The sequence below is a fragment of the Ranitomeya imitator genome, chromosome 2 (assembly GCF_032444005.1).
Source record: "Ranitomeya imitator isolate aRanImi1 chromosome 2, aRanImi1.pri, whole genome shotgun sequence".
NCBI lineage: Eukaryota > Metazoa > Chordata > Amphibia > Anura > Dendrobatidae > Ranitomeya > Ranitomeya imitator.
Window position 1 is genome coordinate 258,722,802 of NC_091283.1, and position 72,089 is coordinate 258,794,890.

Consider the following 72,089-nt stretch of genomic DNA (forward strand, 5'->3'; position numbering starts at 1 on the left):
ACTCATTCAGACCAGCAGGCATAGAAAATCCCACCATGACATCCTTAAGGGCTTCAGAGAGACCCTTTCTGAAAATTGCTGCCAGCGCACATTCATTCCATTGAGTGAACACAGACCACTTCCTAAATTTCTGACAATATATCTCTACCTCATCCTGACCCTGACACAGAGCCAGCAAATTTTTCTCTGCCTGATCCACTGAATTAGGTTCATCATACAGCAATCCGAGCGCCAGAAAAAACGCATCAATATCGCATAATGCAGGATCTCCTGGCGCAAGGGAAAATGCCCAGTCTTGAGGGTCGCCACGTAATAAAGAAATAATGATCTTAACTTGTTGAACTGGGTCACCAGAGGAGCGGGGTTTCAAAGCCAGAAACAGTTTACAATTATTTTTGAAATTCAGAAACTTAGCTCTATCTCCAGAAAACAAATCAGGAATAGGAATTCTAGGTTCTAACATAGAATTCTGAACCACAAAGTCTTGAATATTTTGTACTCTTGCAGTGAGATGATCCACACAAGAAAACAGACCTTTAATGTCCATCACTACACCTGTGTCCTGAACCACCCAAATGTCTAGGGGAAAAGAAAGACAAAACACAGTGCAGAGAAAAAAAAATGGTCTCAGAACTTCTCTTTTCCCTCTATTGAGAAGCATTAGTACTTTGGGCCTCCAGTACTGTTATGAACTGGTGGTTCAGAAACACAATGGACCTGGTGGTTAAGAGCACACAAAGTGACCTGATAGTTACTAATAACATAGGACGAGCTCTGAGACGTGGGAACTCTGCTGACCGCAATCCCTAATCCTATCACACCACACTAGAGGTAGCCGTGGAGCGCTCCTGACCAGACCTAGGCGCCTCGGGCACAGCCTGAGAAACTAGCTAGCCCTGAAGATAGAAAAATAAGCCTACCTTGCCTCAGAGAAATTCCCCAAAGGAAAAGGCAGCCCCCCACATATAATGACTGTGAGTAAAGATGAAAATACAAACACAGAGATTAAATAGATTTCAGCAAAGTGAGGCCCGACTTACTGAATAGACCGAGGATAGGAAAGATAGCTTTGCACTCAGCACAAAAATCCTACAAACAACCACGCAGACGGAGCAAAAAGACCCTCCGCACCGACTAACGGTACGGAGGTGCTTCCTCTGCGTCCCAGAGCTTCCAGCAAGCAAAACAAACCAAAATATCAAGCTGGACAGAAAAAATAGCAAACCAAGAAACACAAGCAGAACTTAGCTTATGCAGGCCACAAGGACGATCCAGGAGAGAGCAAGACCAATACTGGAACATTGACTGGAGGCCAGGAACAAAGAACTAGGTGGAGTTAAATAGAGCAGCACCTAATGACTTAACCTCGTCACCTGAGGAAGGAAACTCAGAAGCCGCAGCCCCACTCACATCCACCAGAGGAAGCTCATAGACAGAACCAGCCGAAGTACCACTCATGACCACAGGAGGGAGCTCGACCACAGAATTCACAACAGAGAAGGTTGGCTTGGACTGCCAGTGTTTTGATCGCTTCTCAAGATGGACGAGGCTGGTTCGTGCCATTGCAAGGTTATTACACATTGTACAATGCTATCTCAATAAGGACAGTAACACTGATTGTCACGGTTGGCATGTCTGCCATAAGCCTCTCTCTGCAGAAGACATTGCTCTGAGTGAACTCATTGTGATACGCAATGTGCAGCAGAATGTTTTTCACAAGGAACTGGAATCTATGCTGATGGACTCAAATCTTTCAAGACTCACTCACGAGACCTTGACCACTTTCTTAGCAGAAGTCTCTGCTATAGTAAACTCAAGACCACTTGTACCCATATCTACGGATCCAGAATCTCCTACAATTCTCACTCCAGCAACTCGCCTCACCCAGAAACTTGGAACTGTTCCTAACCCGCCTGAAGACTCTGTGTCCGGTAACAAATATCAGAGACGGTGGAAATATGTGCAACATCTGGCTAATTGTTTCTGGAATAGATGGAAAAGGGAATACCTGACACTTCTCCAAAAACGAAGAAAATGGCAACACGTAAAGCCAAATTTACAAGTAGGAGATATTATCCTCATGAAAGACCAGAAGGAGGAAAGAAGCACATGGCCTATGGAACTTATATCTAAAACCTTTCCAAGTGACGATGGCAAGGTACGCAAGGTAGAAGTGACAGTTACTAAGCAAGGTGACCCCAAAACTTTCATTAGGCCTATATCAGAGATTATTTTACTCATACCGGTTGAGGATTGATTATCCATCCAATCAGTAGGAACTCTTTCAAGGAACTTCAACCTTTGGATTACAAATGGGTTGGAGACAGTTTGGCCTAGCGCGGCTTCTCCAATCCGAAGATGGGTTATCCGTTGGATAACTTCAAGAAATCGTTCTAGACATTTGTCTATCTTGTTATTCAATATGTTATTGTTGCATTGCATGCGTTGTTTTTATCTTACAGGTTGAGGTATCCCTCCATGTACTTCAGGTAAACACTTCCAATTTGAGACTGTTTCGTATAGTGAAATCCAAGGATTTCAGACGGGGAGTGTGCTGCTCAGTTTATTCTGATAGACTTTCAGTCATACATGGACATTTATGTAGTGCTAATATGCTCAGTTCTATCATTTAGTGTATTTGTTATACTTTGCTGCCATCTACTGGCTGTTTGCTATATCACTGTAATATTTGTTATGGCATTTTTCCCACAACACCTTTCTGTCTTTAGCTCCTCCTATCTTTTTCCTTCTCTTCCTGTTTTGTACTCCGTGCCATCTTGGAATACACATGTGCTGCAGAGCTGGAGAAGGATTCTCTTGTTACCTCTAACCTGAAGCTTCTATTATCTCTATCTGGTGATTCTGTAAAGGCTCTAACCTACAGTCCTCATCTCACCAAGGTACTGTAAATAAAACCTGTGGAATGTATCACTGCATCATCCTTCCGGATCACCACGCGCGGCTGATAGAGATCGGTGGCACAGGTTGGCGAGTAACGCTACCTGCCATTGTTTATATAGCGATTTGTGATCACATCCCTCAGACACAACTCATCCACGTATATGGGAGGCAGAATACTGGCTAAACACCATGTGTGGAACCAACGCAGGTTGCTACACTGGAGCCTTGCCCTTCAACAGTTTGACTTCATCATTGAACACAAAACGGGCAGGGAGCATGGCAATGCAGATGGATTGTCCCGCCGGGGTGAACCTGTTGAGGTGCGCATGGAGGAGCACCGAGCGGTCCTACCTCCGTAGCGCACACCAGAAAGGGGAGGTGTGAGGATAATGTATGTCACGATAATGTGAAAACCATAGCTGAGGGATTTTTGCACTTCTGACCATGGTCCTGAAAGCATGGTAGCTGTAAAAAAAAACCCTCTCTCCCCCCCCTGAATACAGCAAACCAGCCCTATGGCAGACACTGGGTAAGTTGAAGCTAGTGTGTGAGCAGGGTGCGGCTTTAAACTGCAGGTGACCAATCCTGCAAAGCCACCTGTTGTCCCTCCCTTCTCTCAGGAATTTCTTTTGTCTCCAGGGTCTGAGAACGTAAATATCTCTGACCTCAAAAATATAATTAACCAGCCCTTTAGTGATGTCACGAGGCTGGAGGTTATAAGTCTTTACACTTAACCCAGCCTGGAGTCTGAGTTTCTTTGCCTGAGGAGCTGTACTATGCACTGGGATATTTGGGGGCCCTGCCTACCAGCATGGTTTCGCCTGACATGAACTGAGAACATGTGAGTTTTACCTTTCTTATTTAATCCCTGTTATGTTTATAATTACCTTTGTACATATTTCAATTGTCTCATATTGTAACATCTTTATATACCTTTGTAAACACTGCCTTAAAATTTCGGAATAAAATATTTAAATTACTAGTTTTCGTTCTTCCTGTTCTAAAACGTACCCTAAGTCTTCTGAAGGCAATTACGCTACTGTTTTGGGTTAGCTTCAGACCCGTTTAATCGAAGCTGGTGGCAGCATACCGTGTGCTGTGCCTTTGGGAGTCGTAGCGACGGCAGCATTGATAATTATTGTTCCTGCCTGAGTGGGAGTAGTTATATCACATCGCTGCAGCGTGCCTCATAGCCAGTACATAGCAGGCAGCCTTTCTGGCGACTTATTACCCTAGGTGCAGTACCTAGTCTGACCTGAGGGTGGGGGGCGCCAGAGAGCTGCAAGTTTTCAAGCGGAACTGTAAAGCGGGATATACATAAATCCCTGCAGTTCATGGTATATTGAAGAGCAGTGGGATACCTAAAAAAGCCCCTGCTGTAAACTAAGAGGTCAATAGCCTTGTGTGTGTTTTTCATCACATTGTAGCAGTGGAGGGATAACTAAGATAAGCCCCCTGCACATGTGATAGCCGTCTGTTGGCCTAATGTTATCCCGATCCGTGACGTAGGGGTGACGGTCACGGTGTGAATCGTGACAATTGGCTAAACAGGTCAGGTGTAAGGGGTAAAGGATAGGGAAGGTGAGCTGTGATTTTATTAACCCTCCGTCAGGGGCAACTGATCTGACAGCTTAGTTAGTTTCATTTCTCTATTTTCAGTTGTTTGTCTGGGAAATGTCATCCTCCCAGTACCTTCATAACTTTAAAGGCTGTGTGAAACCTGAGAAGCCTCTTGTGCTGCAGGAGATCAGATATCAGTGTTTTGGCTTCTCAGGCTCATTGCCCCTTAATGCGTCACACCTTTGACGATTAGAATTTGCTGTTTTTATTCATCCCAATTGTTTTTTTAGCTTGTTTTATGAATAGCTAGTGCTAAATTTGTGGATTTATCATAGAAGGTTTTGTTAGAAATAAGAGTGTGCTTCCCAGGCACATTGCGCCCTAAGGCCGGGGTCACACTAGACCGTAATACGGACGAGTGCATTGCGATAAAAAATTGCATAGCGCTCGTCCAAATGTTAATCTATGGGGCAGCTCCCATCATCCGATATTTTCTCGGCCGTATTCAGGATCCGAGTGAAATCGCAGAATGCTGCGATTGTCAGCGTATCTCGGCCGAGAATCGCCAATGCAAGTCTATGGGTGCGAGAAATATATCGGATTACACACGGACCATGCGTGTGTATTGTGAGAAATACGGAAGACTTCTCCAGGTGACAGGAAATTGAATCATCCATTATCAGGAAGCTTTGGCATGCTAATTTCTGGGCCATGCTTGATTGAAAAGCAGGAAGCACGCCTCCACGGAGTGTACTGTGTAGCAGCATGGCCAGACATATAAATGTGGAGATGCTGATAGCTCTGGTCCATGATTGACCAGAATTATGGGACCAACGTGACGCACATTATGTGGACCATGCACGTAAAGACGCAGCATGGAGGGCAATCTGTCACCACATGTTCCCCGATTTTGATGAGCGACCTCATGAGGTTTAGCAAGAAATTTGTAAGTACCATCCTTTACCAAAATTGTGTTTAAAATTGTGTTCCTGATAAAACTAACCATGAACACATCATATGTGGTGTGTTTATTAGTGATGTAAATGTTAAAAGCTCTTGGTTGCGGATGCAAAATCATCCACATGACACACAAATATGGTTGAAATGTACTAGCAATAGTTCTTTAATATAGCACAAAGGGACTTTTATGTCCCCCTAGGCTCCAGGGCCCGTGTGTGATTGCAAACCCTGTACCTGTTGGAGTATGTGCTTGATAGTTAAAACAATTCTTGTGTTTCTTTGCAGTGAATGAAGTCAATAGACGCTGGCGGAGTTGCCGGGACCAATACCGGCGTGAACGTCAACTTTCTGGGCGGAGTGGTGATGCTGCACCCAAAAAGAGAAAATATATTTATTATGATCGTCTTAATTTTCTTGCACAGGTGATGGAGCTCAGACCGTAAGTGCATGCACGTCACAAAATTTTTAACACATGTTATATGGTGAATATGTTTTTTTTTTTATATTTTTTGAAATCCAGAACAGAGTCAAATCTGACAGAAAGGGAGACTGCATCTGACTCTGAGGTGGTGATTGACCCCGTTGGTGAAGGTGCCGAAATGGCTGGACCATCTGGCCAACCAACAAGCCGCAACCAACCACCACCACCACAATCAGCAGCAGCATCTTCTGCCTCACAGGAGGCCAATCCAGAGGTGGAGGAAGGCGCCCAGAGCAGCAGTCCAACCTTAGCTCTGGATACATCACCACAGCCTACTACAAGACCAAACAGTGGTCGGCGCAGAAGGGTGGCTTCTACCACTGCCACCAGGAGGCAAGTGGATACAGGGGTCTTGGACTATTTGGCCAGGGCTGCCCATGACGATGGGGAGGAAGCGTACTTCCGCAGTCTTGCCCGCTACTTACGTCCCATTCCGCGCTCGCTCAGGCTGCGGACCAGAGGTTGTCTACAAATAGTGATAGATGCGGCAACACCCCCTAACAACCCTACTCCTGTGTTTAACTACCTAGAAAGTTGGCAAATGTCATCTACAAACCTGGCGGTGCAAGACCTTACACCGGAACAAACACAACCAGTCGCAGCACCACCCCCGCCACGTATAGCTCAACAACAACAGCCTGCCCAAAGCAACCAACAAACACAACTTAGGCTAATTTATGATTATCCAGCAACTGCCCAATCTGACAACTTTAACAGACACACGATTGGAGGCTGGTCCCAACATGTGTCTGCTCGACATGGCCATATTGGGGGGTATGACCAAATGGGACAATCCAGTACACAGGACTTAATGCACTTCTACCCTCAACTCAGACACAGGATAGAACCTTGCAACACCACCCTCAATATATATCTGGCATAACACAGGTTGACAGTCAGGTTGGTCATCCACCTAGGCCAAGTTCCGCACATGCTGGACACCCGCCATCACCATCACCACCCCCAACCTACCAGAACCTGTAATTTCTCCAAACCAGTTTTTGGCCTGTCATTTACGCTATTTTTGGTGTTAAGTTATTTGCGCCCTTGGCATGTTATGCTTTCTTGTTTGCTCAGGTTAATATGCCTACAATTACATATGATGTGAATATGTTTTTGGCTACTAGATATATGCTTTGAGCAGTAAAAATTGTTTAACAAATATGAGTGTTATGTATTGTTATCACTACTGTGGTGCAGTGACCCACGTTACAGCCAAGGGGCGCTGTGTGTGCGCTGCAAGATGCGTTTGGAGGCATAAATGTGATGAAACAGTGACTGGCAGAGTTGTGAATGGCCGATGTGTCACAGAAAGAGTCTGCGTGGTAAATCTGATGCAATGTCGTTGTTCTGGGACCTGTAGTCCCTCAAGAGATTCTATAGTTATGAAGGGAGACTTACTAGGCTAGTTATGTGAGATGGGCGGGACAAACTAGCCACACATCCACACTCCCACCCAGGGGAGTGGTTAAAAGGTATATAATGTGACCAGGGTGTGGGTCACATGTCCCTGTGTTTGGATCTGAATGGTCCAAGTGCAAGGCCCTGGAAGCCTGTGTTGGAAATCCTGGGAATTCCTGAATAGCACATGGTTGGGCTTTGTCACTGAGTGGCCTGTGTGCTGTAGGTCCTGGATGGTCAGTGTTGGATTGTCCTGGGATGGACTGGAGTCCTGGAAGCACCTGAAGACCGTGCACCTGGACGGTCTGTGTTGAGGACCTGGGACTGACATGAAGTCAGTGTGAGGAGTGGAACTCCTGAAAGGTAATACTGGACAAGGGGATTATAATATACGGCAGAGAGGCCTATCTGCTACATGAACTGACTGATGTCCTATAATGTTTTGTGGCTGTAATGAAATGGACTGTCTGGTTTATGTGGAGTTTAAATAAACCATGTGGGCAGATTTATGTGAAGTACCGTGCCTGAGTGCTTGAATCCTATGCCAAGCGAGTGTCCCCCAAGACACGTAGTGGGTGAAACGCTACACTACATACATGATGTGACAACTTAACAAAATAAGTATTTTGTAAGGACAAACACTACACTATTCTAACAGGAACATTATTTCATTTATTAAGTTAAAATATAACTAAAGATTAAAGCAAAACAGCATTGTCTTGCCAGACAGTCGATCCCTCTGGTGACACAAAATAATTTGTTAACACATCACAAACTTTTAGGCCTGAGGGCTGATGACGTGAAGGAAGAACACGTGTAGTAGACAAGACAGTATTTGCAGAATCAACTTCATCATCAGCAGATGATGGGCAATCATGGTATCTTGTAAAGTTGTGAAGAACAACACATGCTTTTATCACGCCATTGACATTGCCTTCACTCAGTTGAATTGCGGACTGAAGTACCCGCCATTTTGCAGTGAGAATGCCGAATGAACACTCTACCAGACGGCGGGCACGGGAAAGACGCAAATTAAAAATTCACCGCTGGTAGTCCAGGCCTCTTCATGGATAGGGCCTCATGACGTTCCTTGATAATTGAAACGCCTCATCGGCTACCATCATGTGAGGCACCGCATCTGAATTAGCCCCTGGTATGTGACTTGGGGGTGGCAGATCCAATTCATTGTTGCGCAGCTGCCAACCCATAATGGAAGAACTGAAGACTCTAGTCTCCAGTTCTCCCATAGGCCCCAATATCTACAATTATAAACCTGTAGTTGCTGTCAACCAGGGCCAACAGCACTACAGAGAAAAACTGCTTATTATAGAATTGGGTCCCTGAACCTGGCGGCTTACGCACACGGATGTGCTTTCCGTCCAGAGCCCCAATACAGTGCGGAAACTGGCTCGTGTCCTGAAATCCTTGTGTAATACGTAAGCAGTCTGCCATTTTAGGCTCAGGCATCACCTCTTGATGGAGTCTTCTCCAGATTTCTGTGCATGTATTCCGCACAATTCCAGAAATTGTGGATTTGCCCAGTAAAAACTCTAAATGCAGTGCCGCATATGAAAGGCCAGTGGCAAGGAATCTAAAAGAAAACAGAGTATGTTTAAAATTAAAAAAAGAAACACATTACAGTGTTATATGGGCAAAAACTAAGATTAGATAAGTAAGAAGCCATGTTTAATCAAACATTAAGGACATGCGATGGCTTTGATGTTCTATAAACTAAAATATTATAAAAGCACAAATGATGTTGAAGTTACATAACAATTTAATGATCTAATTATAAAGGGTAAGACCATGAAAGTAAAAAAAATTATTTGTAAAAAGAAGATTTCTACATACCGTAACATAAGGATAAGGCGCTCCTCTGCAGAAATAGATTTGCGCATCCTGGTGTCCTTCTTGGTGATCTCTGGTCGCAAAATCTCCAACAAAATATCAAACGTTTGTATCCTCATCCGACAATAGTTGAAGAACTTGTCTGATTTGTCCTCAGAGCAGCATACAGACGGCTGAAATGGCCTTTATTGATCCGTTGCTTCAAAAGTGGATGTACCCACATCCGTGTCCCCCTTCTCGGATCTACAATAACTGGGTATGGCTGCCCAAAACGTTGGGAAAGTACCCAGTTGTAAAGCACATGCTCTGTGGTGTTAAAGGGACACTGTCACCTGAATTTGGAGGGAACAATCTTCAGCCATGGAGGCGGGGTTTTGGGGTTTTTGATTCACCCTTTCCTTACCCGCTGGCTGCATGCTGGCTGCAATATTGGATTGAAGTTCATTCTCTGTCCTCCGTAGTACATGCCTGCACAAGGCAATCTTGCACAGCGCAGGCGTGTACTATGGAGGACAGAGAATGAACTTCAATCCAATATTGCAGCCAGCATGCAGCCAGCGGGTAAGGAAAGGGTGAATCAAAAACACAAAAACCCCGCCTCCATGGCTGAAGATTGTTCCCTCCAAATTCAGGTGACAGTGTCCCTTTTAAAGTCAGTAGATCAGACATGTTGCTCAGCAAGAAGAAATCCACCAACACAAGCAAGGACTGTACTGCATAGATTGGTGGCTGCCACCTGTTTTACGGCCATTAAATAGTGTTCTTGATGATGATTCAAATTTTTTTCAGGTGAAAAAACTGTTATATGTCCATTTTGCAAGCCTGCGAGAAAATCTCGCCATACGGATGTCACACGGATGTCAAACGGATCATTTGATGCGAGAAAATCGCATCCTCGCACTGCACACGGATCACTGTTTTGTTAACATTTCTGCGATTCTCATCCGTGAAAAACGGACCGTTTTTTTTATACGTTGTGTGTGTCCCCGGCCTTACACATATTCTCTCTCTTGCTTCTGCTTTTCTTATGAAATGGCGAGGAGAATATTTGACTTGTCCAATGCCCTTCATGTTGAGCAAGTGCAAAATATTCTGCTTGATGATGAGACAGACCCCTTACAGCTAGAAGATTTAGGGGAAGAAAGTGACATTGATTCAGAAGATGATGTGGAAGAATGTCCAGATGTGTCTGATACAGATCAAGATGGAGAGAGTGAGGAGGATGCTCAAGACATAGAAACAGATTACTTTTATGGTTATTACACCTGATTATGTGTATTCTCATTTATTACATTCCTATTAAGGGAACTGATCACTTTTAGAGCATTGAAATTTTAAAAAAATGAAAATATAGCCAATTTTCTAGCCTGTGCCGGACAGGCGCAATGCCCCTAAACTCGTTATGAAACATATTGCCCCTGACGGAGGGTTAATCTCTCTGAAGTCCAAGCATGGAAGCCGCCCTCCATCTTATTACCAAACCCCCACAGTGACTGGAGAGGGGCATGGCCGTATATGACCCTTAGCCGGACACTGGAAGGGGGTAAATAAGCGAGATTTCAGCATTTTAGCTCCTGTGTGGAGGCGATAGCACAATCATATGCCGCCATATACTAGACGTCCGGTAATAATTCCCTCATGTGTGGGGTCTATTTGTCTCCAGAGAAATCACACGTTACATTCCACACAGAACATTGTGTAGAAAAGGCGGCGCGAGGTAATTGTGCCAGTAGTGAGGGCGAATAATGGCGGAAATGTCACTGACTGAGGAGAAGTCTCCATGTAGCGTCTTCACTGCGGATCACGTGACCCCTGACTCCTCCCCCTGTGACCTCATCACAGGTCCTGTGCGCACAGAGCAGCCATATATGTGGAGTGCGGCTCTGCAGGTGGAGGTATGTGGAGATTCCCCATTACTGAGCGCGGGGACATTAACCCCTTCTGCACGGAGACTCTTCTGGGGTTGTTGTTGCCACTTTATAAGAATCATAATGTTGTTATTCGGTTTCCTGTAATAGATACATACGAGCCAACTATGGAGGACAGGAAGTGAGGGAGCGGATTGTTCTCCTAGTACAGGGCCCCTTTCTTGGCCCCACACAGTGTAATGCCCCCATTATGCCCTGTAAGCAGGTTCTGCCCCACACCCAGCTGCCTCGGACACTTTACCATGAGCTGGTACCTCAGATTTTTCCCCGCACCCCTTTCCTTTGTTGGCGCCAAATCTGTTCTGCCTTTGGGGCTCCGGCCTTTATAATATCAGTAACTGCGTCATCAAGGTCTCCTGACCAGGTGCACCCTCTAGACTCTTCCCTCCGGAAACCCTCCCTCTTCCCATTGATGTCACATGGTCCCGTCTGGACGGCAGATAGCAGTCTGTACAAATGCAGCACAGCCCTGAGGAGTCTTTTTTTATGACTCTCCTTTTTACACCCCTTATGTAATATATATGATGGCGCTCACACAGTATAATGTTTCCACAGTACTGGCATCTCTCGTAAAAAAGGGATTTTCACACTACCGCCATACACAGTATAATGTTCTCATAGTACCGTCATACTCCCACACACAGTATAATGTTCTCATAGTACCGCCATACCCACACAGTATAATGTTCTCATAGTACCGCCACACCCCCACACACAGTATAATGTTCTCATAGTACCGCCATATTCCCACACACAGTATAATGTTCCTACAGTACCTCCATCCCACCACACATAGTATAATCTTCTCATAGTACCGCCATACCCCCACACACAGTATAATCTTCTCATAGTACCGCTTTAACCTCACACACAGTATAAAGTTACCACAGTGTAATCATCCCACCACACACAGTATATTGTTCCCACAATAATGGCTTCCCACAGACACAGGATAATGTTTCGACAGGACTGGCATCCCCCTCACATACACAGTATAATGTCCCCACAGAACTGCCATCCCCCCACTTTTTAATGTTCCCACAGTACTGCCCCCTACATGCACAATATGGTACTATCAACGTCACTGACTACCTCCGACCACCGACAGTTGATAACTACTCACTTAGCCTCATTCTTGGTGCAAATACTGATGAACCCAGGATCTATGAGATATTTTCCATACAATAGTTGGATAGGCAGGAGTGCATCATCCATACAGGTAGCCCACTTGTTTGCTATGATTCCTATGAATTGACAGGGCTCGGTGGGGTGTGGTATTGGTCACCTTCTCCTTCCCATCATCACAATTTCAGCGATATCCACACTCCCATGACGGTGATGAAGCACCCCCAGACACAGGGCCACAGGTTCTCTCTGTACCGGTCCTCTCTGTCTCAGTCCTAGGATTATCACGGTGGCTGGACCCGGTCCGTGACCCTTCTAAGGGGCGCCCAATGAAAGGGTGGTAAAAGTTGTTAGGTGTTTGTGACGCCACCTGCGGTATTCGGTCAGAGTGACCGGCGCTGCTTGGGGTCCGCTGGGGGTGATGTGATGGCAGCTAGATGGTATACCTTCCCACAGGTGAAGTAGATCTCCAGGGCTTCCCAGTGGTGTAGGTGGCGATGGTGTGAGGCGCAGTAAATAATGAGGACACAGGGTTGCAGTCTCTTTACCTCATTACTGATGACTTCAGGATCCTCAATCCAGAGCACTGTTAACAGGGCTGGCGGAGACCGGCCGGTCCGAAGGCACATCCAGAGTTCCCTTTGCAGGTGGAAATCAGTGCCTACCAACTAGCGCCTGTGTGTTGTAGTCCTTCCCTGCTGAGCATTCGGGATAGTCCTCACAACTGTCGTTTCTATTCTGATGTTCTGCTTCATCCCCCTGTTTGTTATGGCTAGGACGCACCCGTTTGACGGGAAGGCTCGGAGCGATTCTGGGACCCTAGAGACGCCCCTCTCCACGCTTGCCCCCTATGTCTTCTTAGGTGATGTATGTTAGACAGCCAACCTGTAATCAACTGTCCTGCCTCTGTTTGAAGTAATGCTTGGAGTCAGTTACTTCCTCGGCGTTCTGGCCACCGGCTACGCACCTCAGTAGCATGTTGCCGATCTCGGGGCACGACTCCTACTGGTTCTCCTTTGTGCTTTGATCTCGTTTCTCACTTCTCCACAATCTGCTTCGCTTTGTGTCCTTCCTTTAGATGCCGCCGCAAGGTAGTGCAGGCGCAGCTCTGTAACGATCTGTCCTTGTCGCTAAGTCACTGCCAGGTTCCCACGTTGTTGTCAATTCTACTCTTGGGTTCCCTCCAGTGGTTGTAGGTGGGAATGCAGCAGTCCTGGCCAGGTGTATCTGCTGAGTGCAATTCTGACTGGGATATTTAGGTGTGCAGGATTCATTAGTCCTTGCCAGTTGTCAATGTTCCTTGTGAAGTGTTGGATCACTTTCTGGCTTCTCCTGCTTAGCTGCCAAATTCAGCAAAGATACGTGTTTGGTTTTTTGTGTCTGTGGCACACTGCTGTGTGCTTGTTTTTGTTTGTATTCCTGCTCTGATTGTAGGATTCGCTGGAGTTGCAGATATACGCTCCTACGTCTTTAGTTAGATGTAGGAAGTTTTTGTACATTCTGCTGTGGATGTTTTTGAAGGGTTTTAATACTGACCGCACAGAACTCTGTTCTATCCTGTCCTATTTAGCTAGAGGGCCTCCTGTGCTAATCCTGTTTTTCTGCCTGTGTATGTTTTTCCTCTCCAACTCACCGCCAATATTTGTGGGGGGCTGTCTATCCTTTGGGGATCTGCTCTGAGGCAAGATAGTATTCCTATTTCCATCTTTAGGGGTAGTTGACAATGCTTTGTTTGTGAAAGGGTGTAAGTGTCTCTTTGGGGTGCAGTAGGTTTCTTTTTTGGGCTTTATTTTTTCTCCCTCATCTATAGAGATGGATCCGGTTAAGGTTCAGGCCATTCATGATTGGATTCAACCCACATCCGTGAAGAGCCTTCAGAAATTTTTGGGTTTTGCACATTTTTATCGCCGTTTCATTGCTAATTTTTCCAGCGTGGTTAAACCCTTCCCCGATTTGACGAAGAAAGGCGCTGATGTGGCGACTTGGTCCTCTGCGGCTGTCTCTGCCTTTCAGGAGCTTAAACGTCGATTTACTTCTGCTCCGGTGTTGCGCCAACCGGATGTTTCTCTTCCGTTTCAGGTTGAGGTTGACGCTTCTGAGATTGGGGCAGGGGCCGTTTTGTCTCAGAGGGATCCTGTTGGTTCCTTAATCAAACCGTTGCCTTCTTTTCCCGTAAATTTTCACCTGCTGAACGCAATTATGATGTCGGCAATCGAGAGTTTTTGGCTACGAAGTGGGCGTTTGAGGAGTGGCGACATTGGCTTGAGGGAGCTAAGCACCGTATTGTGGTCTTGACCGATCATAAGAATTTGATTTACCTCGAGTCTGCTAAACGGCTGAATCCTAGACAGGCTCGATGGTCCTTGTTTTTTTCCCGTTTTGATTTCGCGGTCTCGTACCTTCCAGGTTCTAAGAATATTAAGGCTGATGCCCTCTCTAGGGTTTTTTGCCTGATTCTCCTGAGATCTTAGAGCCGGTCGGTATTCTGAAAGAGGGGGTGGTCCTTTCTGCCATTTCCCCTGATTTACGACGGGTTCTTCAGGAATTTCAGGCTGACAAACCTGACCGCTGTCCTGTGGGGAAACTGTTTGTTCCTGACAGATGGACTAGTAGAGTGATTTCTGAGGTGCACTGTTCTGTGTTGGCTGGTCATCCTGGCATTTTTGGTACCAGAGATTTGGTTGGTAGGTCCTTTTGGTGGCCTTCATTGTCGCGTGATGTGCGTTCTTTTGTGCAGTCCTGTGGGACTTGTGCGCGGGCCAAGCCTTGTTGTTCCCGTGCTAGTGGGTTGCTTTTGCCATTGCCAGTCCCTGAGAGGCCCTGGACGCATATTTCGATGGATTTTATTTCTGATCTTCCGGTCTCCCAAAAGATGTCTGTTATCTGGGTTGTTTGTGACCGGTTCTCTAAGATGGTTCATTTGGTGCCTTTGCCTAAATTGCCTTCCTCTTCAGATTTGGTTCCGTTGTTTTTTCAGCATGTGGTTCGTTTGCATGGTATTCCGGAGAATATTGTGTCCGACAGAGGTTCCCAGTTTGTTTCTAGGTTTTGGCGGGCCTTTTGTGCTAGGCTGGGCATTGATTTGTCTTTTTCTTCATTTCATCCTCAGACAAATGGCCAGACCGAGCAAACTAATCAGACTTTGGAGACTTATTTGAGATGCTTTGTGTCTGCTGATCAGGATGATTGGGTGGCTTTATTGCCATTGGCTGAGTTTGCCCTTAATAATCGGGCTAGTTCGGCTACCTTGGTTTCGCCTTTCTTTTGTAATTTTGGTTTTCATCCTCGTTTTTCTTCTGGGCAGGTTGAGCCTTCTGACTGTCCTGGTGTGAATTCTGTGGTGGACAGGTTGCAGCAGATTTGGGCTCATGTGGTGGACAATTTGGTGTTGTCTCAAGAGGAGGCTCAACGTTTTGCTAATCGTTGTCAGTGTGTTGGTTCCCGGCTTCGGGTTGGGGATCTGGTCTGGTTGTCTTCCCGTCATGTTCCTATGAAGGTTTCTTCTCCTAAGTTTAAGCCTTGGTTTATTGGTCCTTATAGGATTTCTGAGATTATTAATCCAGTGTCTTTTCGACTGGCGCTTCCGGCCTCTTTTGCTATCCATAATGTCTTCCTTAGATCTTTGTTGCGGAAATATGTGGAGCCCGTTGTTCCCTCTGTTGATCCTCCGGCCCCTGTGTTGGTTGATGGGGAGTTGGAATATGTTGTTGAGAAGATTTTGGATTCCCATTTTTCGAGGCGGAAGCTTCAGTACCTGGTCAAATGGAAGGGTTATGGCCAGGAGGATAATTCTTGGGTTTTTGCCTCTGATGTCCATGCTGCTGATTTGGTCCGTGCCTTTCATCTGGCTCATCCTGATCGTCCTGGGGGCCCTGGTGAGGGTTCGGTGACCTCTCCTCAAGGGGGGGGTACTTGTTGTTAATTCCGCTCTTGGGCTCCCTCCGGTGGTTGTAAGTGGCACTTTTGTGAGTTCTGCTCTTGGCTCCCTCCGGTGGTTTTAAGTGGAATGGCTGCTCCTTGGATTTAGCAGTCTGCAGCTGCTTCCACTGATTGTCTTTCTGCTCGGCTATTTATGCCTGGCTCTTTCCTTCAGCCAGTGCCAGTTGTCTATGGTTCCTGGTTGGATTCACATCTCTGCTTGGATTTCCCTGATATCCTGACCAGTTCAGCAAAGATAAGTCCTTGCTTTGCTCTTTTCTGTCCACATGTTGTGGACTTAATTGTTCTGTGCATTCTATGTTTTGTCCAGCTTGTCAGTATGGATTAATTCAGTTAGCTGGAAGCTCTGGGAAGCAGATTTACCCTCCACACCTTTAGTCAGGTGTGGAGATTTTTGTAAACTCTGTGTGGATTTTTTGTAGTTTTTAATACTGACCGCACAGTATCCTGTCCTGTCCTATCTATCTAGCTAGACTGGCCTCCTTTGCTACATCCTGGTTTCATTCTATGTATGTCTTTTCCCTCTCCACTCACAGTCATTACTTGTGGGGGCTATCTATCCTTTGGGGATTTTCTTTGAGGCAAGATAGCTTTCCTGTTTCTATCTTTAGGGGTAGTTAGTTCTCAGGCTGTGACAAGGTGTCTAGGGAGTGACAGGAACATCCCACAGCTACTTCTAGTGTTGTGTTGAGCTTAGGAACTGCGGTCAGTACAGGTACCACCTCCTTCAGAGCTCGTCCCATGTTGCTCCTAAACCACCAGTTCATAACAGTACAAGTGGCCAAAAATGAATTAAATGCATCTCAAAAGAAGGGAAAAAAAATTCTGAGCCATTTTTTTTTCTGTGCTCTGTTTTGTCTTTTTTTTCCTCTTGATCTCTGGGTGGTTCAGGATTTATGCTCTGGCATGGATGTTCAGGGTTTGTTTTCTCGTGTGGATCAACTTGCTGCAAGAGTACAGAGTATCCAAGATTATGTTGTCCAGACTCTGGCTTTAGAGCCTAGAATTCCTACTCCTGATTTGTTTTTTGGGGACAGATCCAAGTTTTTGAACTTTAAAAATAACTGCAAATTGTTTTTTGCTTTGAAACCCCGTTCTTCTGGTGATCCCATTCAGCAAGTTAAAATCATCATATCCTTGCTGCGTGGTGACCCTCAGGACTGGGCATTCTCCCTTGAATCAGGGGATCCGGCATTGCTGAATGTAGACGCATTTTTTCAAGCGCTCGGATTATTGTCTGACGAACCTAATTCTGTGGATCATGCAGAAAAAACCCTGTTGGCCCTGTGTCAAGGTCAGGAAGCGGCAGAATTATACTGCCAGAAATTTAGAAAATGGTCTGTGCTCACTAAATGGAATGAGGATGCTCTGGCTGCAATTTTCAGAAAAGATCTTTCTGAAGCCCTTAAAGATGTTATGGTGGGCTTCCCTACGCCTGCTGGTTTGAGCGAATCTATGTCTCTAGCCATTCAGATTGATCGGCGTCTGCACGAGCGCAAAGCTGTGCACCATATGGCAGTGTCTTCTGAGCAGAGTCCTGAGCCTATGCAATGTGATAGGATTTTGACTAGAACAGAACGGCAGGAATTCAGACGTCAGAATAGGCTGTGTTTTTACTGTGGTGATTCTGCTCATGTTATCTCTGATTGCCCTAAGCGATTGCCCTAAGCATACTAAGAGGGTTGCTAGGTCTGTTACCATCAGTACTGTACAGCCTAAATTTCTCTTATCTGTGACCCTGATTTGCTCATTGTCGTCCTTTTCTGTCATGGCATTTGTGGATTCAGGTGCTGCCCTGAACTTAATGGACTTAGAATTCGCCAGGCGCTGTGGCTTTTCCTTGCAGCCTTTGCAGAGCCCTATTCCTTTGAGGGGCATTGATGCTACACCATTGGCCAAGGATAAACCTCAGTACTGGACGCAGATGACCATGTACATGGCTCCAGCACATCAGGAAGATTGCCGTTTTCTGGTGTTGCATAACTTGCATGATGTTGTTGTACTGGGTTTTCCATGGTTACAGGAACATAATCCGTTGCTGGATTGGAAAACTATGTCTGTGACTAGTTGGGGTTGTCAAGGGGTACATAGTGACGTTCCTTTGATGTCAATTTCCTCTTCCCTCTATTCTGAGGTCCCTGAGTTTTTGTCGGATTTCCAGGATGTATTTGATGAGCCCAAGTCCAGTTCCCTTCCACCGCACAGGGACTGTGATTGTGCTATTGACTTGATTCCTGGCTACAAGTTCCCTAAGGGCCGACTTTTCAATCTGTCAGTGCCAGAGCATGCCACCATGCGGAGTTATGCTAAGGAGTCTTTGGAGAAGGGGCATATTCGGCCGTCTTCGTCACCATTGGGAGCGGGTTTCTTTTTTGTTGCTAAGAAGGATGGCTCCTTGAGACCTGTATAGATTATCGTTTTCTTAATAAGATCACGGTCAAATTCCAATACCCCTTGCCTTTGCTTTCTGATTTGTTTGCTCGGATTAAGGGGGCTAGTTGGTTTACTAAGATTGACCTTCGAGGGGCATATAATCTTGTTCGTATTAAACAGGGTGACGAATGGAAAACTGCATTTAATACGCCCGAAGGCCATTTTAAATACCTTGTGATGCCATTCGGGCTCTCTAATGCTCCATCTGTGTTCCAATCTTTCATGCATGATATTTTCCGCAATTATCTTGATAAATTCATGGTTGTATATTTGGATGATATTTTGATTTTTTCCGATGATTGGGAGTCTCATGTGAAGCAGGTCAGGATGGTATTCCAGATCCTTTGTGATAATGCTTTATTTGTGAAGGGGTCTAAGTGCCTATTCGGAGTTCAGAAGGTCTCTTTTTGGGGTTTTATTTTTTCTCCCTCGTCTATGGAAATGGATCCTGTTAAGGTCCAAGCCATTCATGACTGGATTCAACCCACATCTGTGAAGAGCCTTCAGAAATTTTTGGGCTTTGCTAATTTCTATCGCTGTTTCATTGCCAACTTTTCCAGTGTGGTTAAGCCCCTTACTGATTTGACGAAGAAAGGCGCTGATGTGACGAATTGGTCCTCTGCGGCTGTTGAGGCCTTTCGGGAGCTTAAACGCCGATTTACTTCTGCCCCCGTGTTGCGTCAGCCGGATGTTTCTCTTCCTTTTCAGGTTGAGGTTGACGCTTCTGAGATTGGGGCAGGGGCCGTTTTGTCTCAGAGGAATTCTGATGGTTCTTTGATGAAACCGTGTGCTTTTTTTTCCAGAAAGTTTTCGCCGGCGGAGCGCAATTATGACGTCGGCAATCGTGAGTTGTTGGCTATGAAGTGGGCATTTGAAGAGTGGCGACATTGGCTTGAGGGAGCCAAGCACCGCGTTGTGGTCTTGACTGATCATAAGAATCTGATTTACCTCGAGTCGGCCAAGCGGCTGAACCCTAGACAGGCTTGATGGTCCCTGTTTTTCTCCCGTTTTGATTTTGTGGTCTCGTATCTTCTGGGATCTAAGAATGTTAAGGCTGATTCCCTCTCTAGGAGTTTTTTGCCTGATTCTCCCTGAGTCCTTGAGCTGGTTGGCATTCTTAAGAAAGGGGTGATTCTTTCTGCCATCTCCCCTGATTTGCGACGGGTGCTTCAGGAATTTCAGGCTGATAAACCTGACCGCTGTCCAGTGGGGAAGCTGTTTGTTCCTGATAGATGTAAAGGCACAGATGATTGGCCTCGGGGAGACCAAAACATCCAACACCGCGGAGACACCATCACGTGTTTCTCAACTCAGTGATTCCAGAACACTGCCCCCATCCCTTACGGGAAATATGCAGATGCATGTACAGAAGCTGCGGAGACACCATCACGTGTTTCTCGACGCAAGCAGTGAATAGCCAGGCCTTTCCCCGGAAGGAACAACCACGGGAAGGGCAGCATCCTATGAAGGAAAGCTGTTGTGAGTTCTGTTTTTGGGCTCCCTCTGGTGGTTACTGATGGTACTGGGTGACTTGTCTTTCCTGGGTTTCTGGGTTCCACCTGTTCCATCAGCATATGGGAGTTTCCTATTTAACCTGGCTTTGCTGGCATTTCCTCGCCGGTTATCAATGTATCCAGTGTGTCTTGTTACCTCTGCTCCCTGCTCCTAGAACCTTCTGGACAAGCTAAGTTTGGATTTTCCTGTTTTGTGTTTTGCTTAATTTGGTTTTTAGTCCAGCCTGCAGATATGTGATTCTCTGCTGCTGGTTGCTCTAGTGGGCTGAAATTGCTTTTCATGTACCATGAGTTGGCACATGAGTTCAAGTAATTTCAGGATGGTTTTTTGAAGGGTTTTTCGCTGACCGCGCAGTTCACTTTTGTATCCTCTGCTATCTAGCTTTAGCGGGCCTCATTTTGCTGAAACTGTTTTCATACTACGTATGTGCTTTCCTCTCATTTCACCGTCATTATATGTGGGGGGCTGCTATTTGCTGTGGGGTATTTCTCTGGAGGCAAGAGAGGTCTGTGTTTCTTCTGATAGGGGAAGTTAGATCTTCGGCTGGAGCGAGACGTCTAGGATCATCGTAGGCACGTTCCCCGGCTACTTTTATTTGTGTGTTCGGTTCAGGGTCGCGGTCAGCTCAGGTTCCATCGCCCTAGAGCTTGTTTGTATCTGTGCTTGTCCTTTTTGTGATCCCCAGCCATTGGGATCATGACAGTATAACCGGCACACAAAGTGTTAATTGTATTGGCTGAAGTAGGAGGATAAGTAGTCTGAGGAAGTTTTTTTTTTTTTTTTTTTCCCCTCAGAGTTTGCTGCCTAGCCTTATTGCAGCCTGGCTACTTCCTCCTCCTCTTAATCTTTGAATGGCTCTGATCTCAGCTGTTTATTATGGACGTCCAGAGTTTGGCTTCCAGCCTGAATAATCTTGCCACTAAGGTTCAAAATATACAGGATTTTGTTGTACATGCTCCTATGTCTGAACCTAGAATTCCTGTCCCAGAGTTTTTTTCTGGAGATAGATCTCGTTTTCTGAATTTTAGGAACAATTGCAAGTTGTTTCTTTCTTTGAAATCTCGCTCCTCTGGAGACCCTGCTCAGCAAGTCAAGATAATTATATCTTTCCTGCGGGGTGACCCTCAGGATTGGGCATTTGCATTGGCACCAGGGGACCCTGCGTTGCTTAATGCAGATGCGTTTTTTCTGGCATTGGGTTTGCTCTATGAGGAACCTAACCAAGAGATTCAGGCTGAAAAAGCTTTGTTGGCCCTCTCTCAGGGGCAAGATGAAGCAGAAATTTATTGTCAAAAATTTCGGAAGTGGTCGGTACTTACTCAGTGGAATGAGTGCGCTCTGGCTGCAAAGTTTAGAGATGGCCTTTCTGAGGCCATTAAAGATGTTATGGTGGGGTTCCCTGCGCCTGATGGTCTGAATGAGTCTATGACTATGGCTGTTCAGATTGATCGGCGTTTACGGGAGCGCAAACCTGTGCATCATTTGGCGGTGTCGTCTGAACCGTCACCTGAGATAATGCAATGTGATAGAATTCAGTCCAGAAGTGAACGGCAAAAGTATAGGCGGAAAAAAGGGTTGTGCTTTTATTGTGGTGATTCAGCTCATGTTATATCAGCATGCTCTAAACGCACAAAAAAGGTTGATAAGTCTGTTGCCATTAGTACTTTACAGTCTAAGTTCATTCTGTCTGTGACTCTGATTTGTTCATTATCATCCATTTCCGTCGATGCCTATGTGGATTCAGGCGCTGCCCTGAGTCTTATGGATTGGTCATTTGCCAATCGCTGTGGGTTTAGTCTGGAGCCTCTGGAAGTCCCTATTCCTTTGAAGGGAATTGACTCTACACCTTTGGCTATGAATAAACCTCAGTACTGGACACAAGTGACCATGCGTATCACTCCCGTTCATCAGGAGGTGATTCGCTTCCTGGTACTGTATAATTTGCATGATGTTCTAGTACTTGGTCTGCCATGGTTACAAACTCATAATCCAGTCCTTGACTGGAAATCAGTGTCTGTGTTAAGCTGGGGTTGTCAGGGGGTTCATGATGATGCACCTCCGATTTCTATCGCTTCATCTACTCCTTCTGAGATTCCTGTGTTTTTGTCTGACTATCGGGATGTTTTTGAGGAGCCTAAGCTCAGTTCGCTTCCTCCTCACAGGGATTGCGATTGTGCTATAAATTTAATTCCGGGCAGTAAATTTCCTAAAGGTCGTTTGTTCAATCTGTCAGTGCCAGAGCATACTGCTATGCGGGATTATGTTAAGGAGTCCTTGGAAAAGGGACATATCCGTCCATCTTTGTCCCCTTTGGGAGCAGGTTTTTTTTTCGTGGCCAAGAAAGATGGTTCCTTGAGGCCTTGTATAGATTATCGTCTTTTGAATAAGATTACCGTAAAATATCAGTATCCTTTGCCATTGTTGACTGATTTGTTTGCTCGCATTAAGGGGGCTAAATGGTTCACTAAGATTGATCTTCGGGGTGCGTATAATCTTATACGAATAAAGCAAGGTGATGAGTGGAAAACCGCATTTAATACGCCTGAGGGCCATTTTGAGTATTTGGTAATGCCTTTTGGACTTTCTAATGCTCCTTCAGTCTTCCAGTCCTTTATGCACGATATTTTCCGTGAATATCTGGATAAATTTATGATTGTGTATTTGGATGATATTTTGGTTTTTTCTGATGACTGGGAGTCTCATGTTCAGCAGGTCAGGAAGGTGTTTCAGGTCCTGCAGGCCAATTCCTTGTTTGTAAAAGGCTCAAAGTGTCTCTTTGGAGTCCAGAAGATTTCTTTCTTGGGGTATATTTTTTCCCCTTCTACTATTGAGATGGATCCCGTCAAGGTTCAGGCTATTTGTGACTGGACGCAGCCTACATCTCTTAAGAGTCTACAGAAGTTCTTGGGCTTTGCTAATTTCTATCGTCGTTTTATAACTAATTTTTCTAGTGTTGTTAAGCCTTTGACGGATTTGACTAAGAAGGGTGCTGATGTTGCTAATTGGTCTCCTGCGGCTGTGGAGGCCTTTCAGGAACTTAAGCGCCGGTTTTCTTCTGCTCCTGTGTTGCGTCAGCCAGATGTTTCGCTCCCTTTTCAGGTGAAGGTTGATGCTTCCGAGATTGGAGCGGGGGCGGTTTTGTCACAGAGAAGCTCCGATGGCTCAGTGATGAAGCCATGCGCGTTTTTTTCTAGAAAGTTTTCGCTGGCTGAGCGGAATTATGATGTTGGTAATCGGGAACTTTTGGCCATGAAGTGGGCATTTGAGGAGTGGCGTCATTGGCTAGAGGGTGCTAGACATCGTGTGGTGGTCTTGACTGATCACAAAAATTTGATTTACCTTGAGTCTGCCAGGCGTCTGAATCCTAGACAGGCTCGTTGGTCACTGTTTTTCTCTCGTTTCAATTTTGTGGTTTCATACCTGCCAGGTTCAAAGAATGTGAAGGCGGATGCTCTTTCTAGGAGTTTTGTGCCTGACTCCCTTGGAAATTCTGAGCCCTCTGGTATCCTTAGGGATGGGGTGATTTTGTCTGCTGTCTCCCCAGACTTGCGACGTGCTTTGCAGGAGTTTCAGGTGGCTAAACCTGATCGTTGTCCGCCTGAGAGACTGTTTGTTCCGGATAATTGGACCAGTAGAGTCATCTCCGAGGTCCATTCTTCTGCGTTGGCAGGTCATCCTGGAATATTTGGTACTAGAGACTTGGTGGCCAGGTCTTTTTGGTGGCCTTCCTTGTCGAGGGATGTGCGTTCTTTTGTGCAGTCTTGTGAGGTTTGTGCTCGGGCTAAGCCTTGCTGTTCTCGGGCCAGTGGATTGTTGTCACCTTTGCCTATCCCGAAGAGGCCTTGGACGCACATTTCCATGGACTTTATTTCGGATCTCCCTGTCTCTCAAAAAATGTCCGTCATCTGGGTTGTGTGTGATCGCTTTTCTAAAATGGTTCATCTGGTACCCTTGCCTAAGTTGCCTTCCTCCTCTGAGTTGGTCCCTCTGTTTTTTCAGAATGTGGTTCGTTTGCATGGGATTCCTGAGAACATCGTTTCTGACAGGGGATCCCAGTTTGTGTCTAGATTTTGGCGGACTTTCTGTGCTAAGATGGGCATTGATTTGTCCTTTTCGTCTGCATTCCATCCTCAGACGAATGGCCAGACTGAACGAACTAATCAGACCTTGGAAACTTATTTAAGGTGTTTTGTTTCTGCTGATCAGGATGACTGGGTTACCTTTTTGCCGCTGGCCGAGTTTGCGCTTAATAATCGGGCTGGTTCTGCTACCTTGGTTTCTCCTTTCTTTTGTAATTCGGGGTTTCATCCTCGTTTTTCCTCTGGTCAGGTGGAACCTTCTGATTGTCCTGGAGTGGACATGGTGGTGGATAGGTTGCATCGGATTTGGAGTCATGTGGTGGACAATTTGAAGTTGTCCCAGGAGAAGGCTCAGCAGTTTGCTAATCGCCGTCGCCGCGTGGGTCCTCGACTTCTTGTTGTTGACTTGGTGTGGTTGTCTTCTCGTTTTGTTCCTATGAAGGTCTCTTCTCCTAAGTTCAAGCCTCGGTTCATCGGTCCCTATAGGATCTTGGAAATTCTTAACCCTGTGTCGTTTCGTTTGGATCTCCCGGCATCGTTTGCTATTCATAATGTGTTTCATCGGTCGTTGTTGCGGAAGTATGAGGTACCTGTTGTTCCTTCTCTTGAGCCTCCTGCTCCAGTGCTGGTGGAGGGAGAATTGGAGTATGTTGTGGAGAAGATCTTGGATTCTCGTGTTTCCAGACGGAAACTCCAGTATTTGGTCAAGTGGAAGGGTTATGGTCAGGAGGATAATTCTTGGGTGGTTGCCTCGGATGTTCATGCTGATGATTTGGTTCGCGCTTTTCATAGGGCTCATCCTGGTCGCCCTGGTGGTTCTCGTGAGGGTTCGGTGACCCCTCCTCAAGGGGGGGGTACTGTTGTGAGTTCTGTTTTTGGGCTCCCTCTGGTGGTTACTGATGGTACTGGGTGACTTGTCTTTCCTGGGTTTCTGGGTTCCACCTGTTCCATCAGCATATGGGAGTTTCCTATTTAACCTGGCTTTGCTGGCATTTCCTCGCCGGTTATCAATGTATCCAGTGTGTCTTGTTACCTCTGCTCCCTGCTCCTAGAACCTTCTGGACAAGCTAAGTTTGGATTTTCCTGTTTTGTGTTTTGCTTAATTTGGTTTTTAGTCCAGCCTGCAGATATGTGATTCTCTGCTGCTGGTTGCTCTAGTGGGCTGAAATTGCTTTTCATGTACCATGAGTTGGCACATGAGTTCAAGTAATTTCAGGATGGTTTTTTGAAGGGTTTTTCGCTGACCGCGCAGTTCACTTTTGTATCCTCTGCTATCTAGCTTTAGCGGGCCTCATTTTGCTGAAACTGTTTTCATACTACGTATGTGCTTTCCTCTCATTTCACCGTCATTATATGTGGGGGGCTGCTATTTGCTGTGGGGTATTTCTCTGGAGGCAAGAGAGGTCTGTGTTTCTTCTGATAGGGGAAGTTAGATCTTCGGCTGGAGCGAGACGTCTAGGATCATCGTAGGCACGTTCCCCGGCTACTTTTATTTGTGTGTTAGGTTCAGGGTCGCGGTCAGCTCAGGTTCCATCGCCCTAGAGCTTGTTTGTATCTGTGCTTGTCCTTTTTGTGATCCCCTGCCATTGGGATCATGACAGAAAGCCACCTATGCCAAGCATGGTATCCATCCACAGACAGCTGTTTCGGGGTTTTTGCCCCTCATCAGTGTGGAGTAGGAATCTGGCTATTAGGAGCAGTGCCTAGTAAAAAGGCTATAATGGCACAGATGATTGGCCTCGGGGAGACCAAAACATCCAACACCGCGGAGACACCATCATGTGTTTCTCAACGCAGTGATTCCAGAACACTGCCCCCATCCCTTATGGGAAATATGCAGATGCATGTAAAGAAGCTGCGGAGACACCATCACGTGTTTCTCGACGCAAGCAGTGAATAGCCAGGCCTTTCCCCGGGAAGGAACAACCACGGGAAGGGCAGCATCCTATGAAGGAAAGCCACCTATGCCAAGCATGGTATCCATCCACAGACAGCTGTTTCGGGGTTTTTGCCCCTCATCAGTGTGGAGTAGGAATCTGGCTATTAGGAGCAGTGCCTAGTAAAAAGGCTATAAAGGCACAGATGATTGGCCTCGGGGAGACCAAAACATCCAACACCGCGGAGACACCATCACGTGTTTCTCAACGCAGTGATTCCAGAACACTGCCCCCATCCCTTATGGGAAATATGCAGATGCATGTAAAGAAGCTGCGGAGACACCATCACGTGTTTCTCGACGTAAGCAGTGAATAGCCAGGCCTTTCCCCGGGTTGTTCCTTCCTTGCTTGCATCAAGAAACACGTGATGGTGTCTCCGCAGCTTCTTTACATGTTCCTGATAGATGGACAAGTAGGGTAATTTCTGAGGTTCATTGTTCAGTGTTGGCTGGTCATCCTGGGATTTTTGGTACCAGAGATTTGGTTGCTAGGTCCTTTTGGTGGCCTTCCTTGTCGCGTGATGTGCGTGCTTTTGTGCAGTCCTGTGGGACTTGCGCCCGGGCCAAGCCTTGCTGTTCCCGCGCTAGTGAGTTGCTTTTGCCTTTGCCGGTCCCTGAGAGGCCCTGGACGCATATTTCCATGGATGTTATTTCGGATCTTCCTGTTTCCCAGAAGATGTCTGTTATCTGGGTGTTTTGTGACCGGTTCTCTAAAATGGTCCATCTGGTATCTTTGCCTAAGTTGCCTTCCTCCTCAGATTTGGTTCCATTGTTTTTTCAGCATGTGGTTCGTTTGCATGGTATTCCGGAGAATATTGTGTCTGACAGAGGTTCTCAGTTTGTCTCTAGGTTTTGGCGGGCCTTTTGTGCTAGGATGGGCATTGATTTGTCTTTTTCTTCGGCGTTTCATCCTCAGACAAATGGCCAAACTTAGCGAACTAATCAGACCTTGTAAACCTGTTTGAGATGCTTTGAGTCCGCTGATCAGGATGATTGGGTGGCTTTTTTTGCGTTGGCCGAGTTTGCCCTTAATAATAGGGCTAGTTCGGCTACTTTGGTTTCACCTTTCTTTTGTAATTTTGGTTTTCATCCTCGTTTTCCTTCGGGGCAGGTTGAGCCTTCTGATTGTCCTGGTGTGGATTCTGTGGTGGACAGGCTGCAGCAGATTTGGACTCATGTGGTAGACAATTTGACGTTGTCTCAGGAAAAGGCTCAACATTTTCCTATGAAGGTTTCTTCCCCTAAGTTTAAACCTCGGTTTATTGGTCCTTATAAGATTTCTGAAATTATCAATCCGGTGTCTTTTCGTTTGGCTCTTCCAGCCTCTTTTGCCATTTATAATGTTTTCCATAGATCTTTGTTGCGGAGATATGTGGTGCCCGTTGTTCCCTCGGTTGATCCTCCTGCCCCGGTGTTGGTTGAGGGAGAGTTGGAATATGAGGTTGAGAAAATTTTGGATTCTCGTTTTTCGAGGCGGAGACTTCAGTATCTTGTCAAGTGGAAGGGTTATGGCTAGGAGGATAATTCTTGGGTTGTTGCCTCCGATGTCCATGCCGCCGATTTGGTTCGTGCTTTTCATTTGGCTCGTCCTGATCGGTCTGGGGGCTCTGGTGAGGGTTCGGTGACCCCTCCTCAAGGGGGGGTACTGTTGTGAATTCCGCTCTTGGGCTCCCTCCGGTGGTTGTAAGTGGCACTTTTGTGAGTTCTGCTCTTGGGCTCCCTCCGGTGGTTTTAAGTGGAATGGCTGCTCCTTGGATTTGGCAGTCTGCAGCTGCTTCCACTGATTGTCTTTCTGCTCGGCTATTTATGCCTGGCTCTTTCCTTCAGCCAGTGCCACTTGTCAATGGTTCCTGGTTGGATTCACATCTCTGCTTGGATTTCCCTGATATCCTGACCAGTTCAGCAAAGATAAGTCCTTGCTTTGCTCTTTTCTGTCCACATGTTGTGGACTTAATTGTTCTGTGCATTCTATGTTTTGTCCAGCTTGTCAGTATGGATTAATTCAGTTAGCTGGAAGCTCTGGGAAGCAGATTTACCCTCCACACCTTTAGTCAGGTGTGGAGATTTTTGTAAACTCTGTGTGGATTTTTTGTAGTTTTTAATACTGACCGCACAGTATCCTGTCCTGTCCTATCTATCTAGCTAGACTGGCCTCCTTTGCTACATCCTGGTTTCATTCTATGTATGTCTTTTCCCTCTTCACTCACAGTCATTACTTGTGGGGGGCTATCTATCCTTTGGGGATTTTCTCTGAGGCAAGATAGCTTTCCTGTTTCTATCTTTAGGGGTAGTTAGTTCTCAGGCTGTGACGAGGTGTCTAGGGAGTGACAGGAACATCCCACAGCTACTTCTAGTGTTGTGTTGAGCTTAGGAACTGCGGTCAGTACAGGTACCACCTCCTTCAGAGCTCGTCCCATGTTGCTCCTAAACCACCAGTTCATAACAGGTACTGTTGTGAATTCTGCTCTTGGGTTCCCTCCAGTGGTTGTAGGTGGGAATGCAGTTGTCTCTGAGTCGCAGTCCTGGCCAGGTGTATCTGCTGAGTGCAATTCTGACTGGGATATTTAGGTGTGCAGGATTCATTAGTCCTTGCCAGTTGTCAATGTTCCTTGTGAAGTGTTGGATCACTTTCTGGCTTCTCCTGCTTAGCTGCCAAATTCAGCAAAGATAAGTGTTTGGTTTTTTGTGTCTGTGGCACACTGATGTGTGCTTGTTTTTATTTTATTTGTATTCCTGCTCTGATTGTAGGATTCGCTGGAGTTGCAGATATACGCTCCTACATCTTTAGTTAGATGTAGGAAGTTTTTGTATATTCTGCTGTGGATATTTTTTAAGGGTTTTAATACTGACCGCACAGAACTCTGTCCTATTTAGCTAGAGGGCCTCCTGTGCTAATCCTGTTTTTCTGCCAGTGTATGTTTTTCCTCTCCAACTCACCGCCAATATTTGTGGGGGGCTGTCTATCCTTTGGGGATCTGCTCTGAGGCAAGATAGTATTCCTATTTCCATCTTTAGGGGTAGTTAGTCCTCCGGCTGTGACGAGGTGTCTAGGTTTGTTAGGTACACTCCACAGCTACTTCTAGTTGCGGTGTTAAGTTCAGGATTGCGGTCAGTATAGTGACCACCTTCTCCAGTGAAAGTTCTCATGCTGCTCCAAGGTCACCGGATCATAACACCATGCCTGACAGGGACCTCTTTGAATCTTCCCCGCAACACCCCCTGCCACGGGATGTTGCCTGGACAAAACCCAGCGAGCTTCTGACTAACTTCCTACCCAACCCCCAGTTTTACCAAAGTGTGAGGAGTGGCCTAATAAATAGAACCTTTTGCTCCCCCTGGTGGCCGGAGTGTGAAATGTAGTGTGTGACTGTGATACCTGGTCAGGTGAACTCCTTTAGTGCCATCAGACGTACCATCACTCCCCTTAGTGGCAGAACGACATTACTGCAATGACCAGGTCTCTGGGGTGCTGCACCCTCCCCCCCCCCCCCCCGGTTAAATCCAGTACTCCCGGACTGAGAGGAAGAACAACAATACATGTTAGCAAAAGACATGCACATTTTTGAAATGCAAGGAACAAATAAATATAATAATGCTTCCCTTTATGGTAGGTGAGAACACTTGAATGTTACAAACGAAAACAAGGTTAAATATTTTAAATAACACCCTGACTATAAATAACTTCTGGTACCCTACCGGGTATTCTACTAAGTGCAAATTCTGAATAATTTAACTTCTCCTTTAAGGGCGTATAGCCTAAACCCACTAAAGACTTACTATAAAATACTATAATGCAAACTTAACTTTTTCTTTATTTTTCTAACTTCACAAATGCAGGACCGCCTAGCTCCTTGTCTGGGCCTACTGCCATTGTTCTTCTATCATCGCAATCAACCATATCTCTATGGTTCTCAGGAGGACTCTCTAACCCCTACGGGTTCACTGTGTTGAAATTCGGCTTCCAACTTTTCCTGTTCTCAATCTCTAGTAACATTATTAACATTTCCTAAGGCTCAACACTATTACAATTTAACTTTCTTAAGGCAACATTATACTTAAGTGCAACACGTGAACATTCCCTTTAAGAGGGAGCTAAGTCTCTTTGAGGTAGTGTAGATTCTCTCTATCTGAAAGTCCTTTGGAAAGCAAGAACTTCTATGCTGTATTCAGAAACAGTCTCTTCGCAAAGTCTTCTTTCTTTTGTAAAACCAGTAGAGGGCACCTTTAAGAAGGTGCAAACTATATACAACACAGTTTGTGAATCATTCACTGTCCATGATTCGGCAGTCTTTTAACAGTGATAAACTTGTGCAAAGTAGAAAAATGTAAAACAGTAGGGATCCCGGGTCAACAAAGGGATCCCTTTAAAGTTAACCCTGGATGGGCACTAGCAGCAAAACAGCAGGAAGACAAACAATCAACTATTTACAGTTTCAGGCTTCCGAGGTTTATTACTGCGAAAGTTGTGGTCTTACCTTGCAGATCACCCTTCTCAGCCGAGAACGGGTGGGACCCACAGTCACACGATGGGCCTGGTCAGTCTGGTGGTCTGTAGCAGGGGCCTCGCTCTCCGGAGTCTCAGCTGCGACCTGAAGGGCTGCGCACCGCTGGATGCCCCTGGCCATCCAACCGGTCCCCCTCTGCCATCGGGTGTAGGCCATAGCATCCCCGGGTTCCAGGTCACGATCTTCATCGACCTCCCCATAACCAGGCTCCACCTCGCTCCGGGTGACATGGACTTTTAGGGGCTCCCCGATCTCCTGGATAACTCCCCTTCCCTCCTTGGAGTTGAAGAGGATCACCACCCCCCACTTCGATGGTGGGACCTCCACTTCCTCCGTGAGGTCAACCATGGCCACAGGTCGGGGCTGCTTTCTCCATGCCGCCACCAGGCGCCGCTGATGCTCCGTCACCGGCAGGATCCTTAGGTCCGGCTCCTGCGGTACATGACCCCTCTGCCAGGTTCGTGGGTCTGCCGCGGTCGGATCTGGTAGTGGAGGGGACATGGGAGAGAGGCGGATCTCCGTCGGGTGACCCAACCGGTAACTCACTGTTGTGAATTCTGTGGCAGAGCTCCCTCCTGTGGTCACGAGTGGTACTTCGGCTGATTCTGTCTGTGAGCTTCCGTTGGTGGAGGAGAGTGGTACTGCGGCTTCTGAGTTTCCTTCCTCAGGTGATGTGGTGAAGTCGTTAGGTGCTGCTCTATTTAACTCCACCTGGTGCTCTGATCCTGGCCTCCAGTCAATGTTCTAGTATAGGACTTGCTTCCTCCTGGATCGTTCCTGTGGCCTGCTGCTCTGCATAGCTAAGTTCCGCTTTTGTTATTTTGTTTGCTGTTTTTTCCTGTCCAGCTTGCGTATTTGTTTTTTCTTGCTTGCTGGTAGCTCTGGGACGCAGAGGGTGTACCTCCGTGCCGTTAGTTCGGTACGGAGGGTCTTTTTGCCCCCTTTTGCGTGGTTGTTTGTAGGGTTTTGTGTTGACCGCAAAGTTACCTTTCCTATCCTCGCTCTGTTCAGAAAGTCGGGCCTCACTTTGCTTAATCTATTTCATCTCTACTTTGTCTTTTCATCTTCACTCACAGTCATTATATGTGGGGGCTGCCTTTTCCTTTGGGGTATTTCCTTGAGGCTAGGTAGGCTTATTTTCTATCTTCAGGCTAGCTAGTTTCTCAGGCTGTGCCAAGTTGCATAGGGAGCGTTAGGCGCAATCCACAGCTGCCTCTAGTGTGTGTTGGAGAAGATTAGGGATTGCGGTCAGCAGAGTTTCCACGTCTCAGAGCTCGTTCTATGTTTTTGGGTTATTGTCAGGTCACTGTATGTGCTCTGGCTTCTATGTCCATTGTGGTACTGAATTGCCTTATCATAACAGTACTGGAGGCCCAAAGTACTAATGATTCTCAATAGAGGGAAAAAAGAAGTTCTGAGACCATTTTTTTTTCTCTGCACTGTGTTTTGCCTTTTTTTTCCCCTAGACATTTGGGTGGTTCAGGACACAGGTGTAGCGATGGACATAAAAGGTCTGTCTTCATGTGTGGATCAGCTCACGACAAGAGTACAAAATATTCAAGACTTTGTGGTTCAGAATTCTATGTTGGAACCAAGAATTCCTATTCCTGATTTGTTTTTTGGAGATAGAACTAAGTTTATGAATTTCAAAAATAATTGCAAACTGTTTCTGGCCTTGAAACCTTGCTCCTCTGGTGACCCAGTTCAACAAGTGTGAATTATTATTTCTTTTTTGCGTGACGACCCTCAAGACTGGGCATTTTCCCTTGCGCCAGGAGATCCTGCATTAAGTAATATTGATGCGTTTTTCCTGGCGCTCGGATTGCTGTACGATGAACCTAATTCGGTGGATCAGGCAGAGAAAAATTTGCTGGATCTGTGTCAGGGTCCGGATGAGATTGAGATTTACTGTCAGAAATTTAGAAGGTGGTCCGTGCTCACTCAATGGAATGAAGGTGCGCTTGCAGCTATTTTCAGAAAGGGTCTCTCTGAAGCCCTTAAGGATGTCATGGTGGGATTTCCTATGCCTGCGGGCCTAAATGAGTCTATGTCTCTGGCCATTCAGATCGGTCGACGCTTGCGTGAGCGTAAATCTGTGCACCATTTGGCGGTATTATCTGAGCATAAACCTGAGCCTATGCAGTGCGATAGGACTTTGACCAGAGTTGAATGGCAAGAACACAGACGTCGGAATGGGCTATGTTTTTACTGTGGTGATTCCACTCATGCTATCTCCGATTGTCCTAAGCGCACTAAGCGGTTCGCTAGGTCTGCCACCATTGGTACAGTACAGTCGAAATTTCATTTGTCCGTTACTTTGATCTGCTCTTTGTCATCGTATTCTGTCATGGCATTTGTGGATTCAGGCGCTGCCCTGAATTTGATGGACTTGGAGTACGCCAGGCATTGTGGGTTTTTCTTGGAGCCCTTGCAGTGTCCTATTCCACTGAGAGGTATTGATGCTACGCCTTTGGCCAAGAATAAGCCTCAGTATTGGACCCAGCTGACCATGTTCATGGCTCCTGCACATCAGGAGGATATTCGCTTTCTGGTGTTGCATAATCTGCATGATGTGGTCGTGTTGGGGTTGCCATGGCTACAGGTCCATAATCCAGTATTAGATTGGAAATCCATGTCTGTGTCCAGCTGGGGCTGTCAGGGGGTACATGGTGATGTTCCATTCCTGTCTATTTCATCATCCACCCCTTCTGAGGTCACAGAGTTCTTGTCTGATTACCAGGATGTATTTGATGAGCCCAAGTCCGATGCCCTACCTCCGCATAGGGATTGTGATTGTGCTATCGATTTGATTCCTGGTAGTAAATTTCCAAAAGGGCGACTGTTTAATTTATCAGTACCTGAGCACGCCGCTATGCGGAGTTACGTGAAGGAGTCCTTGGAGAAGGGGCACATTCGCCCGTCATCGTCGCCATTGGGAGCGGGGTTCTTTTTTGTGGCCAAGAAGGATGGTTCGCTGAGACCTTGTATAGATTACCGCCTTCTAAATAAGATCACGGTCAAATTTCAGTACCCCTTGCCGCTGTTATCTGATTTGTTTGCTCGGATTAAGGGGGCTAGTTGGTTCACCAAGATAGATCTTCGTGGTGCATATAATCTTGTGCGTATAAAGCGAGGCGATGAATGGAAAACTGCATTTAATATGCCCGAGGGCCATTTTGAATACCTAGTTATGCCATTCGGACTTGCCAATGCTCCATCAGTGTTTCAGTCCTTTATGCATGACATCTTCCGAGAGTACCTGGATAAATTCCTGATTGTGTACTTGGATGATATTTTGGTCTTCTCAGATGATTGGGAGTCTCATGTGAAGCAGGTCAGAACGGTGTTTCAGGTCCTGCATGCTAATTCTTTGTTTGTGAAGGGATCAAAGTGTCTCTTTGGTGTTCAGAAGGTTTCATTTTTGGGGTTCATTTTTTCCCCTTCTACTATCGAGATGGATCCTGTTAAGGTCCAGGCCATCCATGATTGGACTCAGCCGACTTCTCTGAAGAGTCTGCAAAAGTTCCTGGGCTTTGCTAATTTTTATCGTCGCTTCATCTGCAATTTTTCTAGTATTGCTAAACCGTTGACCGATTTGACCAAGAAGGGTGCTGATGTGGTCAATTGGTCTTCTGCTGCTGTGGAAGCTTTTCAAGAGTTGAAGCGTCGTTTTTCTTCTGCCCCTGTGTTGTGTCAGCCAGATGTTTCGCTTCCGTTCCAGGTCGAGGTTGATGCTTCTAAAATTGGAGCGGGGGCTGTTTTGTCGCAGAGAAGTTCTGATTGCTCGGTGATGAAACCATGCGCCTTCTTTTCCAGGAAGTTTTCGCCTGCTGAGCGAAATTATGATGTTGGCAATCGAGAGTTGCTGGCCATGAAGTGGGCATTCGAGGAGTGGCGTCATTGGCTTGAAGGAGCTAAGCATCGCGTGGTGGTCTTGAATGATCATAAGACCTTGACTTATCTCGAGTCTGCCAAACGGTTGAATCCTAGACAGGTTCGCTGGTCGCTGTTTTTCTCCCGTTTCGACTTTGTGGTTTCGTACCTTCCGGGCTCTAAAAATGCGAAAGCGGATGCCTTGTCTAGGAGTTTTGTGCCCGACTCTCCGGGTTTATCTGAGCCGGCGGGTATTCTCAAAGAGGGAGTAATTGTGTCTGCCATCTCACCTGATTTGCGGCGGGTGCTGCAAAAATTTCAGGTTAATAAACCTGATCGTTGCCCAACGGAGAAACTGTTTGTCCCTGATAGGTGGACGAATAGAGTTATCTCTGAGGTTCATTGTTCGGTGTTGGCTGGCCATCCTGGAATCTTTGGTACCAGAGAGTTAGTGGCTAGATCCTTTTGGTGGCCATCTCTGTCACGGGATGTGCGTTCTTTTGTGCAGTCCTGTGGGATTTGTGCTCGGGCTAAGCCCTGCTGTTCTCGTGCCAGTGGGTTGCTTTTGCCCTTGCCGGTCCCGAAGAGGCCTTGGACACATATCTCTATGGATTTTATTTCAGATCTTCCCGTCTCTCAAAAAATGTCAGTCATTTGGGTGGTTTGTGATCGCTTCTCTAAGATGGTCCATTTGGTACCCTTGTCTAAATTACCTTCCTCCTCTGATTTGGTGCCATTGTTCTTCCAGCATGTGGTTCATTTACATGGCATTCCGGAGAATATTGTTTCTGACAGAGGTTCCCAGTTTGTTTCGAGGTTTTGGTGAGCCTTTTGTGCTAGGATGGGCATTGACTTATCTTTTTCCTCGGCTTTCCATCCTCAGACTAATGGCCAGACCGAACGAACCAATCAGACCTTGGAAACATATCTGAGATGCTTTGTTTCTGCTGATCAGGATGACTGGGTGTCCTTTTTGCCTTTGGCTGAGTTCGCCCTTAATAATCGGGCTAGCTCGGCTACCTTGGTTTCGCCGTTTTTCTGCAACTCTGGGTTCCATCCTCGTTTCTCTTCAGGGCAGGTTGAGTCTTCGGACTGTCCTGGTGTGGATACTGTGGTGGACAGGTTGCAGCAGATCTGGACTCATGTAGTGGACAATTTGACCTTGTCCCAGGAGAAGGCTCAACGTTTTGCTAATCGCAGACGCTGTGTGGGTCCCAGACTTCGTGTTGGGGATTTGGTTTGGTTGTCATCTCGTCATATTCCTATGAAGGTTTCCTCTCCTAAATTTAAGCCTCATTTCATTGGTCCGTATAGGATTTCTGAGGTTCTTAATCCTGTGTCTTTTCGTTTGACCCTTCCAGATTCTTTTTCCATCCATAACGTTTTCCATAGGTCATTGTTGCGGAGATACGTGGCACCTATGGTTCCATCTGTTGATCCTCCTGCCCCGGTTTTGGTGGAGGGGGAGTTGGAGTATATTGTGGAGAAGATTTTGGATTCTCGTGTTTCGAGACGGAAACTCCAGTATCTGGTTAAGTGGAAGGGTTATGCTCAGGAAGTTAATTCCTGGGTCTTTGCCTCTGATGTCCATGCTCCCGATCTTGTTCGTGCCTTTCATATGGCTCATCCTGGTCGTCCTGGGGGCTCTGGTGAGGGTTCGGTGATTCTTCCTCAAGGGGGGGGGGTACTGTTGTGAATTCTGTGGCAGAGCTCCCTCCTGTGGTCACGAGTGGTACTTCGGCTGATTCTGTCTGTGAGCTTCCGTTGGTGGAGGAGAGTGGTACTGCGGCTTCTGAGTTTCCTTCCTCAGGTGATGTGGTGAAGTCGTTAGGTGCTGCTCTATTTATCTCCACCTGGTGCTCTGATCCTGGCCTCCAGTCAATGTTCTAGTATAGGACTTGCTTCCTCCTGGATCGTTCCTGTGGCCTGCTGCTCTGCATAGCTAAGTTCCGCTTTTGTTATTTTGTTTGCTGTTTTTTCCTGTCCAGCTTGCGTATTTGTTTTTTCTTGCTTGCTGGTAGCTCTGGGACGCAGAGGGTGTACCTCCGTGCCGTTAGTTCGGTACGGAGGGTCTTTTTGCCCCCTTTTGCGTGGTTGTTTGTAGGGTTTTGTGTTGACCACAAAGTTACCTTTCCTATCCTCACTCTGTTCAGAAAGTCGGGCCTCACTTTGCTTAATCTATTTCATCTCTACGTTTGTCTTTTCATCTTCACTCACAGTCATTATATGTGGGGGCTGCCTTTTCCTTTGGGGTATTTCCTTGAGGCTACTTAGGCTTATTTTCTATCTTCAGGCTAGCTAGTTTCTCAGGCTGTGCCGAGTTGCATAGGGAGCGTTAGGCGCAATCCACAGCTGCCTCTAGTGTGTGTTGGAGAGGATTAGGGATTGCGGTCAGCAGAGTTTCCACGTCTCAGAGCTCGTTCTATGTTTTTGGGTTATTGTCAGGTCACTGTATGTGCTCTGGCTTCTATGTCCATTGTGGTACTGAATTGCCTTATCATAACACTCACGCGAGCGAGGACCTCTCGGTAGCACACCAGCTGCCGGGCTTCGGCTGCGGCCACCCAGCCATCAGTCAACTGTCCACCGGGTTTCCCCCCAGGCAGCTCCGCGACAGTCAGGCTCTGCAGCGACGGTGATTCTGGGATTGCTGCGGGTGTTCCAGCCCTGCACCGGGCCGGGACGTCTCCATGCGGGGTCCCAGAAGTCACCATCTTTGTCCCCTCCTTTGGATCTTCTTCCCGGCCTCTTTTTCGGGGCAGACCCGTCCCCACGGTCTCCACCCTCCATAGAGGAAGAGAAGGTGGACCTCAGCGGCTGACGGACATGCCCTCAGAATACAGCAATACTTAGACTGGGCGGCCATTTTCTTTCGCGCTCTTCAGCTTGTGCACGCTCACTCCACGCCCTTCTTCTTCTCTTGCGCTCCTCGTGGCGCGGCAATGGCGGCAGTTTTGGCGGGAATCTTGCGGCAAATAGCAATACACAGTCCTTGCAATAAATCACAGTTCAAGCACAATTCAATCACAGTTCCAAGGCACACATGACCCGACTCTTCAGGCTTAAGTACGATCCTGTTCGTGACGCCAAGTTGGAGCGCCCCCAGACACAGGGCCACAGGTTCTCTCGGTACCGGTCCTCTCTGTCTCAGTCCTAGGATTATCATGGTGGCTGGACCCGGTCCGTGACCCTTCTAAGGGGCGCCCAATGAAAGGGTGGTAAAAGTTGTTAGGCGTTTGTGACGCCACCTGTGGTATTCGGTCAGAGTGACCGACGCTGCTTGGGGTCCGCTGGGGGTGATGTGATAGCAGCTAGATGGTATACCTTCCCACAGGTGAAGTAGATTCCCAGGGCTTCCCAGTGGTGTAGGTGGCGATGGTGTGAGGCGCAGTTAATAACGAGGACACAGGGTTGCCGTCTCTTTACCTCTTTACTGGTGACTTCAGGATCCTCAATCCGGAGCACTGTTAAAGCCGGCGTCACACTGGCGTTATAAACGGCTGAGTGCAATGCAATAAAAAATCGCATTGCACTCGGACCAATGTTAACATATGGGGCAGCTCCCAGCAGCCAACTTTTTGTCGGCCGTTTTCCTCGGTCTGAGACAATTGCAGCATGCTGCGATTGTCTCGGACCGAGGAAATCTCTCGGCTCACTCGCACCCATATAAGCCTATGGGTGCGAGTGAGACAGCGCACACCACTAGGATATCATCCGAGTGATGTGCGTTATAAGCGGACCCCAGCAATGGAGGAGATGGAGAAATTCATTTCTCCGCCTCCTCCGCAGCTGTTCTCCGATCCTCCCTGTGTGAGAGAATCGGAGCACAGATGCATGACACTCAGCTCATGCTCTGCTGCGAGCAGGAGCCGAGTGTCATTAGCATATCGCATCCGATGATCTCGCATCGGATGCGATACGCCAGTGAGAAGCCGGCCTAACAGGGCTGGCGGAGACCGGCCGGTCCGAAGCCACATCCAGAGTTCCCTTTGCAGGTGGAAATCAGTACCTACCAACTAGCGCCTGTGTGTTGCAGTCCTTCCCTGCTGAGCATTCAGGATAGTCCTCACAACTGTCGTTTCTATTCTGATGTTCTGCTTCATCCCCCTGTTTGTTATGGCTAGGACGCATCGGTTTGACGGGAAGGCTCGGAGCTATTCTGGGACCCTAGAGATGCCCCTCTCCACGCTTGCCCCCTATGTCTTCTTAGGTGATGTATGTTAGACAGCCAACCTGTAATCAACTGTCCTGCCTCTGTTTGAAGTAATGCTTGGAGTCAGTTACTTCCTCGGCGTTCTGGCCACCGGCTATGTGCCTCAGTAGGATGTTGCCGATCTCGGGGCACGACTCCTACTGGTTCTCCTTTGTGCTTTGATCTCGTTTCTCACTTCTCCACAATATACTTCGCTTCGTGTCCTTCCTTTAGATGCCGCCGCAAGGTAGTGCAGGCGCGGCTCTGTAACGATCTGTCCTTGTCGCTAAGTAACTGCCAGGTTCCCACGCCTGACAGGGACCCCTCTGAATATTCCCCGCACAGAACTCTGTCCTACTGACCGCACAGAACTCTGTCCTATTTAGCTAGAGGGCCTCCTGTGCTAATCCTGTTTTTCTGCCTGTGTATGTTTTTCCTCTCCAACTCACCGCCAATATTTGTGGGGGGCTGTCTATCCTTTGGGGATCTGCTCTGAGGCAAGATAGTATTCCTATTTCCATCTTTAGGGGTAGTTAGTCCTCCGGCTGTGACGAGGTGTCTAGGATTGTTAGGTACACTCCACAGCTACTTCTAGTTGCGGTGTTAAGTTCAGGATTGCGGTCAGTATAGTGACCACCTTCTCCAGTGAAAGTTCTCATGCTGCTCCAGGTCACCGGATCATAACACCATGCCTGACAGGGACCTCTTTGAATCTTCCCCGCAACACCCCCTGCCACGGGATGTTGCCTGGACAAAACCCAGCCAGCTTCTGACTAACTTCCTATCCAACCCCCAGTTTTACCAAAGTGTGAGGAGTGGCCTAGTAAGTAGAACTTTTTGCTCCCCCTGGTGGCCGGAGTGTGAAATGTAGTGTGTGACTGTGATACCTGGTCAGTGCATTCAGACGTACCATCACTCCCCTTAGAGGCAGAGCGACATTACTGCAACGACCAGGTCTCTGGGGCGCTGTACTGATACCGCTGAATAGATTAGTGAATCAGGGAGTGGAAAGCTCCTGATCCACCATTCAGCCTTCACTTCTGAGTCTGAGACTCCGTGCACTGCAGGCACAATGACGTCACTACATCACACCTGTAGTACGGAGCCTCAGTACTCACACCGCACACACCAGAGCAGCGCACCTCAGGAACTGGGTTGGCTGAGTAGAGTGTGTTTTTTTTTTTCAAATATCAGGAATTGTGGGGGCATCATATTAAGAGAAGAGCTGTTGGGACTCTCATACTGAATGTGTGGCTGATAGGGGCCATTATACTTGGGTTGTGGTGGACTGTAAATGCCTCCATACTGAGTGGGGTTTTTATTTTGTGTAGCAGGTTGTGGTGGCCATAATTAGAGATGAGCGAATATGTTTGGAAAACGATTGCCAAACATAAATTCGACACAAATATGGTACATTCGGATTCATGATCGGTAACACAAGCATTTTTCTTAAGATCGGAAAAAGTCGGTAACATTAAAGGATATAATAAAAGTCGGCAATACATGTGCCGCATTTAGCAAAATCACAGCCACCAATGTGGGAGACTGGGGTTCAAATTCTGACTCTGCCCTGTTGGACATAATATACCAGTAGTGGTCCATAACACTATGGTGCCTACCTCAATAACCCTGAGAGTGTCACGAACAAAGAGAGTCATGCCGGCTCAGATGTCGCCTCGATTAACAAGGTCCATGTCAGATGTCGAGGAACCAGGACAATCTAATGATACATGGTCTAGTGGACCAAACCATACATGGAAGAGGCAAGAGAACCTGGATCTGATGAAATGCTACTATAACAGCAGACCAAATGGGAGAGGATATATGAAGCGTATGAGGAAACTCTGGATGGATACAAGACCTGCATGTCCACTAACTGAGAAACAACTAGTAACCCAACATTTCAATATCATAAAGAGAAAGCTATTATCACAACTTGAGATGGATCAACTGCACTGGAGATCCACCCCACATGAAGACCTGGAAGAACAACATGTGCAACCCCCTGAGGATCCTGATCCAACCCAGCAACTAGAGAGCACTGCAGCTGGTCTGAAACAGAAGATCTTAGATGAACTAAATTCCATCAATACCAGAGATCGACTGCCAAGTCTCAGCAAAGAAAGCCCACCAAACAGTATGCTAGAGGATGCCAATAGAGCACTTGCATCAATACCTACCACCAACATAACTCAAACTAATAACCTGATCTATGCTATGGCCTCAGCAATCATGGAAATGCTTGGCTATACAACCAGCAAGAACAAGAGAATTATGTGCTCCCCTTGGAAAAGAAGACTGTAGACAAAGATCAAGGTGCCACGAAGGGAAGTCGGCCAACCATCAGAAATACAGAAGTGTGTAAAGGTCAAGAATAAGACCAAGCTGGACAAGTACAAAGGCCTGACCCCAACTGAAGAGAATGCTAAACAAAGGCTCACAGCACTCGCTGCAAAACTAGGGAGATACACTAGAGAAGCTGAGGCCAAGAAGATAAATGGCCTTTTCTCCAAAGAACCATCCAAAGTGTACTCCCAACTACAGAGAAACAGCACAAAGGCAGCAACTCCACCAATAGCAGAGACTGAACAATACTGGAGGAACATATGGGAGAAGGAAAAAACACAACGACAGTGCAATGCCCTGCAATATCTGAGAATGAAGCACAGCAACCACCTAGAGCAAGAGCCAGTCACCATTACAGAAGCAGACATCCAACCGCGGATCAAGAACATGAGGAGTTGGACAGCACCTGGCCCAGACATGATCCTCACCTACTGGCTAAAGAAATTCACAGCGGTACATGAAAGCATGGCAAAGCAGATGAACCAACTGCTAGAAGCAGGTCACCACCCAGCTTGGGTAACACAAGGAAGAACAGTGCTGATCATGAAGGATCCTCACACAGGAACATTTCCATCCAACTACCGCCCAATAACCTGCCTTACAACAACATGGAAACTTCTGTCAGGCATCATAGCCACCAAGCTACAGAACCATATGAACCAGTACATGAATCCAGCTCAGAAAGGCATTGAAACTGACACCAGATGCTCTAAGCACCAGCTCCTAGTAGAAAGAGCAGTCGCTCAAGACTCAAGATCCAGACAGACCAATCTCAGCACAGCCTGGATTGTCTACAGCAAAGCCTATGACTCAATGCCACACACATGGATCTGTGAATGCTTGGCTCTGTACAATGTCAACAGGAAATTAAGAACCTTCCTCAGAAACTCAATGGGTCTATGGAGAACAACATTGAAAGCCAACTCAAAACAACTAGCACAAGAGACCATCAAATGCGGCATATACCAAGGTGATGCACTGTCCCCATTGCTGTTCTGCATAGGCTTGAACCCCCTCTGTCAGATAATTACAGAGTCTGGCTATGGATGTAAGTTCAAGAATGGAAGCACCATCAGCCAACTCCTCTACATGGATGACATCAAGCTGTATGCGAAAAACGAACGAGACATCAATTACTGATCTACATGACAAAGATCTACAGTGAAGACATCGGGATGTCCATCATACTGGAGAAGTCCGGCCGGTTTGTAATAAAGAGAGGCAAGGTAGTCAAGACTGATGGAGTGGAATTACCAGCAGGGCACATAGCAGATGTACAGACCTGCGACAAGTACCTCGGCATCCCACAGGAATACGGTAACCATGATGAGGAGGCAAGGAAAGCAGCAACATCCAAATACCATAAAAGGGTAGGACAGGTCCTGAAGAACCAGCTCAATGGGAAGAATAAAATCTGCGCCATCAATACATATGCCCTGCCAGTTAACAGATACCCTGCTGGCATAGTGTGCTGGCCAAAAGAAGAGATGGAAGCTGCAGATATGAAAACACAAATGCTCCTCACAATGCATGGAAGTCTCCACCCTAAGTCTAACACCCAAAGATTGTATACCAACAGAAAGGAGGGTTGTCGAGGCTTGATAAGCATCCAAGCCACCATCACGGATGAAATGAGGAGTATCCAGGAAAACATCAGAAAAATAGCACCAAAATATGAGATGCTGAGAGAAAGCCTAAGGCAGCAACAACAGATCTGGAAGGAAGACCAGGAACATGAAGCGCCATGGCAAGACAAGCCGCTGCATGGGATGTACCATCAACAGATAATGGAGGTGGCTGACATGGAGAAATCCTACCAATGGCTGGAGAAAGCTGGACTCTGAGACAGCACAGAGGCACTAATCATAGCGGCACAAGAGCAAGCACTAAGTACCAGATCCATAGAAGCAGGAATCTACCACACAAGACAAGACCCAAGGTGCAGACTATGCAAAGAAACCTCAGAAACTGTCCAACACATAGTGGCAGGATGCAAAATGCAGGAACAGAGTATACTGAACACCACAACCAAGTAGCGGGAGTTATATACAGGAACATCTGCACAGCATATGGGCTAATTCCCTCTAAGTCCAGGTGGGTGACCCCAGAAAAAGTGGTGGAGAATGAAAGGCCTAAAATCCTGTGGGACTTCAAGATCCAGACGGATAAGCAGGTGATGGCTAACCAACCAGACATTGTGATAGTAGACAAGGATCAGAAGACAGCATTGATAAAGATGAGGCAGTGGCAAGTGACAGCAACATCAGAGAGAAGGAATATGAGAAGCTGGAGAAATGCCAGGGCCTGAAATGAGAACTGGAGAAGATGTGGAAGGTGAAGGCAACAGTGATTCCAGTGGTGATAGGAGCACTTGGAGCAGTGACCCCTAAGTTGGAAGAATGGCTACAACAGATCCCAGGAGCAACATCTGAGCTCTCTGTCTAGTAAAGCGCAATGCTGGGAACAACTAAGATCCTGCGCAGAACCCTCAAACTCCCAGGCCTCTGGTAGAGGACCCGAGAATGAGAAAGGACAACAAAGTCCACCTCCATTGGTGGTGAGAAAGAAGTTTTTTTCATAGATTTCAGTGACACAGTATATATATATATATATATATATATATATATATATATATATATATATATATATATATATATATATATATATATATATATATATTGTGACAAAACACTCTGGGATCGCCTTTGCTGGGGTCAAAGGACACGTGGTTTGTGCATTGAATCTGAGGCGTACAGCAGGTTTCTGAGCAGGCTGACCTCAGGTCAGATTTATTAACGTGAAAGCAACACAAAAAACAAAACATAAAAATAAACCCTAGCCTGTCCGGCACTAACTAAACAAATACGTTGCTATCTCAACAACTGGGGGGGCTTCTCCCACCCAGCTAACATCATACAGATCTTGAGCAGAGCTCTTCACTCACGTTTGTCTCACACAGGCAGGCAATCTGTGTGCCCCAGGCAGACACTGGAAACACCCAGCTGGTCATCTTTTATTCCTGCAATCATTAACCCATTAGCACCCTGAAGATACTGAGTGGCCTAATTCACATAGGACAAACACCTGGGCGAGATATACCTGCCTCCATCTACCACACCAGCATGAGTCTTACAATATATATATATATATATATATATATATATATATATTACATAGATAGAAGAAAAGCCGGTAATTCGACAGCTGCGGTAGTGTAAAATCACTGCTGGAGCCGACAGGATAGAATACATGGATTACATACAGTAAATACAAATAGAATAGGTAGATGTATAGATATCTGTGACAAATACAATTATTACAGTGTGTGCAGCTTACTGTACATGTATTTAATTAATAAAATATAATTTTTCTGAAAAAAATGCCGTGGGCTCTGTGAGATCCCCGCTAGCACCGTGAGGAAGTCGCACAATGCAGAGGCGAGTTCACCGGGAGGATTTCACTGCGATGAATTTCAACTCTCCTCTGCACTGTGCGACTTTCTCACGGTGCTAGTGGGGATCTCACTGAGGTCACCGCAGTTCAGCCCGGCTGGGAACGAAGCATCAGTGAAGTCACAGCTAGTAACTGACGCTGCGTTCCCAGCAGCTCATTCACCAGTGGTTCTCAGCCTGGACGGTCACATCTTGACACCGTCCAGGTTGAAAACTATTTCTCCCCCAGACATGGATTACAACGTGGGACAGAAAGACAGGCAGGTATGGTATATTGTTGTTTTTTTTATTTTAGTTTTAGTACAGGAGGTCGAGGGCTTTGGTGGAATAAGGTGAGGTCTTAAAGTGAACCTGTCACCTGAATTTGGCGGGACTGGTTTTGGGTCATATGGGCGGAGTTTTCGGGTGTTTGATTCACCCTTTCCTTACCTGCTGGCTGCATGCTGGCCGAAATATTGGATTGAAGTTCATTCTCTGTCCTCCGTAGTACACGCCTGCGCAAAGTAATCTTACCTTGCGCAGGCGTGTACTATGGAAGACAGAGAATGAACTTCAATCCAATATTGCAGCCAGCATGCAGCCAGCAGGTAAGGAAAGGGTGAATCAAACACCCGAAAACTCCGCCCATATGACCCAAAACCAGTCCCGCCAAATTCAGGTGACAGGTTCCCTTTAAGTTTTGTTTAATTGAGATTATTAAAGGAGTCTGTGTAATTTTTTCAGTTCCCTTTATTCTTGCTGTGTCTTTATTTACCATATAACTATAGGATTAGTAATGGATCGGTGTCTTACTCTCCATTACTAAGCCGTAGGCTTGATGTCACCTGACAATACAAAGGTGACATCAACTACACAAATTTGAACCCCACTTGCCACCGCTACAGGGCAAGTGGGAAGAGCTGGGCTAAGCACCAGATTTGGCTCATCTAATAGATGGGCCTTTTCTGGGCAGCTGCCGGTTGCTATTTTTAGGCTGGTGGGTCAATATCCATGGTCCCTTAGCAGCCTGAGAATACCAGCCCCCAGCTGTCCGCTTTAGAAAGGCTGGTTGTCACAAAATGGGGTGGACCCCATGCCATTTTGTAAAATTATGTATTTAAATAATTTAAAAAAGAGCGTGGGGACCCCTTTATTCTTGATAACCAACCTTGCTGAAGCTGACAGCTGAGGGTTGCAGCCTTCAGCTGTGAGTTTTGCCTGGCTGATTATCAAAAATAGGGGTTAACCCACGCCTTTTTATAATTATTAAGAGCAGCTTATGATTAACCCCCATCATCTGCTCCTGCTCTCACGGGTATGTTCACACTGGGCGTTTTTGCTGCGTTTTTCTATGCTAATTTTCATCTGTTTTTTTCCATTACCAGCAAAGTCTATGAGATTTCAGAAATCTCATACACACACATTGGTTTTTTTTGTCATCAGGATTTTGTGCTTTGCTGCGTTTTTTTTTTTTACACATAGAGCATGTCACTTCTTTCAGCGTTTTTGCTGCATTTTTCACCCATTGACTTGAATGGATGGTAAAAAAACGCTGCAAATACGCAGGTTGACCTTTTTTGCAGCGTATTTTCTGCAGAAAAGTCAAGGACAGCTGGCTGTGACCTCACACTCGGCTCTGCTACCTCTAGATGGCAGGCTGCATGATGCGTCCATACAGCCTGTCATTGAGCAGAGTGGACCCGAACCCCATTCACTGGAATGGGGGGCTGACAATACAGTGTTTGATACTCTGTCATATGCATGACAGCACGGCAAACACCGCTTCTGAACAGTGGTGAAACCGTCCCCGCCGGTCAGAGAGCCGCAGTTCCACCACTGTGAAAAGACAGCGTGAGCACTCAGCTGTGATTGGAGGTGTACAGGTTACCTCCGGTCACTGGTGTCAGCTGATGGGACAACTGCTCCCATCATCCTACACCTGCTAATAACAGTGAGAGCAGGAGTGGATGATAGGAGTATTCATCAGCTGCTTCTGTGCCGTAAATACATAATTTTAAAAAAAAACCTGCGTGGGTTCCCCCTATTTTTGATAACAAGCCAGGCAAAACTCACCGCTGGGGGCTGCAACCCTCAACTGTCAGCTTCAGCAAGGCAAGTTATCAAGAATAGAGGGGTCCCCACACTGTATTTTTTAATAATTCTCCCGGTGAACTCGCCTCTGCACTATGCCACTTTCTCACGGTGCTAGCGGGGTTTCTCACCGAGGTCACCACAGTTCGGTCCGGCTGGGAACGGAGCATCAGTGATGTCACCGCTAGACACTGACGCTGTGTTTCCAGCAGCTCATTCACCAGTGGTTCTCAGCCTGGACGGTCACATCTTGGCACCGTCCAGGTTGGAAACTATTTCTCCCCCAGACATGGATTACAGCGTGGGACAAAATGATGGAGAGGTGAGGGATATTGTTGTTTTATTATTTTTGGTTTATTACAGGAGACCGAGGGCTTTGGTGGAATTAGGCTAGGTCGTAAGTATGGTTTTCTTGAGATTATTAAAGGAGTCTGTGTCATTTTTTCAATTCACTTTATCCTTGCTGAGTCTTTATTTACCATATAACTATAGGATTAGTAATGGATAGGTGTCTTACTCTCTGTGTTATTCTTTCAATTAAAGGACTTTTTTCTGGGTGTCTGTTTTCTTACAATGTGACTATGGGGTTAGTAACGGGGGCGTCTTATTGATACCTCTCCATTACTAACCTCGGGGCTTGATGTGAACAGACAATACAAAGGTGACACCAACCCCCCCAACTATTACCCCACTTGCCACCGCTAAAGGGCAAGTGGGAAGAGAGAGGTTAAGTGCCAGAATTGGTGCATTTTAGAGATGTGCCTTTTCTGGGGTGGCTGAGAGCTGATGTTTTTATCCTGGGGGCAGTAACCATGGCTCCATCCTAGGCTATTAATATCAACTTGCAGCTGTCTGCATAGTCTTTGCTGGTTATTAAATATAGGGGGACCGTACACAACTTGTTTTTGGGGGGTTTCCCCATTTTACAAGCCATTATACATTGTGAGCTGATATTACTAGCCTGGGATGCTCCATGGGTATAACCCGCTTCCTAGGCTATAAACAAACTTCTGTGTGTGAATCAGAGCTGAGATCTAACGTGATAGAAGATTACAGTGCGGGGAAGACGAGAAACCTTCATATAGACGGCCGGCGGTGATGGAGTCAGTGACCGACTCCGGCCAAATATGTCTCTAGAGCCGCAGTAGAAGATGAAGATGTCGTCCTCATCATGAAGTAGTTATTTCTCATGTCGCGGGTAATGAATATCTCCTGCAGTATTGCTAATGCCGATTCCAGGGTCGGTAAATGAGACGAGAATTAGCGTTATGGAAGATGAGTCTATGAGGAATGTATTCAGCTGCCGACTCCGAGGAGGAAACTGCTTGTTGTCTGTGGCCTAAATATATAGGATTTATTAGTAGATGTAAAGAAGGAAACTAAATACTGTAAAATAATAAATCTAGGGTTGAGCGAAACGGGTCGGCCATTTTCAGAAGTCGACGACTTTTGGCAAAGTCGGGTTTCATGAAACCCGACCCGACCCCTGTGTGGGGTCGGCCATGAGGTCGGCGATCTTCTGAATCTGGTATCTGAATTCCGATACCGAGTTCCGATATGTTTTCAATATCGGAAATCGGTATCGGAATCCATATTTAAGTGTAAAATAAAGAATTAAAATAAAAAATATTTCTATACTTACCCTCTGACGCGCCCTGGTACTAACCGGCAGCCTTCCTTCCTTAGTATCAGCACGTGAAAGACCTTAGATGACGTTGCGCCTTTTGATTGGTCGTGCGACCACCCATGTGACCGCTCACGCGACCAATCACAAGCCGCAACGTCACCGAAGGTCCTTCAAGCGCTGATTCTTAGGAAGGAAGGCTGCCGGAAAGAAGCAGGGCGCGTCCGAGGGTGAGTAAATTCCTATTAGTTATATACTCACCCTCGGACGCGCCCTGCTTTCCGGCAGCCTTCCTTCCTAAGAATCAGCGCTTGAAGGACCTTCGGTGACGTCGCGGCTTGTGATTGGTCGCGTGAGCGGTCACATGGGCGGTCGCGCGACCAATCACAAGCCGCGACGTCATCTAAGGTCTTTCACACGCTGATTTTAAGGAAGGAAGGCTGCCGGTTAGTACCAGGGCGCGTCCGAGGGTGAGTATAGCAATATTTTTTATTTTAATTCTTTATTTTACACTTAAATATGGATCCCAGGGCCTGAAGGAGAGTTTCCTCTCCTTCAGACCCTGGGAACCATTAGAAACCCAATGCACTGCATTGGGTTTCGTGTTTCGGCCGACCCCGACCCCGACTTTTCTATAGGATCGGCCGATTTCACTCGACCCGACTTTTGAGAAAGTCGGGTTTCGTGAAACCCGACCTGATCCTATAAAAGTAAGAGTCGCTCAACCCTAAATAAATCTCCTCATATGTTTCCCTTATTATCTCCAGTAATTGTATTATTACACAGGATTCTTATGATGTTACATCGGCTCATCTTCTCATTCAGGTCTCTACAATATCGGATCCTCTCAGTGAAGATCTTCTACAAAAGAACATTTTCCTGATTTACCCATCAAAGATGGATATGGACAGAGACAAGATGGCGGAGAGGATATTACACCTCACCCTAGAGATCCTCTTCCGGCTTACTGGAGAGGTCAGAGATTCTGATGACGTCACATTACATCATTCTTATCTATGGGAATAACAGATGGACAGAACTGGAGAGGTGAGGACTCTGGAAATGTCTGTAGTGAGATTTATTAATGTGTCTCTCCATTACCAGGATTACACAGTGGTGAAGAAGACCTCTAGTGATCGCTGTCAGCACCCTGTGTCTGAGGGATGGGGAAGACCCCTGAGCCCAATCACGGGGCCTCCACCTCACCCCCTGATCCATGAGGACATCAACGACCAGAAGATCCTAGAACTCATCTACAAGATGATTGAGCTGCTGACTGAAGAGGTGACACTGCTGGGAATGCTGGGACATTATACAGTAACGCTATGAAGGGATCGGGGGATGACGGTATCATTGTATGTGTCAGGTTCCTATAAGGTGTCAGGATGTCGCTGTCTATTTCTCCATGGAGGAGTGGGAGTATTTAGAAGGACACAGAGATCTGTACAAGAACATCATAATGGAGGTTCCCCAGCCCCTCACATCTCCAGGTAATAGAGAGGACTAAATTCACACGGCCTATAATTATCTGTATGTAAAGAATGAATTCACTCCCTGTATGTGTTTCCCCCAGATCTATCCAGTAAGAGGACAACACCAGAAAGATGTCACAGTCCTCTTCTTCTACAGGTTTGCAAGCAAGAAGATCCCAATGCTCCTCAGGATCATCAGGTAGATGGAGAGAAGGTGTCAGGAGATCTCCCCTATGATGTGTAGATGCCGGTGAAGGTCTTGTGCTCAGTCTTGTTTTATCCACCAGTATTATATGTTTTATACTTGTGTAATGAGAACGGTGGAGATGGCAGGATTAGAGCTGGTCATAGATGGGACATCTCCATCTGTCGGTGACTTTTATAATATTTGTTTCAGGGTGAAGATCTGACCCATATTAATACTACAGAGACATATGTGAGGGATGATGAGCGGTGTAAAGAGGAGATTCCCACATATGGCTACCCAGGTGAGTAGTGACCACTAAATGCAGAGAGGTCACAGATTCTTCTCATCACCCGCTGTGGCTGCTTTATCGGTGGTGTAGTCCGGCCGTATTACCATGATCACCATTTTGCCTCTAGACCACAACATTCTCCTCCACCCAAAACTGTTGAAATGACTTTGGTCATTGAAAGCCCTTTTCTATAGAACTTACAACCTGGTAGATCCACCTCCCCCCTGGGTTTAGGAGACGCTGTTACCTGCCCAGATCTGTGAACTATAAAGCCAAATGACAGCGTACGTAGAATGTGCTGACAAGATAGAAAATCACTTGAAGAAAAATATTCTGATGGATGGGCCTGTAAGAGAAAGCGAAGGGTAATGATGCTGTTGGCTTCCTAGAACCCTGAGATCTTATCGGAGGAATCTCCCTTCTCTCCCTTCTGTGCTGCTGAATGTGATCATATGGTCCCTACAAGACCAGGTCCAGTCTTTCTGGCCAAACTTCACTTTTATGATCGACAACATTAAATGTGCAGTGCGGCCAAGTGTGAATTTCTGGACAATAACAGAGTTTCCCATTATCCGGACTTTTCAATTTGTATTAAAACTGACTAACTTCCAGGAGGATTGTGATAATCTACATAAACCCATCACACCGGTGCCATGATATATCTCTGAGATGTGCGCGCGGCTGATGGCTGGAATATACATGTATTCCCGCCTGCAGGAGATGTGTTGGCTCCAGCCCTGGTTTCATGGATTCACTCCACCTCATAAATTACATTGTTTTTGATGCTAAGAAATTCAGATTACTGCACAATCTCTCCTGAAATGGGGAGCACTATTATTTTCTCTAATCTTCTGGTCGGGATTCATAGTAGCTCCAATGGTCCACCATAAATGAGTGCAACTCTGGTTTACTGTTGTGTAATCTGTGTTTGTAGTTTTCAGTTAATGAGATTCTCGTGCTCGTGGGCGGGGCTTTATGTGGTGCTCTGGGGTGGGGCTCTGGGGTGGGGCTGTGGGCAGGGCTTTATGTGGTGCTCTGGGGTGGGGCTGTGGATAGGATGTGGGCGGGGCTTTATGTGCTGCTCTGATGACATTTTCATCTGTATTGGCCTATGACCGGTCGCTGATCCCTCACTGTTCTGCCCCCATGTTACATAATGCAAATAATAGCATTGATATTATTGTTGAGAATGCCTATAATATTGTGGCTATTGGGAGGCTTAGAAAAAAATTTTATCCAGCAAAATGACACCAGCGGCGCCTGTCCAGTAGCATCTATCTCTAACTTATAGATGCTACTGCGCAGGCACCGCCATCAACCTTATGACCTGTTATAGCCAATACAGATTCATATGTAATCAGAGCACCACATAAAGCCCCGCCCACAGCCCCGCCCCAGAGCACCACATAAAGCCCCGCCCACAGCCCTACCCCAGAGCACCACATAAAGCCCCGCCCACAGCCCCGCCCCAGAGCACGAGAATCTCATTATCTGAAAACTACAAATACAGATTGCACAACAACCACAAGACGGATTTCATCACCAGGTATCAGTGTAATCAGTATAACGGCACCGACCTGACAGTGTCTGTAGTCACTGAGCACAATCCTGCTGACAGGTTCCCTTTAAGACATCTCCGCTCTGCACTATTATACACAGTTCTCTTTAAAGGGAACCTGTCACCTGAATTTGGCGGGACTGGTTTTGGGTCATATGGGCGGAGTTTTCGGGTGTTTGATTCACCCTTTCCTTACCCGCTGGCTGCATGCTGGCTGCAATATTGGATTGAAGTTCATTCTCTGTCCTCCATAGTACACGCCTGCACAAGGCAAGATTGACTTGCACAGGCGTGTACTATGGAGGACAGAGAATGAACTTCAATCCAATATTGCAGCCAGCATGCAGCCAGCGGGTAAGGAAAGGGTGAATCAAACACCCGAAAACTCCGCCCATATGACCCAAAACCAGTCCCGCCAAATTCAGGTGACAGAGTCCCTTTAAATGTGTAATATTTCTTCTTGAAACTCATCTGACAGAAAATATTGGAGCTTCCGATAGTTTAGATTGTGAAGTCACCGAGCCCCATGCTCTAATTCCCCCAGAGAGGTTTCACCACTAGCTGCTCATTTATTACTGATGGAGACTGTTCAGTTTGAGCATTTCAGTAGATGTTATTGTCTATAGTCAGTTTTTGATTACAGTAGTGTCCAGAATCCTCTGATTTAACCTCTTCCTGCAGCCAGTTTTGTGTTCTTAATCAGGCGCCATTTTTACAATCTGACGTGTGTCACTTTATGTGGTGATAACTTTGGAATTATTCACAAAGGATAATAGAAAACAAATGGATCTTACAAATTATTTTCCAGCTTCTCACAATACCCTACATACGATTATACACTACTCTCTGGGCACATGGCCGTGTTCAGAAGGGAAGGAGCGCCATTTACCTGTTTGACTGCAGATCTAGCTGGAATAGTTTGCACACACAATGTATTGGGAGCACTGTTCGTGGTCAACTGGAAGCTCAAAAGATCTCCACCATGAACATGCTTGGCACTATCTTCTCTGCTTTCCATATCCCAAGGATTGCCTTGCTCATCGCCCTTTAACGCCATTACATGGATCTGGACTTACACTGGGACCCCTAGGTTTGGTCCATGGTGTTACCTGCTATTCTGTGGTATCAGATGGCAAGAAGAATAGTCAGGTAGCTGGGTCAGAACCAGAAGGACAGAATACAGAATCAGAAGACACAAGAGTAGTCAGTAAACGGGCCACAGACACAACAGTAAACAAATACACAAGCCGCAAGCTGAGCACAGAGGACTGAACCAGAGGAGAACAACGCTGTCTCTGGCAGATTCCGGCCGTGTGCTTTGAGCTTTAGTAGGGTGTGGTACTTTCCAATTGGCTGAAGTCGGGAGCAGATTACTCCAGCTGGACAGCAGGAACAGATCCCAGATGAGATTGGACACACCATATGCAGAAGTCCTAATATGACTAAATGACAGAAAACCAGAATAGTCAAAATCCTCATAAAGTGATTCCATTTTATAAATTAATTCACTGAGGGTTATAATCTACACATATGTGGTCAAAATTGTTGGTGCCCCTCGTTTAATGGCAGAAAAACCCACAATGGTTACAGAAATAGCTTAAATCTGACAAAAGTAATAAATATAAGATCTATGAAAATGAACAAATGAAAGTCAGACATTGCTTTTCTACCATGTTTCTACAGAATTTTTCAAAAAATAAAACATGAAATAGATCTGGACAGAAATGATGGTACTCCTGAAAATAATGTGACAAAAGGGACATGTTAAATCGTTAAAAATAGTTATGTCATAAAAATTACAAAGTTTATTAAAAACCTGATATTACATGAAAATCACAAAAAAATCATAATAAAAGCAGCTTATCAATGAGAAGGCACATGGAGAGCTTCTGTGTGAAGGACACAAAAACAGTGGCACTGAGAAAAAGCAGACTGGGCAAGCAGAGGTCATAAATCTCCACCTCAATAAACTTCAAAGCAATAGCAAAAAAAGTGCATAGTGCAAATAAGGTGCAAACATTATACCAATTATCCGAAAAAGTAGAGGGCTTAATATGGCTTAATGTGGGAGAGTATACATCACTCTAAATAAACTCATTAGCCAAATATCACTACCCTAGGGATAAAAGCGACACTCAAAGTCCTGCTTACCCATGTCGCCTGTCAGCATGCGTCCAAGGCAGCTCCGACGCGAGTTTTGCGTGGGCGTCTTCAGGAGGTTGCCTCCTGAACGTGCATCGGGGCTGCCTTGGACACACACTGACAGGTGACACGGGTAAGCAGGACATTGTTTGAGTTTCACTTTTTCCCTAGGGCAGTGATATTTGGCTAATGGGTTTATTTAGAGTGATGTATACACTCCCACATTAAGCCATATTAAGCCCTCTAATTTTTAGGATAATTGGTATAATGTTTGCACCTTATTTGCACTATGCACTTTTTTGCTATTGCATTGAAGTTTATTGAAGTGGAGATTTATGACCTCTGCTTGCCCAGCCTGCTTTTTCTCAGTGCCACTGTTTTTGTGTCCTTCACACAGAAGCTCTCTATGTGCCTTGTCATTGATAAGCTGTTTTTATCATGAGTTTTTTGTGATTTTCTTGTAATATCATGTTTTCAATAAACTTATTTTTATTAAATAATTCTTTTTCGACATTTACTCTGTGTGTTTGTGCAGGAATTATCTAGTTTGGAGTGTCCTTGATCATATTGATCTAGTCCCTTGAAAAGGTATGTAATCGGACCTGTTTAATTAGTATGTATCAGTGGTTTTTGTTCTCAGATACTCACTGTGCTGTTTGGTGACATGGACCAGGGGAAGGGAAGGAAAGAGTTGTCTCAGGAGATTAGAGAGAAAATTTTAGACAAACCTGTTAAAGGTAAAAATTATAAGACCATCTCCAAGCAGCTTGATGTCCTGTGACTACAGTTGCACATATTATTCAGAAATGTAAGATCCGTGGGACTGTAGCCAACCTTCCTGGACGTGGCCGCAGGAGGAAAATTGATGACAAATCAGAGACGGATAATACGAATGGTAACAAAAGAGCCCAGAAAAACTTCTACAAAGATTAAACCTGAACTTCAAGCTCAAGGAACATCAGTGTCAGATCGTACCATCCGTCGTTGTATGAGCCAAAGTGGACTTCATGGGAGACAACCAAGGAGGACACCATTGTTGAAAAAAAATCATAAAAAAGCCAGACTGGAATTTGCCAAGCTACATGTTGACAAGCCACAAAGCTTCTGAGAGAAAGTCCTATGGACAGATGAGACAAAAAATGTAACTTTTTGGCAAGGCACATCAGCTGTATGTTCACAGACAAAAAAATGAAGCATATCAAGAAAAGAACACTGTCCCTACTGTGAAACATGGAGGAGGCTCTGTCATGTTCCAGGACAGCTTTGCTGCATCTGGCACTGGATGTCTAGAATGTGTGCAGGGTACAATGAAATCTCAAGACTATTAAGGGATTCTAGAGAGAAATGTGCTGCCCAGTGTCAGAAAGCTTGGTCTCAGTCGCAGGTCATGGGTCTTGCAACAGGATAATGACCCAAAACACACAGCTAATAACACCAAAGAATGGCGAAGAGGAAAACATGGGACTATTCTGAAGTGGCCTTCTGTGAACCCTTACCTAAATCCTATTGAACATCTTTAGAAAGAGCTAAAACATGCCATCTGAAAAACACAACCTTCAAACACGGGACAACTGGAGCAGTTTGCTCCTGAGAAGTTGGCCAAAATACCTGTCAAGAGGTGCAGAAGTCTCATTGACAGTTACAGGAATCGTTTGATTTCAGTGATTGCCTCAAAAGGTTGTGCAGCAAAATATTAATTTAAGGGTGCCATCATTTCTGTCCAGGCCTATTTCATGAGTTTTATTTTTTTTTTAAATTCTGTGGAAGCTTGGTTGAAAAGCAATGTCTGACTTTCATTTGTTAATTTTCATAGATTTATTTATTAATACTTTTGTCAGATTCAAGTTATTTCTGTGACCATTGTGGCTTTTTCTGTCATTAAACGAGGGGTATCAACAATTTAGACCACGTGTGTAGAAGGAATGAATATTTTGAGTCCACAGCCACTTTTCGGAAATTAACACGGAGTGGATGTTGGAGAGTGAAAATTACACATTTGCCATTTTAGTACCCAGCACATAGTACCCAGATTGTGCTCCAGGAGAAACACACCGCAAATTACGGTAAGTGGATTCTTCTCACTATATAATACTGCTAAATACAGGGATCCTAAATGTTGTTTGACCACACTGCAAGACTCAGAAGTGAGAGCGGATTTTGCTGGATTGGTTTACAGAAACGCTGTTACTTTTTGACAGCCTTTGAGCCACTAATAGTGTGGGAACCTCTGTTTTTTTCCATTCACAGATGGTGGACCTGAGTGGGGACTTGTTTTTTGTCAGATGAGAATTATTATTTTTGCCTACATAACATTGATTAGTTTCTTTTTATTTGACATTTAGAGGCAGAATGAACAAACAGTTGAACAACACGCACTACTGGTTCATCCAACAAGGTTTTCTATTACAGTCATTGTCTTGGTTGAGTTACATGGTGTTATTTATCTTTGTTCCTGGCTTCAAAGTGTAATATTTCAACTGCTCATGTTTAAAGACTATGGAAAAACGACTACATTCAGCACAAACATTGATTTTATGACCACAGCTCAGAAAAACTTCGTATTTATTTTGACAAAAAAAGGAAATTATTATATTTTCGTTCATGCGCTCTGATAAAAAACAACACTTGCATGATAAATAGTAAAAAATCTCTCAAAGGTTCAGAAATGAGTAGGTGTTCTAGATTTGCAAGTGTACTGCAAATCGCTTTCTCGAAGAAGCCCCCAAATGTAGTCCCCCATCATGTTTTTGTTATACCGTCCTTGGTAATGACGTTCAAAGTCCAATATATCTTGATGAAAGTGCTCAACTTGCTTCTCTGAGTTCTCATGTTCTCCTTGAACTTGTCAAGTTGAGCGTCAAGGATATGGACTTTGAGAGACATTCTGCATCCCATTATGGCGTAATTCTTTATGGGAGTCTGAACCAACTGCACATAGTTTTCAGCCTTGCGATTACCCAGGAAGTTCAGTAGCTAGGCAAACTCGTTTATGATCTTCTTGATTTGTGGTCTGACGAAGATACCAGCCTTGACCTTTGCCACGGACAGCTTTGGAAAAAGACCTTGGAGATACTTGAAAGCTGCTGACTCCTTGTCAAGCGCCATGACAAATTGCTTGATGAGGCCTATCTTGATGTGCAGTGATGGTATCAGCACCTTTAGAGGTTCTTTCAGTGGCTCCCACTTCAAGTTGCTTTTCCCCACAGAGAACTTGGGCCGCTGTGGCCAGTCCTTTCTGTGATAGTGCACCTTAGTGTCATGGTTGTTACAGAGGCAAAGGGAATTTTGTGAAACCGCCTTGAAGGCCCATCAGGAAAGACATCATTTTGAAGTCTCCAATGACCTCCCATCCATAGTCATCATACTTCAAGGCACTCCGCAACATCTTGACACTGGTGTAGTCCTCTTTGAGATACACAGACTGAGCCATAGGGAGAGACTGGTAGTTGTTTCTGTTGTGAAGCAGCACGGCTTTGAGGCTCCGGGATGAACTGTCTATGAATAGGCGCCATTCACTCGGGTTACAGGTGATACCTATAGCCTCAAAAAGACCAGCCACATTGTTGCAGAAGCACAACCCATCTTCTCAACTGAAGAATTCGGAAAATGTTTGGTGACGCTTTCTCTGATCTGTGGATTGCACGCTTTCATCCAACAAGTTCCACTGCTTGAGCCTGGATGTCAGAAGCTCAGCATTGGACTTGGTAGGATGAAGGTCTCTGATTAGATCGTTGAAGTCTTTCTGGTTAGGAAAGTATGTCCTTCTCTCCTCAACCACATCTCTGATAACGTAATCTTGATCTCCAATATCTTCCTCGCAGTCCGACTTGCTGTTTTTTCCTGAAGATGGCTGATCCCTCTTCAGGGGAGTTGGAACAGGCATCTCGGGGCAATGTGGTACTGGGGCAATGGAAGAAGGAATGTCTGGACAAACAATTTCAGGTGCATTCTTGCCTATGCGATGTTTGACAGGATCCACCATGCAGAAGTAGCAGTTGCTTGAGTGGTTGGTCGGTTACCGCCAAATTTGTGGGATAGCAAACATCAGGGCTCTCTTTTCTCCCCTGTTCCAACCTGTAACATAGCAGATATAATTATATAAATTTAAAAGCATGAAATTTTACACATTACTTAATACATATTTTACTATAGTGCATTGATATATGTTAAAATTTTGTCAATTGCAACTCCTTAAACTGTACTAAGTCTAAATCATTGAAATGCTACTAAATAAAGCACTGCCATCTAAATGATCAGCAATTGTTCACCTTACCTTCAATAGTTTTCTTGCAATATTTGCATGTGAAATGAGGTACCCGGGACTTGTTTTGATCCCCAACAGGCATGCCGAAATATGCCTTGTAGAGCTCGCACATCTTACGACATGCTTTCATGGAATATTTTCTCGCTGTTGTCTTTATAAATTGTCCACATATGTAGCAAAATGCATCTGCTGGGCACAAACAACCTCTTGATGCCATCTAAAAAAAATAATTGCTCTTTAACTACGATTCGTTAGTCTTTTACTCAGCAATAACATAAACCGAAATGTTGGTTCGAGTCACCTGTGCTTTTATACTTTTATGACTACTATCGAACAGTCCAAGAATGTTCTAGATAATTCTGGAAAATTGTAGAAACTTCTGCAAAATTCTAACAGTTCAAGAATATTCTAGAAGACTAATTCGTATTGAATACAAATCAAGATTTTTACCGAAAACCTACACATTTCAAAATGTCATTATTCTGAACACAGAAGCAAAGTTTTGGTGGAACAACAACTATTTTCTATTTATTTTAGGCATAACGGTTTAGAAAAACACACTTTCTACCCAGCAAAAAAAAAAATTGTTACATAGTGTAATTAAAGTTTTTTTTTTTTACATAGCCTGCCACTTTTATGGACAGTTTAAGTAGAAATGTTCAAAAATATCAAAAATAAAAAAATCAAGGATATTTTTAAAAAATAGTTTTTTTTTTTTATCTTAGCAGATGACTGTACCAGGAGATCAGAGGGACAGCTGACATCTTCAATTTTTAAATCTGATGATCTTGAGATCCTGCAAGATACAACTGAAGTGAATGCCATTACTCCAGATATATCATCATCCAATCACAGCAAAGATCTATCATCTGATTCTATGAAACAGGTCCCATCTTCTGATTCATTACTGACTACTCAGGAAAATCAAAGTCACAAAAGAGGCATTAAAAAACAAACTGCTCCTAAAGCAAATAAGTCATTTTCATGTTCAGAATGTGGGAAATGTTTTAACAAGAAATCCAATTTGGTTAATCACCATAGAACTCACACAGGAGAGAAGCCTTTTTCCTGTTCAGAATGTGGGAAATGTTTTAACAAGAAGTCACATTTTGTTACTCACCATAGAACTCACACAGGGGAGAAGCCTTTTTCCTGTTCAGAATGTGGGAAATGTTTTGCACATAAATCACATTTTGTTAGACATCAAAGAACTCACACAGGGGAGAAGCCTTTTTCATGTTCAGAATGTGGAAAATGTTTTAAACAGAAATCAGAATTGGTTAATCACCATAGAACTCACACAGGGGAGAAGCCATTTTCCTGTTCAGAATGTGGGAAATGTTTTACCTTCAGAGAGAATCTCGTTAGACACCAAATAATTCACACAGGAGAGAAGCCTTTTTCATGTTCAGAATGTGGAAAATGTTTTACCTACAAATGGAATCTTGATGAACACCAAAGAACCCACACAGGGGAGAAGCCTTTTTCATGTTCAGAATGTGGGAAATGTTTTAACCAGAAATCAGATTTGGTTACTCACCATAGAACTCACACAGGGGAGAAGCCTTTTTCCTGTTCAGAATGTGGGAAATGTTTCACCCACAAAGAGGCTCTTGTTAGACACCAAATAACTCACACAGGGGAGAAGCCTTTTTCCTGTTCAGAATGTGGGAAATGTTTTAACCAGAAATCGCATCTTGCTAGACACCAGAGAACTCACACAGGGGAGAAGCCATTTTCCTGTTCAGAATGTGGGAAATGTTTTACCCTCAAAATGATTCTTGTTAGACACCAAATAATTCACACAGGGGAGAAGCCTTTTTCCTGTTCAGAATGTGGGAAATGTTTTAAATGGAAAGCGCTTCTTGTTAGACATCAGACAACTCACACAGGGGAGAAGCCTTTTTCCTGTTCAGAATGTGGGAAATGTTTTAACCAAAATTGGCATCTTGCTAGACACCAGAGAACTCACACAGGAGAGAAGCCTTTTTCCTGTTCAGAATGTGGGAAATGTTTTAAATGGAAAGCGCTTCTTGTTAGACATCAGACAACTCACACAGGGGAGAAGCCTTTTTCCTGTTCAGAATGTGGGAAATGTTTTAACCAAAATTGGCATCTTGCTAGACACCAGAGAACTCACACAGGAGAGAAGCCATTTTCCTGTTCAGAATGTGGGAAATGTTTTAAACGGAAAGCACTTCTTGTTAGACATCAGTGCTGTCACACAGTGGGGAAGCCCTTTTCATTTTCTTAATGTGGGAAATATTTTACTTACATCAACTGTTAATAAACATCAGAGACGTCACGTCACGGAGAAGCCTTTTTTATGTTCATAATGTTGGAATAGTTTTAACCAAAATTGAATCTTCTTAAATGGGTTGTCTCTTGTCATTCCTCATTTCTGCTGAGAAAAGGATAAAACTAAACTTTATTAATTCCAAATGTAAAACTAAATTCACCCCCTGGAGGTTAGTCAGTAGGTGACTAATAGAAAAAACATGTACCCCACAGTTCAGTATATAGGGTGACGTATACACTCACTCTCCAAGCCTCTCATTTCTACGGGTTTCATCGTCCTCATCAAAGGCGACTCATCAGGAGACTATTTAATATTGTTCTATATTCAAGCGAGACTAGGCAAAAAAAAGCTAATATATCATGTTATTTGAAACAGTAAGAAAACTAGCAACATATTGGCAGATCCCAGACCTCAAACTATATACCTTTTAACCCCTTCATGACCTTGGGATTTTTCGTTTTTCCGTGTTCGTTTTTCACTCCCCTCCTTCCCAGAGCCATAACTTTTTTATTTTTCCGTCAATTTGGCCATGTGAGGGCTTATTTTTTGCGGGACGAGTTGTACTTTTGAACGACATCATTGGTTTTAGCATGTCATGTACTAGAAAACAGGAAAAAAATTCCAAGTGCGGTGAAATTGCAAAAAAAGTGCAATCCCACACTTGTTTTTTGTTTGGCTTTTTTGCTAGGTTCACTAAATGCTAAAACTGACCTGACATTATGATTCTCCAGGTCAGTACGAGTTCATAGACACCTAACATGACTAGGTTATTTTTTACTTTGCTAAAAAAAAAAAATTGCGCCATTTTCCGATACTCGTAGCGTCTCCATTTTTGATGATCTGGGGTCGGTTGAGGGCTTATTTTTTTGCGTGCCGACATGATGTTTTTAATAATTGCATTTTGGTGCAGATACGTTCTTTTGATCGCCCGTTATTGCATTTTAATGCAATGTCGCGGCGACCAAAAAAATGTAATTTTGGCGTTTCGATTTTTTTTCTGCTACGCTGTTTAGCGATCAAGTTAATGCTTTTTTTAATTGATAGATTGGGCGATTCTGAGCGTGGCGATACTAAATATGTGTAGATTTGATTTTTTTTTGATTGGGGCGAAAGGGGGGTGATTTAAACTTTTATATTTTTTTAATTTTTTTCACATTTTTTTTAACTTTTATTTTTTACTTTTGCCATGCTTCAGTAGCCTCCATGGGAGGCTAGAAGCAGGCACAGCACGATCGGCTCTGCTACATAGCAGCGATCTGCTGTTCGCTGCTATGTAGCAGAATTGCAGGTGTGCTGTGAGCGCCGACCACAGGGTGGCGCTCACAGCTACCGGCGATCAGTAACCATAGAGGTTTCAAGGACCTCTATGGTTACTATTCTGAAGCATTGCCGACCTCCGATCATGTGACAGGGGTCAGCGATGATGTCATTTCCGGCCACCCGGCCGGATGCGGTAGTTAAATGCCGCTGTCTGCGTTTGATAGCGGCATTTAACTAATTAATAGGCGCGGGCAGATCGCGATTCTGCTCGCGCCTATTACAGGCACATGTCAGCTGTTCAAAACAGCTGACATGTCCCGGCTTTGGTGCGGGCTCACCGCCGGAGCCCGCATCAAAGCGGGGCTTCTGACCTCGGATGTACTATCCCGTCCGAGGTCAGAAAGGGGTTAAGTTTATAAGCCTCTCCAGTGTCAGGAAAAGATAGTATGTGAAAATACAGTATAATTCTTGTGTTTCTCCTATAGGGACTGCCCTAGTTTGGTATTGTAACAGCTGTTAATTAGTAGTGCAGACAAATTGTCCTAGACTAAACTTAGTTTTCAGATGGCCCAATATGTACCACTCAGGGAAAACTTACCTGCTCCAAAGATCAATAGCAGCTTCTGCGGTCTGTCAAGGAATGAGTGCAATATCGTTATAAAGACTAGGGATGTGTACAACCATAATGTCTGGAAGATCTGTGCCATTATTTAGTGTGAATATGAAGATTATTTCTGAAAGCTAAGTGTTCCCTGAGCGGTATATACTGTATTTTCAAATACTATCTATTCCTGACACTGGAGTGGCGTATAAACTTACAAAGTATATAGTTTGAGGTCTGGGATCTGCCAAAATGTGGCTAGTTTTCTGACTGTTTCAGTTAACATGACACATTATTTTAGGGTTTTCTTCGTCTAGTCCTGCTTGAATATAGTTCAATATTATTATTTATTATTATAGCGCCATTTATTTCATGGTGCTTTACATGTGAGGAGGGGTATACATAATAAAAACAAGTACAATAATCTTAAACAATACAAGTCATAACTGGTACAGGAGGAGAGAGGACGCTGCCCACGAGGGCTCAGAATCTACAAGGGGTGAGTGAGAATACAGTAGGCGAGGGTAGAGCTGGTCGGGCAGCGGCTTGGTCGATTGGTGGTTACTGCAAATTGTAGGCTTGTCCGAAGAGGTGGGTCTTCAGGTTCTTTTTGAAGGTTTCAATGGTGGGCGAGAGTCTGTTATGTTGTGGTTTGAGAGTTCCAGAGTAGGGGTGATGCGCAAGAGAAATCTTGTATGCGATTGTGGGAAGAGGAGATAAGTGTGGAGTAGAGAAGGAGATATTGTGAGGATCATAGGTTGTGTGCAGGTAAGTACCGGGAGAAGAGGTCACAGATGTATGGAGGAGACAGTTTGTGGATGGCTTTGTTTGTCATGGTTAGGGTTTTGTACTGGAGTCTCTGGGCACTGGGGAGCCAGTGAAAGGATTGACAGAGGGGAGAGGCCGGAGAATAGCGGAACAAGTCGATTAGTCGGGCAGCAGAGTTTAGAATAGATTGGAGGGGTGCAAGGGTGTTCGAGGAGAGGCTACTGAGCAGGAGGTTGCAGTAGTCAAGGTGGGAAATGATGAGGGCATGGACTAGGGTTTTTGCAGAGTTGAAGGCAGGAGGAAGTGGAAAGGTCTTGGATATGTGCTTTGAAGGAGAGATCAGTGTCAAGGAATACCCCGAGGAAGCGAGCTTGTGGGACTGGGGAGATTGGGCAGCCATTTACTGTAATGGATAGTAAATTGTAATTGGGGGTTCGCGTGAGATAGGGGAAAGATGATGACTTCTGTTTTGTCCATGTTAAGTTTTAGAAATCTAGCAGCAAAGAAGGATGAAATAGCTGACAGACACTGAGGGATTTTGGTTAGTGGGGTGGTGATATCTGGTCCAGAGATGTATATCTGTGTGTCGTTGGCAAAGAAATGATACTGAAAGCTGTGAGATTTTATTAGCTGTCCCAGGCCAAAGGTATAAATGGAGAAGAGCAGGGGCCCTAGGACTGAACCTTGCAGGACTCCAACAGATAGGGGGAGAGGTGAGGAGGTGGTGTGTGAGTGGGAGATGCTGAATGTACGGTCTGTTAGGTATGACAAGATCCAGGATAGGGCCTAGTCTGTGATGCCAAGGGATGAGAGGGTCTGTAGTAATAGGAAATGGTCCACTGGGTCACAGGCAGAGGACAGGTCCAGGAGGTGGAGGACAGAGTAGTGTCACTTACTCTTGGTGGTTAGTAGGTCATTGGTGATCTTAGTTAGGACACTTTCAGTGGAGTGGTGTGACCGAAAGCCAGATTGTAAAAGGTTGAAGAGGGAGCAGGAAGAGACATGGGAAGACAGTTCAAGATGAATGTGTTGTTCCAGTACTTTTGAGGCATAGGGGAGAAGTGATATAGGGCTATAGCTAGATATAGAGGATGGGTCGAGAGGGCTTTTTGAGGATAGGTGTGATTGAGGCATGTTTAAAGCTTGAGGGGAAAACACCAGTTGTTAGTGATAGGTTGAAGAGATGGGTTAGGGTGGAGATGAAGACTGTTGTGAGGTTTGGGATGAAGTGGGATGGGATTGGGTCAAGTGCACAGGTGGTGAGATGCGATCTTGTGTGTAGAGTGGAGAGTCGATCTTATGTAATGGTGGAGAAGTTGGTTTTGGAGGTAGAGGGCTGGGCACTTGGGAGGAAGGGCTCTGAGGGTTGTTGTAAAAAACCGTCTCTGATGTTATCAATCTTCTGCTTGAAAAATGAGGCAAAGTCTTCAGCTGAGATGAGTGGGGAGGGAGGAGGTGCTGGGGGATGGAGAAGAGAATTGAAAGTGTTGAATAACTGTTTAGGGTTGTGAGACAGGGAGGATATCAGAGCTGAGAAGTAGGTTTGTTAATATATTAATATTAAATGGTCTTCTGATGAATGAATCCAATGAATATTGATTTCTCTTATGTAGCGGCACACATGACTGCCGGCAGCAGCTGGAAGCCGGTGGCTGACACTGACCACTACTGGAGAGCAATGAATACTCACCGCTCTCTGCGCACAGTACTGGCGAGTATTCTGGCAGCTGTCCTCTGCTTGTGAGCAGTGCATGAGGTCCCTGCCATGTGCTGCTTAGAAGCATAAAGCAACTGCTGGCATCGGAGCAGGACACTGCAAGGGAGCGCCGGGTAGGTAAGTGTAATTTTTTTTTTATGTTTTCTGATGGGGCCATGCATACCAGGATGGAGGTGGGGGCCATTTATAAGGATTGGGCCATTCATACCAGGACCGGGATGGGGGCAAATAATACCAGGATAAGGATGGGCGCCATGCATACTACGACGAGATGGGGCCCTGCATACCAGGACCGGAATGGGGGTCTTTCATTCCAGAATAGGGATGGTGCCCTGCATACTAAGACGAGATGGGGCCCTGCATACCAGGACAAGATGAGGGCCCTGTATTCCAGGATAGGGATGGGGCCATGCATACTAGGATGAGATGGGGGCACTGCATACCAGGACCGGGATGGGGGCCAATCATACCAGAATAGGGATGGTGCCCTTCATACAAAGACGACATGGGGCCCCGTATACTAGGACTAGATGGGGCCCTGCATATCAGAATAAGGATGGGGCCATACATACTAGGATGAGATGGGGGACCCTGCATACCAGGATAGGGATTGGGCCATGCATACCTGGGTAGGGATATGGAGGCATGCATACCAGGGTAGGGCTGAAGGGGCCATACATACCAGGGTAGGAATGAGGAGGCCATGCATACCAGGGTAGGGATGAGGGGGCCATGTGTATCAGGATGGGGATGAGGGGACCATGTGTATCAGGGTGGTGGACCATATATACCAGGATAGGGGATATTAAAGACAGAATTAACCACATTTTTTGCTTCATTTTTTTTTTTTAACAATGCAATTTTGTTTATTCCATACATCCATAGTTGTACAATAAATCCAGGTAGATGGCCAAAATACAATGTCCTCAAGTTCCCAATCTGAGATCAGTAGTTCCACTGGCTCCGTACCAGGTGATACCCACTGTCTCCCAACTTGTGGCTGGCCCACAGCTTTTGGTATCTCCAGCCGGCATAGTGTGCAGTCACAGCCTGTGTTCCTCCAGATGATAGATATCACGGCCAAAACTCATGGATACCCCTCCAGCCAACAATCCCTCTCCAAACCTCCATATTCCATCCATCCATCCCAACTCAGATCTTCTCACATCGAAGTTGCTCCAACAACTCTCTTCAATTTTTTTCCTAATTTCCTCCTCTAAAACCTAGTTGCATCTTATAGTCCAAAAGATACGGTATATATATCCTTTTTTTTTCTCAGTGAACCCATTTCTCATGTTTGGCCTCATTAAAATAACACTCATACTCCGCTGGCGTGCTGGCTCCTCTTCAGCAGTGTCGAGTCTCACTGTCCCGGGGCTTATGTGAGGTTGTTACATCACACGAGCCCTGTACCCGATCAGAGGCAGCTTCACTGTTCCTTCGGATGTATTGAACTTGAACAGGAAGCCAGGGTCGCGGCTACTCTCTGACTGCCTCATGATGGTTGATTTGTCCGAAGGTGGGGACAGTGACGTCAGCGCTGATTGGGCACAGGGATCACATGACGTAAAACCTCAAAAGAGCCCCAAAAATGCAAGCGCCAACTCCAGTGAAACGGTGCCAGAGTGGGAGGTTTGTATAAGGATTTTTATTTTAACAGGACCAAATATGAGAAATGAGAAGGGCTTGTCCAACTAGTTGTCAACCTTTATAAACATCAAAAATCCCACACAGGGAAAAGCCATTATTATACCTAGAGTGTGAGAAATGAATTACAGGAAAATCGTAGTTTCTTGACCTTCAAAAATAACTCACAGGGGGAACCTATATATATTTTTGACAAACTATATAAAAATATGCGCGCGGAGTGCATTCAAGGTGAGACTACTATATGGGAGTTTTATAGCATAAACTAAATACCAACAGAAAATAAATGACCCAAAACAAACATTTATCAGTAAAAATAACTCATCTTTATAAGGCTGGGTTCACACTGCATTGTGTGAACCCGTTTAACGGACTACGTTACACCGCGGCATAATGCGGTGTAACGTAGTCCGTTAACGCCGACATTACTTTCAATGGCGAATGCATCGCTAGCACACGCCCATAATGGGCGTGCACTAACGATGTGCTGTCATTGAGTGACGAACCCGAGACGCGGGCTATCGCAGATGGAACTAGCAGATGCTCCATCTGTGCTAGCGCAGTGCCAAAGTCGGCACTTGCGTTAGTGCAGTCCGTTTAACGGATTTGTTGAACGGACTGCACAACGCAAGTGTGAACCTTGCCTTAGGTAAAGTATAGAAGAATTGTGCCATTTTCTGATACCCATTGCATCTCCATTTTTCATGATCTTGAGTTGGGTGAAGGCTTATTTTTTGTGTGCTGAGCTGATGTTTTTAACCCCCAAGGGTGGTTTGCACATTAATGACTGGGCCAATTTTTACAATTCTGACCACTGTCCCTTTATGAGGTTATAACTCTGGAAAGCTTCAATGGATCCCGGTGATTCTGACATTGTTTTCTCATGACATATTGCACTTCATGATAGTGGTAACATTTCTTTGATATTACTTGCATTTATTTGTGAAAAAAACGGAAATTTGGCGAAAATTTGGAAAATTTTGCAATTTTCCAAATTTGAATTTTTGTGCAATTAAATCACTGAAATATGTCACACACAATACTTAATAAGTAACATATCCCACATGTCTACTTTACATCAGCACAATTTTGGGCCCAAACTTTTTTTTGTTAGGGAGTTAAGGGTTAAAAGTTGACCAGCAATTTCTCATTTTTACAACACCATTTTTTTTAGGGACCACATTTCATTTGAAGTCATTTTGAGAGGTCGATATGATAGAAAATAACCAAGTGTGACACCATTCTAAAAACTGCACCCCTCAAGGTGCTCAAAACCACATTCAAAAAGTTTATTAACCCCTCAGGTGTTTCACAGGAATTTTTGGATTGTTTAAATAAAAATGAAGATTTAACTTTTTTACACAAAAAAATTACTTCAGCTCCAATTTGTTTTATTTTACCAAGGGTAACAGGAGAAAATGGACCCCAAAAGTTGTTGTACAATTTGTCCCGAGTACACTAACACCCCATATGTGGGGGTAAACCACTGTTTCGGCGCAAGAGAGAGCTCGGAAGGGAAGGAGCGCCGTTTGACTTTTCAATGCAAAATTGACTGGAATTGAGATGGGACGCCATGTTGAGTTTGGAGAGCCACTGATGTGCCTAAACATTGAAACCCCCCACAAGTGACATCATTTTGAAAAGTAGACCCCCTAAGGAACTCATCTAGATGTGTTGTGAGAGCTTTGAACCCCCAAGTGTTTCACTACAGTTTAAAACGCAGAGCCGTGAAAATAAAAATTATTTTTTCCCACAAAAATTATTTTTTAGCCTCCAGTTTTGTATTTTCCCAAGGGTAACAGTTGAAATTGAACGCCAAAAGTTGTTGTCCAATTTGTCCTGAGTACGCTGATACCCAATATGTGGGGGGAACCACCGTTTGGGCGCATGGCAGAGCTCAGAAGGGAAGGAGCGCCATTTGGAATGCAGACTTAGATGGATTGGTCTGCAGGCGTTACGTTGCATTTGCAGAGCCCCTGAAGTAACTAAACAGTAGAAACCCCCCACAAATGACCCCATATTGGAAACTAGACCCCCAAGGAACTAATTTAGATGTGTTGTGAGAACTTTGAACCTCCAAGTGTTTCACTACAGTTTATAACACAGAGCGGTGAAAATAAAAAATCTTTTTTTTCCACAAAAATTATTTTTTAGCCCCCAGTTTTGTTTTTTCCCAAAGGTAACAGGAGAAAATGGACCCCAAAAGTTGTTGTCCAATGTTTCCTGAGTAAGCTGATACCCCATATGTTGGGGTAAACCCCTCTTTGGGCACACGTGAGAGCTCGGAAGGGAAGGAGCACTGTATTGCTTTTTCAACGCAGAATTGGCTGGAATTGAGATCTCATGCCATGTCACGCTTGGAGAGCCCCTGATGTGCGTAAACAGTGGAAACCCCCCACTTATAACTGAAACCCTAATCTCAACAGTAACCCTAACCACATCCATAACCCTGACACACCCCTAACCCTAATCCCAACCCTATTCTCAACCGTAAATGTAATCCAAACCCTAACTCTAACTTTAGCCCCAACCCTAACCCTAACTTTAGCCCCAACCCTAACTTTAGCCCCAACCCTAACTGTAGCCCTAACCCTAGCCCCAACATTAACCCTAGCCCTAACCATAGCCCTAACCCTAGCCTTAATGGGAAAATGGAAATAAATACATTTTTTAAATTTTTCCCTAACTAAGGGGGTGAAGAAGGGGGGTTTGATTTACTTTTATAGTGGGTTTTCTAGCGGATTTTTATGATTGGCAGCCGTCACACACTAAAAGACGCTTTTTATTGCAAAAAATATTTTTTGCGTTACCACATTTTGAGAGCTATAGTTTTTCCGTATTTTGGTCCACAGAGTCATGTGAGGTCTTGACTTTTGTGGGACAAGTTGACGTTTTTATTGGTAACATTTTCAGGCATGTGACATTTTTTGATCGCTTTTAATTACGATTTTTGTGAGGGAAAATGACCAAAAACCAGCTATTCATGAATTTCTTTTTTTTTTTTTGGGAGGGGGAGGGGGGGCGTTTATACTGTTCCGCGTTTGGTAAAATGGGTAAAGCAGTTTTAATCTTCGAGTCAGTACGATTACAGCGATACCTCATTTATATAATTTTTTTATGTTTTGGCGCTTTTATACGATCAAAACTATTTTATAGAAAAAATAATTATTTTTGCATCACTTTATTCTGAGGACTATAACTTTTTTATTTTTTTCGCTGATGATGCTGTATGGCGGCTTGTTTTTTGCGGGACAAGATGACGTTTTCAGCGGTACCATGGTTATTTATATCTGTCTTTTTGATTGCGTGTTATTCTACTTTTTGTTCGGCGGTATGATAATAAAGCGTTGTTTTTTGCCTTGGTTTTTTTTTGGTTTTTTTTACGGTGTTCACTGAAGGGGTTATTAAATAGTGGGACAGTTTTATAGGTCGGGTCGTTACGGACACGGTGATACTAAATATGTGTACTTTTATTGTTTTTTCTTTTTTATTTAGGTAAAGGAATGTATTTATTGGAACAATAGTTTTTTTATTATTATTTATTTTGGAAAAATTTTTTTTTTTTACACATGTACATTTTTTTTTTTTTTTTACTTTGCCCCAGGGGGCACATCGCAGTAAAGTGACAGATCGCTGATCTGACACTTTGCTGTGCACTGTGTCAGATCAGCGATCTGACGTGCACTCCTGGAGGCTTCCCGGCGCCTGCTCTGAGCAGGCGCTGTGAAGCCACCTCCCTGCAGGACCCGGATGCAGCCCCATGGACATTTTGGATCCGGGCCTGCTGCAGGGATGAAGAGGTAAGAGAACCTCGGAGCAACGCGATCACATCGCGTTGCTCCGAGGGTCTCAGGGGAGCACTCAGGGAGCCCCCTCCCTGTGCGATGCTTCCCTATACCGCCGGAACACTGCGATCATGTTTGATTGCAGTGTTCCGGGGGTCAATGTGCTGGGGGAGATTCCTAGCAACTAGGAAACCCCCACATGTATTTATGTTAGCTAACAGATATAAATCCTTCAGCTGCGGCAATAAAAACTAAATCTCAGAGCACTAAAAAATACTCGGAGGATCCCCGAGCATGCTCGAAAAATCTTGAGTAAGGAGTATATTCGCTCATCACTAGTAAATACTGAATGAGGGACACTTGTTAGGTCTAAAAATAGGTTACATGCCTCTGTATAAAGAGACTCAAAGAGCGAAACAGCCAGAGAGATCCTGCCAAGACATCCATACATCTCAAAAGGACCAGAGACAGGACAGCAGCTATTTTACATCATTGTTCCATTACAAGGGACACGGATCTATCATTCCATAGGAAACAATGTAGAGGTTTTCAGCCTCGGTTGGAAGAATACAGATCTGCTCCACTGACCATCGTTGAACCATGGATACGTTTGGGGAAGCCAGGTTGTGATCCTCGGATCAACTGGCCTTGTATGGACTGTCATCTTGCTATGCTTGTCGTTACCTCCTCTCTGTGTGCATGCCACAGGTGTAGTAACCGACCCGGGAAGATCTGTAGTCACAGCTGCTATTACCCCGGCGAGTCAGCAGAAGGGTGAGACTCTGTAATGTGCACCATCTTGGATACTGTGCTTTGACTGTTCTATGCGCTATCTGCCTGTTTTGTAGTTCAATAAAGCTTTTCCACACTGTTTTACCTTCACCCTGTGTTGCCTGAGTAGCGTTTTGCCTATGTTAAAAGAAGTTTAGCGAGACGATCCCTGGTCCATGCGTTTTCGGCTAGCGGACCTCGCTCATAGCAATACAGCAGTGACAACCATAGACTTCTGCTGGAGACCTCGGGTTGGCATGACAACCCATCGGTGACCCGCGATCATGTGACGGTGTCTCTGATGGGCAGGATTTCCAGCGTGCTTGCTGACATGTGTCAGAAAGATGTGGCTCAGCGCTGGAGCCCGTCAAAGGGAGGGAGTCCGACATCAGCGTACATTTATGTGTGATGTCGGAAAGGGTTAAAGGGGATTGTTTTTACAGAGACAGAAGTGGTAATCAATTATGTATACATATATGTACAGTACAGACCAAAAGTTTGGACACACCTCATTTAAAGAGTTTTCTGTATTTTCATGACTATGAAAATTGTACCTTCACACTGAAGGCATCAAAACTATGAATTAACACGTGGAATTATATACTTAACAAAAAAGTGTGAAACAATTGAAAATATGTCTTATATTCTAGGTTCTTCAAAGTAGCCACCTTTTGCTTTGATGACTGCTTTGCACACTCTTGACATTCTCTTGATGAGCTTCAAGAGGTAGTCACCGGAAATGGTTTTTACTTCACCGGTGTGCCCTGTCAGGTTTAATAAGTGGGATTTCTTGCCTTCTAAATGGAGTTGGGACCATCAGTTGTGTTGTGCAGAAGTCTGGTGGATACACAGCCGATAGTCCTACTCAATAGACTGTTAGAATTTGTATTATGGCAAGAAAAAAGCAGCTAAGTAAAGAAAAACGAGTGGCCATCATTACTTTAAGAAATAAAGGTCAGTCAGTCCAAAAAATTGGGAAAACTTTGAAAATGTCCCCAAGTGCAGTTGCAAAAACCATTAAGTGCTACAAAGAAACTCGCTCACATGAGGACCGCCCCAGGAAAGGAAGACCAAGAGTCACCTCTGCTTCTGAGGATAAGTTTATCTGAGTCGCCAGCCTCAGAAATCGCAGGTTAACAGCAGCTCAGATTAGAGACCAGG

At 45.2% G+C, this 72,089-nt stretch overlaps 1 protein-coding gene across 2 annotated transcripts; it reads left to right on the plus strand.

The window, feature by feature from the left end:
• The first annotated feature begins 11,002 nt into the window (after positions 1-11,002).
• On the plus strand, positions 11,003-60,385 carry LOC138662986 (oocyte zinc finger protein XlCOF6-like). 2 transcript variants are annotated; one of them, XM_069749017.1, is made up of 7 exons: positions 11,003-11,046; positions 48,994-49,143; positions 49,273-49,452; positions 49,535-49,658; positions 49,742-49,839; positions 50,038-50,128; positions 58,809-60,385. In XM_069749017.1, exons 1-7 carry the CDS (start codon positions 11,020-11,022, stop codon positions 60,332-60,334), a joined length of 2,196 nt encoding a protein of 731 aa, XP_069605118.1. In that variant the 5' UTR covers positions 11,003-11,019; the 3' UTR covers positions 60,335-60,385. The 2 variants fall into 2 exon arrangements, with proteins under 2 accessions (XP_069605118.1, XP_069605119.1); XM_069749018.1 differs by lacking the exon at positions 11,003-11,046 and having other exon boundaries at positions 49,023-49,452; positions 58,806-60,385.
• Positions 60,386-72,089: the final 11,704 nt, after the last annotated feature.

What these genes read in the sequence shown, in the direction of transcription:
- LOC138662986 (XM_069749017.1), top strand. Translation starts at nt 11,020, where the DNA reads ATGTGGAGTGCGGCTCTGCAGGTGGAG. An exon ending in CCAGCCCCTCACATCTCCAG is followed by an intron (nt 49,659 to 49,741) that starts GTAATAGAGAGG and finishes TGTTTCCCCCAG; the next exon opens with ATCTATCCAGTAAGAGGACA. An exon ending in TCCCACATATGGCTACCCAG is followed by an intron (nt 50,129 to 58,808) that starts GTGAGTAGTGAC and finishes TTATCTTAGCAG; the next exon opens with ATGACTGTACCAGGAGATCA.